This window comes from Rhinatrema bivittatum, chromosome 12, assembly GCF_901001135.1.
Source record: "Rhinatrema bivittatum chromosome 12, aRhiBiv1.1, whole genome shotgun sequence".
NCBI classification, from domain to species: domain Eukaryota; kingdom Metazoa; phylum Chordata; class Amphibia; order Gymnophiona; family Rhinatrematidae; genus Rhinatrema; species Rhinatrema bivittatum.
Window position 1 is genome coordinate 15,919,711 of NC_042626.1, and position 60,948 is coordinate 15,980,658.

A 60,948-nucleotide genomic window follows, 5' to 3' on the forward strand; every position below is an offset into this window, starting at 1 on the left:
GTAACTAACCATTGGAAATCCATCAGGACGGGAGTGATATGATTCTGTCTTTTTTTGTTTCCGGAAATAAGACGCGCAGTTACATTGAGCAGTGGTTATAAGGGTTTGAGTTACTGCAGGAAGACCTAGTAGAGGAGAATAGAAGCTTGAACTATTGTTTGAAAATCCAGATTTTTCCAAAAGATGTTAGACCACAAAAGATTCTCAGTTTGAAGAATCCAGACTTTGATTTATTTATGAACTTTTAATATACCGACATTCGTAGAACACATCACGCCAGTTTACAATTAACTCAAAGAAAGGAAAATTACATTTAATGGGGGGGGGGGGGGCGAGGGGAGCAGGCATGAAAAGGGGAGAAAAGAAGGGCTGGGAATGAGAGGGACTAAGAGTAGAATACTGAAATGAAGTAAAGAGGAGAAAGTGGTGAGTGACCAAAATAGCTATAGAAACTTACTATATTTACATCATTGGGAGAGTACATAAAGTAACTGAGCTAGCTACATACATAAATATATTGTAAGGCGAGTTCTGCGAGGCAGGGTGGGCCTTGTCTAGGTTTGGTTAGTATCCTGGGTAAGCCTGTTTGAAAAGCCATGTCTTGATGCCTTTTTTAAAGTTGTGTAAGGATGGTTCTAGACGGAGATCAGTGGTGTGTTTTTAACATGAGGGCGGAAAGATAGTAGAGGATCTATTAGTATGCCAAGGTTGCATATTGGAGTGTTTCATGAAAAAGAGGTATTTTCAATAGAAATTGAAGATAGCAAAATCTTGGAATGGATGTGTTGAATCGGAATACATTGTGTTTTGGAGATGTTTAAAGATAGCTTATTGAAAAACAGCCAATGATTGATGGAAGATTGGCATAGATTAATCAATTCAACAGTATCGTTCCAAGAGGGGCGGACTCAAACAAAAAATTGTATGTCGTCTGCATAAAGTTTATATCCATCACACAGACTAGCCAGAATCTTACAGAGGGGTGCTAAATAGATGTTAAAAAGGATCACAGAAAAAGCTGACCCTTGAAGCAAACCAGTAGAAACTTACGACCAAGGAGAGTATTTATGATCATATTAAACATGCTGAAAATGGTCTGATAGGTAGGAGAGAAACCATTGAAGAACTACGCCATTGATACCATAATCACATAGGCGATGGAGCAAGATGGAGTGGTTGATTGTGTCAAAAGCTGCAGTGATGTCCAGAGAAATTAAAATATATGTATTACCTGAATCAAGAACTCTTCTGAAAGTATCTGTTAAGGATGATGAAAGAAGTTCAGCACTAAGTGACTTTCTAAAGCCAAATTGATAAGGATCGAATACCTAATGGGATTCAACAAAGTTAGTTAGTTGAATGAGGACAACACTTTCACTCAGTTTGGCTAGAAAAGGCAGTGAAGAAATGAGCCAATAGTTGTTTAAATCTGATGGATCAAGACTAGATTTCTTTTTAAAGAGGTTTAACCAAAGTTTTCTTAAGAGATTTTGGAAAAACTCCTTTGGATAGTGAAAGATTAATTAGAGATTTGATAGAAGGTATTAATAATTAAGAACATCAAAGATGCTTTGAGACATTGCAGAGATTCAATGCACAGTAGGACGGATTCAAGTTAGAGATCACTTGTTTGAGTTCTAAAATTGAAGTAGAGTCAAATTTGATCCAGAATGGTTCAGAGTTAGTGATAGAGGAAGAGGTCCACTTGGGAACAGAAGAAAAGGCAGAAATGAGTGTTGATTTTGTTTTCTAAATGATCTAGAAAATTATTAGAATGTAGATTCGCAGAAGAGCCTATTGGAGTATGTATAGAAGGAGCTGATTGTTTTGCTATCTTAAAAAGCTCTTTGGGATTATCATGGATACGTGTAGTATAATAGGAACATTTAGTTTCTTGTATCAAAGAACAATACGAGGATAGTTAAGAGACATAGCAAATCGTTGGTGCAAAATTTTCTCCATTGCTATTCAATCCGGCGTAGTTGTTGTAGTCTATGGGATCTAATAACCGGTGAAAGCCAGGGAGAAACCTTTGTCTTAGGTTTGAGTTTAAGCACTAATGGAGCTACCTCATCAAGGGCATTGGTCAGAGTGCAGGTCCAGATGATGACTCCTTCCTCCGTATGAGTAGGGGAGAACGTAGTGTATTTAGAACTAAAGATCAGAGAGTTTTTCTACATCAATATAACCTCGCCTACGCTCCTCAAGTAAAAGCAGATTTCTCCAAAGTTGGCTAGAAAGCCCTTAGCATAGGAAAGGAGAGTCACCAAAGAGGAGAAGAATCCCTCTCAAGACAGCTGGTATAAACGGAGTGAGTGTGCTGTCCGTACATGGTTCACGACCATTACCAAAAGAACCGGTAACCTGCAAACAGAAATGGAATATTCTCTTCAGAACAGCACCTACGTAGGTGGTCCAAATACCTGCTTGCCACCTTCCATGCTTCATTGCTTCCTCTTGTGATCTTATTTCCAGGTCTTTTTACCTTTTGAGCATAATGCATTCTATTTCTTACATTTTCATATTTTTTTTGGAATACAAAAAAAACTATGCCCCTTTTCAATCCTGTCATGTTCATGTTTCCCCCATCCCTGGTTTTTATAAACCTCTTTTCCCACGACCATGCTGCAGCTGCTCCCGTTATCAGAGTACTTCAGATTAGTAGTCCCCCAAATCCATTCCTTGTGGGATGCAACCCACTCAGGTTTTCAGTATTTCCACAATTAATTTGCATATTTGGATATAGGGGTCAGGGGATGCAAGGCATGGAAGATGTGGACAAGAAGAGTCACTGCCCTGGGCCTCCAGCTGGGAGAGGGACGTTACCTTGCCCTTTTGAGTCAGGATGTGAGCATGCAAGCCTGAATGGGAAAAGTGTGTGTGGTGGGGGGTTGTGTCCAGCCACTGCCCTGTATGCAACTACGACTCATGCATATTTATCGTGGAAATTCTGAAAACAGACTGCTTTACTGCCCTTGAGGACTGGATTTGGGGTCTCCTGCTTTAGTTGCAGACATCAGTGTTATCCCTACATGAGAAATTCTGATGAGCAGCACAGCAATGCCTCCTCCTCCTCCTATCTCAGTCCATGATTTATTTATTTATTTATTTATTTTTAATTTTTATATACCGGAATTCCTGTATACAATACAAATCAGTCCGGTTTACAGTAAACGAAAAGATTGCCCCAGTCTGGGAGGTCAGACCGGGGTTGATTACATCGAACATTGAAAAATAACATTGAAAAATAACAATTAACAATTAAACATTGAATGTTTTCGTGACCTAAATTAAATTAAAATAATTAAAAAGTTAAATATTGCATATATATATGTTGAATATTGTTAACTATATAAAACAATAAATTTAAGGTTCAATCAGGATAAGGTGCTTAGTTGGATTCTGTAAATTGGAACGCTTGTCTGAAGAGCCAGGTTTTTAACTTTTTTTTGAACTCTGGCAGACTGGGTTCAAGGCGTAGGTCTGGGGGGAGAGCATTCCAATGGTGTGGTCCTGCGGTTGAGAGTGCTCTTTTTCTTAGTAAAGATGTTGCTGGTAGGGCAAACAGTGTGCCTCTGTAGGCGCTTCTGATGGGTCTGGAGGATAGGTGTGGACGAAGTTGCGTTTGGAGAGATATAGGGGCGATGTTGTTTATTGATTTGTGAATAATGGTAAGGGTTTTAAAAAGGATTCTCTGTTTGATGGGTAGCCAGTGGAGGTTGCTCAGGATAGGGGAGATATGTTCTTTTTTATTGGTGTTTGTTAGGATTCTGGCGGCGGCGTTCTGTACCATCTGAAGGGGTTTGATACTGTTAGCGGGGAGGCCAAGCAGGATTGCGTTGCAGTAGTCGAGTTTTGAAAAAATAATGGATTGTAGGACAAGGCGAAAATCATTAAAGTGAAGGAGAGGTTTTAACTTTTTGAGGACTTGTAATTTATAGAAACAGTCTTTGGTGGTGGTATTTATAAATTTTTTCAAGTTAAGATGATTGTCAAGCCATGCTCCTAGATCTCTGACGTCTGAAGAGAGATCAATATTTAATGAGGTGGATTGATAAAGGTAAGGTGAGTTGATGTGTGGGTCATGTGAGATAAGTAGCATCTCTGTTTTGCTGGAGTTTAAAATCAAGTTAAGGTTGGAGAGTAGTTGTTTAATTGGTTGTAAGCAGTCCTCCCAGAAGGATAAAGTTTTTTGAATAGATTCTGAGATGGGTAAGAGGATCTGGATGTCGTCTGCGTAGAGGTAGTGGGTAAGCTTGAGTTTTGATAGCAGATGGCAGAGGGGGAGGAGGTAAATGTTGAACAGGGTGGGAGATAGAGATGAACCTTGTGGAACGCCTTGGTCTGATAGGATGGGTTCAGATTCCTTGTTGTTTATTCTGACTTTGTAGAACCTGTTTGATAAGAATGATTTAAACCAACTGAGAGCCGTGCCTTTAATTCCTATGTTTGATAGTTGGTCTAAGAGTTGTGAGTGATTTACCGTGTCGAATGCTGCGGATAAATCTAGGAGAACCAGTAGGTATGATTGTTTTTTTTCCAGATTCAGAAGTAAGGTATCCGTGAGAGAAAGCAGAAGGGACTCTGTGCTTAATGATTTCCGAAAACCGTATTGTGCGGGAGAGAGAATGTTGTGTTCCTCGAGGTATTCGGAAAGTTGTTTGACAGCTTTTTCCATCAGTTTGGAAATCAATGGTAAGTTTGCAATGGGTCTGAAGTTAGCTGGGTCAGAAGGTGAAGCGTTTGGTTTTTTCAGTAGTGGTTTGAGAATTGCTAGTTTCAACTGATTGGGTACCATGCCTTGGGCTAAGGAGGTATTAATGATTTCTGCAATGGGTTTTGCTACAGTGTTAGTGATGGCGGTGAGCAAGTTGGTTGGTAGTGGGTCTGAGGGATGAGCAGCTGGTTTAATTTTTTTGAGTATGTTTTCGATCTCCATGGCAGATGTGGGTTCGAAAGCCTCTAGTCTGGCGTTCTGAGTGAATTGAAAAGCGCTCATAGGTATAGGTGGGGAGTTGTGGGTTGTAGGTGTTGAGTGAGGTTGGAGATTTTTGTTTTAAAATAAGTGGCCAATTCGTTTGCCTTGTTGAGTGCTTGTTGGTCTGGAATGGTTGGGGGCATTGGTTTGGTAAGAGATGAGACGTATGAAAATAGAGCTTTTGAATCGAAGATGAAATTGTGAATTCTTTTTGCATAGAAGTCTTTCTTTGTTTTGTGGATGGCATTTCTGTAGGTGTTGAGGGTGTTTTTGTAGTCCAGTTTTGCTGAGTGTGAAGGGTTGTTTCTCCAGCTTTGTTCTTTGTTTCGAAGTTTTTGTTTCAGGGATTTGAGATCTGGGGTGAACCACGGTTTTCTGTTGTCTCGTGCTGGTTGAATTGTTTTGGAGGAGATTGGGCAAAGTTGATCAGCTATTTTGTTTGTGAGTTTGATCCATGAGGTAATGGCTGTGTCGGCATCTGAGAGGTCTAGTTGGTTGAGATCATTGGAGCATTGTTCGTTAAGTTGATCAATCGAGCATGGTTTCCTAAAATGAATTGTGGTTTTGTTAAAGTTTGGAGGTGGAGTGTTTTTCATTTTGAGAGTCGTGTTGATGATCTGGTGATCTGACCAGGGGACTGGAGTACAGGAGGGATTGGAATAGGTAGATAAGCTGTCGTTGATAAAGATGAGGTCTAATGTGTGACCTGCCTTGTGTGTGGGACCGCTGATTATTTGTGAGAATCCTAGGTGACTGAGGGAGGTAAGAAATGTTTCACAGTTTGAAGATTGAGGGGTGGAGTCGACGTGTAAGTTGAAGTCTCCTAGGATGATAGATGGTTTTTCTGAGTTGAGGTGTTTGGTTATTAGCTCTATTAGAGGAGAGGGGTTGGTGTCTAGGGTTCCTGGTGTGGCGTAGATGAGAAATAGGGAGCATTCCAGTTTTGTAGTGGAATATGATTGTTGTAGGGTTAGGCCCAGTTGTTTTTTTGCGGCAAGTAGGATTCCTCCTCCTTTTTTTTTGGGTCTGGGTATTGAGAAGAGGTCAAATGTTTGAGTTGGTAGCTGGTTTGTTAGTGTTATGTCTGAAGGTTTTAACCAGGTTTCTGTTATTGCACATATGTCTGGGTTGTTGTCGATGAGGTAATCATTGAGAAGGTGAATTTTTTTGGAAAGTGATTGAGCGTTGAATAGGGTTAAAGTGAAAAGAGAGAGGCCAAGAAGTTGCGTGATGGGGGAAGTCATGATGGATATGAGTCTTTGTTGTCTTGGTATGGGGAAGGGCCTGAATCTATGTGGGCAGTTGTGAAGGTGGGGAGTGGGGGGTTTTGGTGCTCTCCACTTGTAGTTATGTATAATGGGAATTGTGATGGGGTGCATGTTAGCGGGTGGAGGTGGCTGAAGTCAGATGTCTGACGGAATCGTTGTAGTCGAACGAATGCTGGGAGAATGTAATCAGATGAATGCTGGGTGTATGCTGTGCGAATGCTGGGTTAGTGTAGTCCGAGAATAGTCTCCTTTTCTAAGATCTCTGACATTCCTCTGTGGAATCTGTTGCCACTCCGGCAATTCCACTGGTTCTTGGATTGAAGCTGGCGTGGTCTGTGCAGGTCTGGAGCTGGAATCTTGGACGTGGTAGTATGGAGTGGCTTGGTAGGTTTTATTGTGGGAGGATGGAGATTGAAGGCTAGTGCCGCTGTCTTTCGGTGTTTGAGCTCTGATACTTCAGCCAGTAGTTGATCCGCTGTTATTATGAAGGAGCTGCAATGGTGAGCAGCTGACGAGGAGATGAGATATAAACCAGAGCTGGAAGACCAAGGGTTTGACTTGTGGCTCCTTCGGGGCTGCGACGAAGGGGCGAGACAAAGGGGCAGGCCCCTTTGTCGTGCTCCTTCGTCGCGCGGTGCCGGTTTGAAGAGGATTTAAAGCCCCTCTGGGCTGTCTGCGATTGGAGGCTTTGTTCGGCGGGCGGGGCTTCCGATCTCGGCGCGTTTTTTAATGATAGAAGGGGCTGAACAGGACCTTAACCATTTGTAACTAAATACAAATCTAAAGTAAAAAATGTGGACTCGAATGGATTTATTTGTTCTACCTGCTAAGAGCCTGTCCTGAGAGCATGTTGTCTAGTACAATAGCTATTGACTAAATATTCTTTCTATACTAAGTAGAAAAAAAAAGTATTGGAAAAATACTATTGTTTTCAAAACTTAAAGATGGTTACCATGCGAGAAGAAATCTGGAAACTCAGCTTCATTGGGCCTGAGCAGAGAGGCAGGGTCTGTCAGCTGGAGGCCTCAGATGATGGGCACAGGGATACAGAGCCTGTCCCCTCTAGGACTGGAGGGCTCAGGGGATGAGCACAGGGAGACAAAGTCAGTCATCTCTAAGACTCAGATGTTTTTGGTCAAAACTAATAATTGATCAAGTACTATATAGAAGGTAATTTTATAACAATCCAAATTTTCAAAGTGGACTTCTGTGTCATAAGTCCATTCTGAAGATTAATGGGATACGCGTACCTATGCCTGCAGGAACTTGCACCTGATCCCGAGGAGATGGAGCATTATGAGTGTAGATTTACGTGCATAGTTTTGAAAACTGAAAGTGTGCATATAAATGCTTTCCTCACCCCAATTCTGCCCCAGAACTGCTCTTGCTAGTGCAAGTAAAAGTGTATGCAAAAAATGGGTTTTGCAGATGCATTAACATGCACCACCCCCTCACTGCTTTTCCAAGCACCACTTCAGGGCATAAAGCTGGCAAAGATTCTAATTCAGGGTTTTGCAAGTTTAGTGCTCTGGTGCCATCTGCTGGTCTGTTCAGCATCCTATATCAGAGCATTTAATTACTATATGTGCCCTGCCCTGGATGCACAATACACTGACAGGCCGCTGCTATACCATGCACTCAAGCTGGCTCACAGGTTAACCCGCGGTTGGATGCACGTCCATAACCTCTTACGCAATAAGGGGATCAGCGCATCCAAAGTGCGCATCCAAACCAGTGCATAGCTAATGGTGCTCATCACATGTGGCTATTACTCCCTTATGTAAAAAATAAATGTGCACCTGCCACGCACAATTTTACCCTACAAAATTAACACCAGTCCCGAAGCTGGCGTTAAGGCTTGAGGCAATCAGTAATGCAGAAAATACTTATTTTCTGTAGTTCATCTGACTTAATATCGTGGCGATATTAAGTCAGAGGAACCGAAAAAAGGAGTAACCTAAAAAAAAAAAATTGTCTTGCCAGAGATCAGGTTCCGAAAACAGACGCTCAATTAACGAGCGTCCGTTTTCCTAACCCGTGCACAGCCCCGTCTCCTGGGCGCCTGATGCCATGGATGCACTAGGGCTGCACAAATTATCCCTAGCGCATCCTTTTTAGCGTAGCGGCTCATTTGCCTATTGCATCGAGCACCCAGGAGAGGGGGATGTACGAGCGTTAAGAAAAAGTGCGTCCAGTTGGGCGCACATTTTTACCGCGTTGGTATTGCATCAGCCTGTGCAAGAGGGCCAATTCAAACAGCCGATCACGGAAACGTACCTGCCAGCCTTTGCAGTTTGACCAGATGTGAAAAACCATCCAGGCAGGCGCCATTCTGAAAAGAGAAAGCATCGAGGGTTGCACGACACTGCAGCGGGGGTGTTAACCCACGTTGCACCCTCGCCTGGTGCTCTGCTCAAGCAGAGGCAGCTTGTTTTGCTAAATTTAGAACTCAAGACAAATAAATTAGTTTGTTGTTGTCCGAGTCGGTGCTGAGCTGTGGGAAAGGGAGCCGTGATGCTTACTCATCTCCCTTCCCTGGGATCGGGGGAAAATGGAGGATGAGGAAACATCCCAGCCTGCTCCCTCTGGTGTACACAGGATGGATACGTCCAGCGCACGAGGTCTGCCGTTCTTAAGCTGGTTTACTGGCATAGCAGCATTCGGTCAGGAAGACCCCCTCTCAGGGGAGTGTTAGAAAGGCGTTGGTGCTTTGCACAGAATATTATCTTTCAGCAGGCCCAGATTTAGGCATAGGCAACTGCCCAGGGCACCAGATTTTTGAAGGCACCAAGGATGCAGGGCAAAGAGAAGCTTGAATCTGCTTGCTATAGGGGCCATGTGCTAGTCCAGCTTCAATGGAGGACTGCCGGGGCTCTCTGCCTAAGGGTGTCAAAATATGGCCCTGCCTTTCGGCTGAAAAAAAACACAAGTAGGTGCATCAACTCACGGGATCAGACATTCGTGACCATATCATGCCCATTCTCAAGTCATTACGGTGGCTACCTAGTTCACTACTGCATCCAATACAAAACCGCCCTCATTATTCATAATCTCCTTTGTAATGTTTCCTCCCCATGGACTGAGTCCACCTTAGGAATTCGTCGCACCTGCTACGCTCCTCAGGCCAATATCTACTGGACATCCCCTCTCCGAGGACAGCGTTGCCTCTCCGTAACCAGAGTGTGCTGCTTCTCCATCTTTGCTCCTACGTTTTGGAGCTCCTTGCCTAAGTCACAGTCGTTTCTCCCAAGACACTGAAGACGTTAAGAAATTGTTAGAAAACTATGTGTTTTCTAGGGCCTTTTCCCACGAAAGGCTCCTTAAACTGACAACCTTAGACACACTTCTGGCCACTTTTTTTTTTATTTTTCGGCAGGACGGGCTAGAAATACTTGGTAAATAAATAAATCCGGTGCTGGTGCTTGGCCAGGTGAGGGATGAGATGGCATCCAATGCATGTTTCATGCAGCAGAGGGCCTGATCGGTCACCTCGCTGCTTCAACGCGGATACCTTTTTATCCAAAATCCCAGATTAAAAAAAGAATTGTCCCTCCTCCTGTGCCTATTGGAAAAAAGGCCCTGGGATCTTCCGAGTTACACAAAGTCTGGGGGACGGGCAGGCCCGCGAAAAGCTTCCCGCTCCCTGCCAGATCAACACATCCCGGACCGCGTGAGCTGGGATGGAGCGTTTGCCCCGCCAGGGTCCCCCTCACCATGGCCTTGCTCCAGCAAGCCCTTGCCAGAATAACATTATTTACAGTAGCGCATCACGGGGCGGCAGCTTCTACCCCTAACCAAGCAGCTGCAACATCGCTTCTCCGCTTCAATGGCGGGGGAGGGGGGTAAAAGAGGAATGGGAGTCAGACTGACAGCCAAAACTGGACCCTGACTTTTACTGCTACGCAGACATCAGGGAAAAAGCCCAGGGCTGCGGCCAAGGCCCAAAGCAGAGCGCATTCAAGCAGCAGCAGCATTGCATGAATTATCAGGAAGGCTGCTCGCCCTGTAATTTTGTTATGGGTTTGACAGTATTTCTGTCCTTAACATAAGGCAGGGGGAGGCCTGCGCGGAGCGGCAGTTACTGCCATGAGAAGCTTGCGGGGCAGACTGGACGGACCATTTGCTCCTCTTCTGCCGTCATTACTCTGTTATCTATATTAAAAGTGAAAAGAAAAAGAGTGCAGGGGCTATAAAGGAGCTGTACAGATGCTGGACCTGCTGCTTTTCATCGCAGCCATGGCTACCGTACCCTCCCCCACCCCACCATCCCCTTCCACCTCCACCTGACGTTCACAGTTCCTTGATTTGGCGAGAAGCAGCGCTCTGTAAAGATTATAAAGATAAAACAGAGAGCCTGCGTTGCCGGGCACATAAATCAGGCTTCCTGTATGTACAAAACATAATGTTTCACACTTTATAAAACCCCGGGGCAGCAGATCAGAAAGCTGCACAGCTCATTCACTTGGGACCAGACCATCTGGGGAGCCACAGCAATTCGGGCACCAAGGATTACTGATCGCACCAGGAGGAGCTTTGGTAGGGATTTTTTTTTTATTATTATTATTATTATTAAACTTTTATTTGTAACCCTCGCCCAGGTTATCCTTTAGGTGAAGTGGCTCACACTCAGTAACCGGAGATAAGTCCTTGTATATCTCTCTGCCTACCCCGATACAGGGGGAAGAGGGTAAACCTGCAATGCGCAAGGCATTATTTGTTCTCTAATCTTCCCACAGTGCCGGCACACAGGACTCAGGATGATGTTCCAACTTAAACGTTTACTCTCAAAAGAAATAACGTCTAAGGCATTAGCAGACCTGAGCTCCAAATGAGGTCCCTCCTCTAGAACTCCGTTCCTGAAGTGTATGGTGAACTATCCTGGGATGAATTATCCACCAAATGCACCCGTGAGCCTCCACGCCAAGACCAAAGGCCCCACGATATTCCTGTGTAAAGCCATATTTGAGAGCTGTGTATTCTTCAAGTGAAGCATACTCGCCGGGAAAGAGCTGGCTCTAGTACCTAAGATAAGAGCTTCAAGCTGAAGATTGCTAATAGAGATGCTTTGGCCCTGCATGCCCACTGAGGTTGCTAACGGTTTGTTCCGGGTTTTTTTTTTTGTCGTTGTTGTTTGTTTGAGCATGGAGAGAGCTGGGGGATGGGGTGAAGTGTTAGGGGATCCAGCTCCCTGTGTAGAGCATATGTAAGTTCCTCAAAGGTTAGGCCATCCAGAGCTCTCCTCCAGTGGGGAGCGTGCATGCATCCAATCACTTCTGCAGCAAATACCATGGGTTCTGCAGTCCTCCAGCGATGAGGAACTCAAGGGGGTGAGAGCAATGGCCAGATCAGCCACCTCATGGTGCACTTCCAGCTCAGGACTGGATTCATGTAAAATGGCGAGTGTCGTGGGCTTTGTTAAGTAAATGAACAAGGCAGTTTGAACTCAACCCGAGGGATCTGAGTTTATTTGAAGTGCAATGAAGCTGGTGAGAGGGGAACGCCTGGGGCCCACCTCACCTCGGAGATCCTGTAAGCTGTGTGGAAGAGAGGATGGGGCAGGTTACATTCACAATCAGAAACCCATCAGTAAAACTTTAAACACAACGAGCCGTGCTCCTCAAGTTTCTTTCTATCTCATCCCCCCTTAGCAGGTACCTCTGTCTCCTCCGGCGCTTGGATTCCTCTGTGTCTCACCCCTCTCATCTCTTAGGTTCTTCTCCATCAATACTGTCCCGCATCTCCCCTTCTCAGCATCCTCTCCATCTCCTCCTTTCCCTCTGGTTCTTCTCGGGTTTTGGGGTTGTTAGAGCCCAACATGGTGAGCGTGTGCTCCCGGTCCCCTCAGCCTCTTATCCCCCCCCCCCCCCCCCCCCATAGTGTATCCTTTCTTTGTAATCAGGACACACAGGAGGGGGAGGGGGAGGAGCAGCCGCATGTCCCTGTACTGCCAGCCTCCCATGACTGCCAGGGAGGAGGGGAGGCAGAGGAAGCTAGGCGGGCATGTGGTAACGTTTGGCGTGGCTTTCACAAGGGGGATGTCCCATACGCTGGGGGGTACATCAGCGGCTATCATAGGTGAGCACAGCAGTATTTCAGAAAAGCGATCCCCACTGCCCTTACGAAAGACATTCCTGGGCACCCAGCCAGTTTTACAGCAGTGACCCCTGGCAGGCAAACATTACATTGCGAGTAATGCTGCTCAGCCAATGGCCAGATTGGGTAAGCAGTGTAAAACAAATATAGAGCCCAGTTTTATAACAGCCTGCTCAGAGCTGAAGTCCACATATACTTTGTCAGTCTGCATGGAAATCAGCGTCTTATCGCATAAGTCTGCTATGAAAACCAACCGGGCCATGCGTACCTTTCGCGGCCCAGTTGGCTAGAGAGGAGATGCAAATGGCCCTGCATACATTTATGAGCATACTTTCGAAAATCAAAAGTGTGTGAGTAAATGATTTCCCCAAACCAGCTCCACCCCCAGGACGGATCTTTGCAGTGCATGTATAATTACACCCAAAATCACTTCTGTGCATGCAGCCCCTCCCGTACAAGCATGCAAAACTGTGTTTTATGTATGCAAATTCCCCCTTAAAGTATGAATACAGCATAGAGAGCTGAACAGCAAATCTTCATCAGGCTTCTGTGCAGGCCTTGCACTGATACATGCAAAGCCTGAATACAGCACAGACAGGGGAGAAGGAGAATTAAAAAAACAAAAAAGAGGAACGTGGCCATGAGAAAAGGTGCCCATCTAAGGAGAAAGACAAAGGAGACCTAGAAATAAGACTTTGTCTGTTAGCTTTAGGGGGTGCTCTCTGAATAAATGTTATGTGGTATGGTGAAGTGCCCACGTTATCCTGTCACCAGCAAGCCCTGATTCAGCATTATGAATAATCGAAGATGGGAAGTGGAAACTTGGTTTTTGTTATCGTTCTTTTGTAAAACTGGGCCTGCGCTGCTCTCACTTTAAGAATCCCAGGACAACTTCATGGCCAGGCCAGCTTCAGACTTTTCAGCAAGGCTTCATCCGGTTACTCCAGTGGTGCCATCTGCAAGGTTCCCAGTACTGACTCACAGCGCCTGCCCACTGCAGAAATATCTTTCATCTGGCCGCAGATGCCCAGCTGTTGTTCAAAGAACTGGACCGCTCACGCACCAGATGCGGCAACCAAGACTGGTGAAAAATAAAACATAGGATGAGTTTTACCATAGCCCTGTCCAGTTTGTGAATGACTTACGGCTGGGCTGTTAGACCCACTTCCCACCTCCCTCCCCTTCTCAGAGGCACAGGGCCAGCTGTGATTGGCTCCTGCCCCTGCCCATCAGCCAGGATGGGCCTGGCCCTTAGCTTAGCCATGGAATGCAAGTGGGAAGAAGCAGAGAGACGAGAGGGAAAGAAAGCAGAGGCATGTAGGAGCAAATCCCTGGCAGGGCTGCAGAGAGCACACATTACACACACACACACCCTGCTGTCAGAGAGGAAAAGAGAGAGAGAGAGAGAGACAGACAGACTGCTTGCAGCAATCCTTCCCTGCTTTCAGTATTAAAGGTCAGAGAGCCCACGCACTGGGGAAGAGTTTCTGCTCCTGCAGAAGAAGCTGGAGGGAGGGCATCCCAGGCTGGGAGAACAGCTGGATCCAGTCAGGGGCAGGGAGGGAGCTGAGAGTGGAAAGAACAACAACCAGCCCATGCCTCAAACTGAGGAGCCTGGAGAGGGGCTGAGAGCTGCAGAGAGGAAGAGCAAGAGAGGCAGCTGAAGGAAGAAAGAGGGAGATAAAGAGAAGGTTGGAGAAAGGGAGAGAGAGCGGAGAAACAAAAAAAAAGAGAGAAAGGGAGCGACAGGGGGAAGAGAGAGAACGAGCATGACGGAGTGGTAGAGGGAAAACCAAGAATGAAACGAAAGGAATAAAAGGAGAGAAGAGCGATTGTGCCGTTCGGATACCAATGAAAGTTCGTGTCAGTGAACAGCTCTGAGGAGGGAGGGAGGCAGCGAGGAAGGACTATGACCAGTGAGAAGGTGCTGAAGGAGGGCTTGCTGGAGAAACGGAGTGGGGGGCTCCTCCAGCTCTGGAAGAAGAAGCGCTGCCTGCTGACCGAGAAAGGGCTGAAGCTCTTTGACGTGAAGGGCTCGGGCTCCCGCTGCAAGGAGCTGGGCTTCTCCCGCATGAAGGCCGTGGAGTGCGTGGAGTGCAAGGAGCGCTACATCTACTTCACCGTGGTCACCGAGGACAAGGGCGAGGTCGACTTCCGCTGCTCCCAGGAGGACCCGGGCTGGAACGCCGAGATCACGCTGGGCCTGGTGAAGTTTAAGAACCAGCAGGCGATCCAGGTGGTGCGGGCCAGGCAGAGCCTGAGAGCGGAGGCCCTGGCCACTTAAGGAGGCCTCGCTGCTGCCTGTCCTTCCTCTGTGGGCTGATACAAGGTGAGTCAGGGCCCAGGGGCTTCAGAGGATGGGGCTGCTTCAGTCCCCCACCACACCAAGCCATCAGTCACATTAGCACTAAGGGAGCCCCCTCTCCTGGTGTCTGAAAGGGCGGCACTCTGGAGGCATCCCGTGTTCTCCACGGCTCGACGCTCGGCTGTAAGGCGGTGTATTTTGTGAGAGAGGCTCCATGCGGTCAGCCGTAGAGCACCGGAGGATGCCCAGCCAGTCAGACCGGTCAGAATCTCAGGCCTTCCTCCCCCTAGCCCAGGATAATGTTGCCAATGGAAATCTTCTGGGAGGTCATTGTGGAAGGGGCCTTAAGAGTCTCGCTCATCCCTCCAATGCTGCAATGGCCCTGTTTCCTTAGCGCCTTCCCAAGTTGCCCAAGCTCCAGGCCTCCATCATCTTGCTTTGCTCGCCCTTGAGTTCCAAGGAAGCTCTCCATCCTCTCTGCCACCAGGGGGCCTGCAGCCTCTAGATGAGGGGGGAGGGGGAGAGATGGGATATTGGATCCAAATGCTGACGTGCACTTAGCTGCAGGCCCTCACTCCCAACCCACCCCACTCCCCGGTCTCTGATAGATCCCAGCTGGGCTTGAATTCTTCATGGCTGGACCTCATCTAGGGGAGGGGTTACCTTCAAAAACGGTAGAGTGCGCCAGTTATCCGGGGGGAGCCGGGCAGCACTGCCAGAGTGGCCTTGGGAGAAGATAGGGAGCCCGTTAACTAAAGCTTTGTTCCTGTTCTGTTGCTCTGGGGAAGAAGTTTAATAAAACATGGCCCCCGTTCACCGAAACATGGGCAAGGTAAGACCTGTGGCATGAAAGCTGCCTCAGGCCAGACACATTATACAACGAGAGGTTTTATATTATGAATTCCGAAATCCCAAAGAAATTAGCAGAAAAGTGACGTCTATAGAGTGCATGCAACTTGAGCATCTGCGCGTCTGCTCTTCCCACCCGTTCCCTAACTGCTCCGTGCAGCGGCGCAGGTTGGACTGCTGGTGTTTAGCATGGATCAGCGTGAGAGAGTGGAGATGTCTATGCACACAATAAGAGGCCCTGGAATGCTCAGCTGGGACTTGCAGCAGGGCTAACAAAAGCAGAGGGGTGACCCAGGGCTTCCTACCTGCAGAAAGCTGAGAGCACAGCCCTCCAGCAGCCACGAACAGGCTTTTTTCTGAAAGGTTTACCAAACAATTTTACAAACCTAGCAACCTTTTTTGAAAAGTGGGTTGAATCAGTTCACCAAAGCTCTTTTGATGAAAATGCTTACTGAGGGTGCCGTTTTTAGCAGGCGTGCAGAAATCCGATGCAGATCTGCAGTGTGGGGATTTTTTTTTTTTTTTTTTTGGAGGGGGGTGGGATTGTGAGTTGCTGGATCTGTCTCAGATTTTCCGCAAGATAAACAGAAGAAAGTTCAACCGAGCTTCCCGGCAGACTATGGTATATGGAAAGCTGCAGATCCCCTACATACGTGCCAGCTCTGCAGGTGCAGTGGGTGCTGGAGCACTCACTATATTGAGCAAATCCCTTCACTGTGACCAGGGAGAGTTAGTTTTTGATGAGTTTAGCACTCCCAGTCCGCCCCTGTGTCCTAGAGTTCATCCAGGTTAACTGGATCCTGGAGTCTTCTATAGAGGTACGATGTGCGGCCTCTGGATGAGCCTGTGTGATATTTCACACATACACACAGCAATCCTCACTTGCTACTGACTAAAGCTTTGACGGTTTTTTTTCTAAGTAGTTTCAGCTCCTGTCTTAATATTCCCGCTCGCCCGCTGGGAGGCAGCCATGTTTGAAGCTGCAGTACAAATGACCTCTCATGGAATGGGATCTGATTGGCTCATATCCCTTGTGACACAGAGCTGAGGAGAGGCCTGATGGTTAGAGCAGTAGGGCTAAGGCTCAGAGTTCAAATCTTGCTTCTTGTGACCTTGGGCAAGTGAATGGGAAAGAAAAGCCTTAATAAATCAGGTCCTCAGACTGTAAGCCCTCTGGAGGCAGAGGACTACCTACAGTACCTGAATACAACTCTTGAGCTCCCCTTGAAAAGGGGTGGTCTGCATTAATCATAATAACATCTTGGACCAAGTGAGGTAATCTGTGACTTTTGCAAACGGGTCTGCTCCCAAGGGCGACGTTGAAAGAATTTCAATAATATTGTCTTGACAATACAATTCTGATGAAAGTTATTCTCCGTTGTGTACATTTCAAATGTCACAGAGGACATGGAGAGTATAACCTTTTCTGCTATTGTACAGCTGCCTAACCTTTCTGATGCCAGAAACGGATCCTTCATTAATTAAACTTTATTTCAGCTGATGGAATCTGCATGGTTTTTTTCCTGGGATTTTTGCACGCAGAAACATGATATTTCTAGGTAATTCGCTTTGTTTTCTGTTGACTTTATCTGTGAGCCTCACAATGACCTTGGTGACTGCATGAGGCAGTGCTGAACCCTGGCACAGAAGCCTGTATAATTGTGAACCTGATGAGCAATTTCTTAAAAATGCTTATGAAACTGTTGTTGAGAAAAATTATAGCCAAAGCCCAGTATCAAGAGCACGTCTTGTCCTAGAGGCAAAGACTCTGAAATCCAGTCCTAGAGGGGACGCACCCTTTATCTCTGATCCTTCCAGTCCCAGAGATGACAACTACTGTATCCCTGCACCCGTTCCCTGAACCATCCAATCCTAGAGGTGACAGGATCTGCATCCCTGTGCCCCTGAGCTGTCCGGTCCTTGAGGTGACAGGCTCTGTACCCCTGTGCCCATCCCCTGAGCTGTCCAGTCTTAGAAGTGACAGGCTCTGTGCATCCCTGTGCCCCTGAGCTGTCCGGTCCTAGAGGTGACAGACTCTGTACCCCTGTGCCCATCCCCTGAACCATCCAATCCTAGAGGTGACAGGCTCTGTACACCCCTGTGCCCATCCCCTGAGCTGTCCAGTCTTAGAAGTGACAGGCTCTGTATCCCTATGCTCTTGAGCTGTCCAGTCTTAGAAGTGACAGGCTCTGTGCATCCCTGTGCCCCTGAGCTGTCCAGTCCTAGAGGTGACAGGCTCTGTATCCCTGTGCCCATCCCCTGAGCTGTCCGGTCCTAGAGGTGACAGGCTCTGTATCCCTGTGCCCATCCCCTGAGCTGTCCGGTCCTAGAGGTGACAGGCTCTGTGCATCCCTGTGCCCATTCTATTGGTGACAGACTCTGTACCCCTATGCCTCCTAGAAGTGACAGACCCTATATCCCCATGCCCATCCAGCACTGTCCCCTTAACCCCTGTAATACATAATCTGACTGTTTACTAGCAGAACACTCCAATGTTTTGATGCAGACTCTCGACCAGGTTTACTGCATGACAACACTTTGTTGCATTTTGACGCTGCCCATTCCCCCAGTCCAGCCTGGGTGAAGCACCTTCCGTTTCACTAATGAATGGCTTCTTTCATTCTAGACTTTCAGAAAGCTGCTGACCGTGGCTTTGAGCAGGACAAAGGACTCAGAAATTTTAATGGTTGCGATTGGACGAGAGCCCGGTGCCCCAGATCTAAACCAAGACCAGGCCGATAAAAACGTAAGGCCCTGGATGCCTTAAGATGTCGCTCACCGTCCTGGATGATGCCAGCTTGGCTGTCCTGCTTCAGTTTGCAGACTAACTGAGAACAGCCAACCCTCGGCACAGTCAATGCTTGTGCAAGATTTGGCTGAAGCTTTGGTCCCTTCTTTCAGCACCACCAAGACCCCTGTGGATCTTTCACCGGGCGACCTATGAAAGAACTTCTCTCAAGCGAGCTGACCCAACATTGCTTTGCTGTCAGGTTCAGGACCGATCAGATCTGTGGGATCCAGACTGCACCGTATAAACCCCGTCCGGAGGAAGGGGAGAAAACTCCCCAGGAACAAGGTCTTACATCTACAGCGATGAGGCTGGCAATCCCGGTAGGTGAAGAACCAGAAAAATGTTGGGATCTCCTTGCAGTTTTTCATATTTTAGTCTGAAAAGCCAAACGTGATGAAGGTTTGACATTGGGTCAGCAGTTTTCCACCTAAAAAGCAGAGGTTAATTGTACTAATTTGAAACCCTGGTTAATAATGGAGATGAAGTTGTTTGGTGCCTTGTGTTCACTAGCCAGTAACGCGACCTAACAGAAAATCCTGTCCAAGGAATAGAGATCCACCCAGAAGAAAAGCATCCTTATTACAAACCATGAGCCCACCTGTAACCACCAGCTTTGCATGTGCGTTTCTGCTTCCTCTCTAGTGGCAAAGTTACCAGCTCATTCGCAGTGTGGATTGAAGTCTGTTAATCACACCATGTGGGTTTCGAGTTCCAGAGGAATGTATCAGACATGGTACCTCAATTTCTCTCCAGGGCTGACAGTAGGGCATCCTGGAATGCTCTCCCGCGACATTCGGTCAGTGGCCTGGCATCTCTTTGTATTGCTGAGGAATTTCACTGCTATCTCCGTTCTGAAAATGTGCTCCCTGGCTTGCAGGACTCTGCATATTTTAAAATCACATTTAAAAAAAAAAAAAAAAAAAAGATTTTTATAGGACAAGCTTGTGGTTGCCGCTCTCCCTCCTGCTTCAAGTTGCTGTAATCCCTGAGGACTGAGTTGCACAGCTGTTAAAATGCACTGAGTTGCTGGGCTGCCTCCATCCTGTTGTGTGAAATGGATTGGAGGAAACCCAGACTCTCAAGCATGGGAAAAATGGTCAATTCAGTTTTTGCTTTCTCTAATGTTTTCTCCCCACGATATTTTGCTACCTCTGGCCCTGTTTCTCTTATTAGCCCACACCTCCTCACCCAAGCCTGTGCCTCGTAGACTAGCTTACTGCCATTCGGATAGCTGACCCTTACAGGGATGCAAACAGAGCCCAGAAATCCATGCAAACGCTGCTAGCGTGAAAGGAAGCCATTTGTCCAGGGACTCCAGAGTAGTCAAGTACAAACCAAACTGCGTTATCATGGGAACCATAGGTGTGAATTCCATTGCTCAGTGGGTGTTTGCACACCCCTATTATATCTGACTTCCATGCCATCTATTCTGTCTCTCCTCTCCTCTGGCGCATCAGTCTCTCAGCCGCTATGGGTCTAAGAGATTGAAGAGGTGATGGGGGAAGCAGATCTGATACCGAGGGTGTTCCAGCACCTACGATGGGAACCTAACAAAGGGACTTTGTATGTTCCCTGGATTCCTTATAAAGATTTGGTTCTCATGTAGCCACTGTTTGCTTCTTTAAGGGGATCTGATGCCAAATAATTCTATAGAAGTCTGAAAACCTCAGATACACCAGATAGGGCTTATTTTCCACGGTAGCTGTCCTGTGGACGACATGCTGCACCATGCAACCACTCGCCACATAGTATCCAGTTCTAGCTGGGAACTTCTGACTTTATTTTGGATTGTGATCCACAATTTAATTTTTACAGATTGTAATTTGTTTTTTGGGTTTTTTTTGTAAAAGCCTGTGCCCTGGAAAATACCAATCTGGGGCAGCACCGTTTTGTGATCTTGGTTAGTAAGATCGAAAAATTGCTGAGTCCATTTCGAACCATCAGTTTCTGGTGTCTGTGCTGAGCAGGTGAATGAATGTGTGAAGGTTTAATGGCAGGAAATTCGCTCATTGAGGGGCTGAGGCAATAAAGTGCGTTCAGCCTAGCGCACGGGCCTACGCCCGGTTGGACGCGCTAAACTAGCACCCAATGCAATAAAGAGATTAGAGCAGCAAAATGCGCACCCAAACAAACGTATGGCCGATAGCGCTCATCACATGCAAACTCCATGGCAGCCTGTTGAGCATTTCATGAATGACGGCACATGCCAGGCATCGAGTCTCTCGGGGCCTCCGATGCCTTTTCTAGCTACCCTGCTCCATACTCTGGCAGGCCTAGTCCCCGCATTGTATCCCTGACTGCAACTGTCCTGTTAGCCTTTACCTCCTAAAGGACAAGGATGACCAGCTCTGTTCCTCGAGAACCACAAAGTGGTCTGGTGCTCAGGGTAACTGAAGCATCCACATTAACTGCCTTCTTAATTTAGTCATTCCATCCAAATGCATTTCATGAAAATCCATTGTGTGTATCCAGACAATGCTCAGTGGATCTCATGGACTGAGGAAGCCATGCCTTGCTTAGAATATTACAGATGAAATTTAACATGGACGAGTGCAAAGTGATGCATATAGGGAGCAATAACCCTTGCTGTAGTTACACGATGTTAGGTTCTGTCGTAGGAGTTACCACCCAGGAAAGATAACTAGGCATCACAGTGGATAATACATTGAAATCGCTGGCCCAGTAGTCTGTGGCGATCAAAAAAAGCAAACAGAATGTTAGGCTTATTAAGAAGGGAATGGAAAATAAAACGATGGATGTTATAATGCCTGTGTATCGCTCCATGGTGAGACCACATCTTGAATACTGTGGGCAATTGTGGTCACCATATCTCAAAAAAGATATAGTTGCACTGGAGAAAGAGAGCAGAGAAGGGCAACCAAAATAAGGGGCATGGAATGGCTGCCCTATGAGGTAAGGCTAAGGAAGTTAAAGCTGTTCAGTTTGGTGAAGAGGCGACTGAGGGGGGGATATGATAGAGGTCTACAAAATCATGAAAGGACTTGAAAAAGTTAATGCAAATCGGTTAATTTACTCTCTCAGATAGAAGGACTAGGAAGCACTCCATGAAGTTAGCAAGTAGCTCATTTAAAACAAATTGAAGAAAATTATTTCACTCAGCGCATAGTTAGCTTTGGAATTCATTGCCAGAGAATGTGGTTGCAGCAGTTTGTGTAAGTGGGTTTAAAAAAGATTTGGATAAACTCCTAGAGGAAAAAATCCATAAACTGCTTGAGATTTATTTAATGTTTGGGTACTTGCCAGGTTCTTATGGCCTGGATTGGCCACTGTTGGAAGCAGGATGCTGGGCTTGATGGACCCTTGGTCTGACCCAGTATGGCATGTTCTTATGTATAACGATAGGACAGAGCTTCAGCGGGTCATCATGACACACACCTCCATTATATTAGGAGTCTTGGCCTGGGGATACTTCTGATGAATATGCATGTGGAGATCCTGAAAACATGAATGATTTGTAGCTCTGAATGGCCAGCATCGCTCAGCCCTACTCTACAGACCCATCTGAGAGAATGGCACTGGATGTGAGTGAGGGTTTGCATCCAAGTCAGCAGAGGTAAGAGGCCCTGCAGAAATGCCTGTGAGATAAATAGCCCTGCATTCCTGCAGGGGGTACCCGACTGAACTCAGCCCTCTCCCCCCCACCCCCACCACAAGGCTGGAAGAGTCCTGGGCACCTGCTTGTCTAGACGTTGGTGCCACCAACCTAGGCTGGAAAGGATCTGCTATTGCAGTCCAATTGGACCTGGGCCAAGGACCTGCCTCGGCAGCCAGATCAGGGCCAGGCTGCGTGAAGGAGCCGTTGTTGAGTGGCAGGAGAGGAGAGGCCGGGGAGGTAAGGGGAGGGCAAACAAATGTGAGAAAAAGAAAAATAATTTTGAAAAAAAAAAAACCCCAAACCAATAAATAGAGAAATATAAGGTCTGAAAATCTGGGCTGCCGCCGACATGTTCTGGAAATCTCTCAGCCGTGCTCCCCGGTAGCGAATCTGCATTGGGCACTAAGTATTACAGCTTTATCATAATGTTTACAGGTTCCAGCTCTGTATTTTTCAGTTACTGGGCCTAATTGTTTTTTTAATTCAATAATAATCTGAGTTGAAATATTAAAAATATATATAAATTGCAATCGGTTTCTGTCTGCTTCATTGGCTCTAAGTTTTGAATTCTCTCCATATCCGACCAGCACAGATCTCGGCGAATGCCTGGCAAATGCTGGTTGAGCTGAGATTTGGCGAAGGGGAGGACATTCCTCTGCGTGTGTGTTCAGAGAGTGTGCCTCCAGGGGGCAGGGTCTCTGAACCTTGCTCCTGGCGGCCCCTAACAGACCTAGGTTTTGGGGACATCCTCATACAATGCACGAGGCAGTCTAGGAAACGGGTCAGCGACTGATTAACCTGAAAACCAAGCTCGTTCGGGGGCAACAAGCCCCAGGTTTCGAGAACCACCTCCTTATTCTTGTACAAACTCAGCTACAGGAGGGATTGATTATTCCTCTCGCTCAGCGGTAGAATCCTTGCTTTGGAGTTCAAGGGTTATCCAGAGTTCCCGGGCTGGAAGAAAACCAGAAAGCGTGCAATTTGCTGTAGAGAGACCCGGAATCTTTACACGAATGGAGCATAAGCTGTTGAAAGGACGAATGAGACCTGGTAGAGTAAGAGGCTGCAGAGGAGCAGGGTTCAAATCCTGCCTCTTTCAATGACACTTGAGTTGTACGCTTTCTGGGGAGAGATTCTCATACCTGCATGCAATGTGTTGAGCTGAGCACTCGATGGATGCCTAAATAAAATCGGTCTTCCCTTCCAAAATATTCCAGCATGCAATGGGAACCAGTGAAGTAAAAAGGCTTTTCGTAAGCAGTTGAGAAAATTGAGCCTTTCGGGAGAGGATGACTAATGGGCATGGCAGGTTTAGCTTGGACCTTCCACCAGGTTATGCTTGGCACCCTATCAGAGCAAGCAGTGCTGCTGAGTGGGAGTGGAGAGGAGCAGGTCAGAACCTTTCTGGAAGAGGGAAGGAGAGGGCCCTGCTGAGATCAGCGGGCTGAGGACCAGGGCTCCACTCTTGCTTTTCCCACCGTTGCTTTTTGCGGCGCTGAGGAGGCCTCAGGTACATACTAGAGATTGTAAGCCCTCTGGGGCAGGGAACTATCAACTGCTCCTGAGTGCAACTTGCCCTGCATTTGGATTTGGAACAGCAGATAAATCAAATCTAAGCTCCAAGTCCAGAATGTCCTGCCTGCTTTCAACCTGACCTGCGATCACCCACTAAGAAGATGCATGAGATAATAATCGGCAGCGGGGGAAGCCAGGGTAGTTGGAGATCACATAGAGTCTGTGGTTTTGATGGGAGTGGCAAACTTTAGGTTTTGATTAATGTTTTGTATAGGGGTAGCTTTTTTTCTTTGATTTCTTATGAAGTTTAACTTTTTATTGTATTTTATTTCATTTTAATATTTGTTGGTTGACACCAGAGGCATACCTAGAGTATTTGGCACCTGGGGTGGATACTTCTTTGGCACCCCCCACCCTGCCATATATAATTTTAAAATTTCCTAAACATTGATAAAATATTTCAAAACTGCGGCCACATCAAATAACACCCAATAATTAAAACTAATAAGGATTTAAAAATCTCCTACTCTCCATCCCTGTCACCCTGAGAGTGTCGTGAACTGGGGGTACACACACACACACACACAGAGACACAAACAAAATATGCTCCCTCTGTCTCTCACACACATACACGCTTGGTGAGAGACAGACGCAGCTTGAGTGAGTGTGTATGTGTGTGTGTGTGTGTTTGTGAGTGAAAGATACAGACATACATATTTCCTCCGCTTCCTCTTTATCTCTCACACAGAATTCCTGTCTCACCCACGCACACACACACACATATACCCACACACCCTCTCATATATATACACATACACATATATACATATACACACACACACACACACATATACCCACACACCCTCTCATATATATACACATACACATATATACATATACACACACACACACACACACACATATACCCACACACCCTCTCATATATATATATATACATACACACACACATGCTTTCCTCTCTCTTACCACCCACCCACACAGGCTCCCTCTCACATATAGGCACCCACAGGCACACACACATTCACTCTTCTATACATTCACCATCTCATACACTCACAGGCATCCTCTCATTCATACACACACACATATAGTCACACGCACACACTCATGCACTGGCACTTACTCTCACAGGGCAGTCTCTCTCTTCTTCGGCCACCAGTGGAACCACATGTCTGTTCTTCTGCTGCTGGTGGCAACATTAGGCCTGTTCTTTGCCGCCACGCTGGCTCCAGGAAATGCCGGTGGCGCTGCTGGCCTCTACCACTGCAGCTCCGTGCTTTTGCTGGCGAGGTTCCCCCCACCCTGTCACTGTTCCGCGCCATCGCAGGACCTTTCTGCCGGCGGCAATGGCACCCCTCCCCCTTTTGCCACCAGGCGTGTACCCGCCCCCCCACCCTTAGCACACCTCTGGTTGACACATTTTGTGTTTGTAATTAAAGATTTATATATTGCACTATAGTTGATTAGGTACATTTTTTCCTCTTGCTTGTTTTGTTTTGAGGTTTTTCTGGCGCCAGCTTCATTTGCTCTCCGGGGTAAGCTGCCCTAGTTTTACTAATTACAAAGGGGCCGATGCAATCCTGTGCGCAGCGGCTACTGCACGGTTTAACATGAGATTGGACAATGCAATACGGGGATTAGCACGTCCAAATCATCGCACGGCTAATAGCGCTCATCACATGTAAATTCCAAGTAGATGAGACTATTAGCTAATCCCCGCGATGCAAAAAATTCCCCGCATGGCTAACGCGTCCATTGCAAGGCGGCAAATGTTACGCTAGCCTGGGGCTGGCGTAAAGTTATGCCACACTCAAAGGCGCATTGAAAAAAAAATGAAAAATCCTGCTTTCTGCGATTCCTCCTAATAGTATTGTAGCGAGGAACCACATAAAGCAGATTTAGTTAAAAAAAAGTTTTTGAAAAAAAAAAAAAAATTCTGGATGCCCAATAGACACACAAAAGATACTCGGTCCAGGCTGCGTATCTTGCGCATGTCTATGCCGGTAATGGGAGAAAACGAACGCTCGTAAATTGAGCGTCCGTTTTCCCAACCAGTTTGACAGCCACCTCTCCTGGGTGCCCAACGTCGCGAAGGCGCTAGGGATGCACAAATTTCTCCCTCGCGCTTCCTTTATAGCGCGACCCCCCTCACTTAAATATCGCATCGCGTGCCCAGGAGAGGTGGCTGGGCGCGCGCTAGGAAAACAGGCGCTCAACACTGAGCGCCCGTTTCCTGCGCACAAACTATTGCATCGCGCCCCAAAGCAAAGAGAGTATGAACGGACAGGTAGGAGGTAGGTGGGATTTTAAGAAATCTCCCGGGTCTTGCAGTCCCTAGAGGCTCGCGCTTAGTTGACAGGTGCGCACAAGAGGACGAGGAACACGTTTTAAAGAGGCTTTTTGTTGTTGTTTTTAACTGGTAGACTAAAGAGACCTGAGAGAGGAAATGGCAGAAGAGCTAACCTGTCAGCCACTAGATTGGATCGTTGTAACAAAGCACGCTCTGTACAAAATGCCAGAGGCTCCCAGAGGCGTGCACACAAGAGGAATCCTCTGCACACCTCAGAGGACGGCTCTGCCTGGGACGAATGGTATCTCTGCCCTGCACACAAGAGAATCCTCTGTACACCTCCAGGACGGCTCTGCCTGGGACGAATGCTATCTCTGCCCCGCACACAAGAGGAATCCTCTGTACACCTCCAGGACGGCTCTGCCTGGGACGAATGGATTCTCTGCCCCTACAAATGGAAGTTGGTATTCTCAGGGGACCACAGGCCAGGGAGAGGGTCCTTGAAGGATTTAAAAAACAAAATGTACCTCCTTCCCCACTGCATCTCCAATTTACTGGTCCCATTCACCTTTGCCTAACCGCCTAGTGCCAGCTTACCAAATAGGCCCGGAATGGCTGCTGTTACCCTACTGGAAACGGGATGGTCCTGCCGGAGCCTGCACCTAAACATCAAACGGGTCTGACACTGGCCCTCCAGGCTATGGAACAGTCGGAGGTGCGTGCCAACTTTCCATCAGACACTGCGTCGTCAGCACAAGTCCCTGTCTGCGGCAAGGTTTGCCAGCAGGCGGGGTGTGAGCCAGCCGGCTCCCTCCCGGAGAGTTCTGTGGCTTTCAGAACTTATAATGATACTAAAATGGGCGGAGCCATTGAAGTCAACGGCGATCACCGGCTCCCAAACCTGTCTTGGGGGACCCCAGCCAGTCGGATTTTCAGGATGCCCACTGCCTCCATTGCAAGCAAATTTGTCTCATGTTATTCATTGTGGATATCCTGAAACCCGACCGGCTGAGGGTCCCACAGGACTGGTTTGCGAACCTTTGAACTAAATTAGCAGTAGCTGGGTGAAGGAATTATAAAATAAGGCAAAAACCTACAGGAAGCCGCAAATAAAAGCCTAAGGCATGGCGACTTCAATTGGGGCAAGTTTCAACAGGGCAAGAAGGATGTTTCTAACTTAGTACCCAAATTTATCACGTTAGTATTCACTGTAGCCAATGGTATGTGAATTTAGGTTTTTCAAACAGTGCACTGGACCTGAGAAAATGTTGGCATTTGCTCAAAATGTTATGCTGAGACCACATCTGGAGTATCGTGTGCAGTTCTGATTGCCGCATCTCAAAAAAGATAAAGTTGTATTGAAAAAAGGTACACAGAGGCGTGACCAAAATGGTAAACGGTATGAAATGGCTAAAGAGTTTTAAAGCTGTTCAGCTTGGAGAAGAGAGCAGATATGATAGGGGTGTATAAAATTGTGATTAGAATAGAATGGGTAAATGTAAATCAGTTATTTACTCTTTCAAAAAATATAAAGACTAGGGGACACTCCATGAAGTTAGTAAATAGCACATTTAAAACAAATCGGAGAATTTCCTTTTCACTCACTGCACGATTAAGTTCTGGAATTCATTGCCAGAGGATGTGGTTAGGCAGTTAGCTTAGCTGGGTTTAAAAAAAGATTTGGACAAGTTCTCAGAGGAGAACGCCATAAACTGTTACTAACCAAGTAGAATTAAAGAATAGGCACTACTGATCACTGTGCCATAGCAGTGCATTGGACTGAATTGGCCACTGTTGGAAACAGGGGACTGGGCTTGAGGGACCCTTGGTCTGACCCAGTATGGCATGTTCTTATGTTCTTAAGCACATAAAAAAGGAAAACCACTGCTATAAAGTGAACCACAGTCAGCTGGGGGCAATGTTTTCTCGTTTCACCAGAGGGTGGGGTCTTGCAGGTCTTTAGACCTCGTCCTCCAGAAGATCAGTTTCCAGCAGTTGTCCCGTTCATGGGGGTCCTCCTGCTAGTGACCAACACGGAAAGGAGTGAGCAGAGGACGGGGTGCACAAGGAAGAGAGAGAGGAAGGGAGGGAGGGGGGCGGGAGGTCGGCGTTGGGAAAGAAGTGGAGGGCAAACAGAGCAGCGGGGGAGGAACCTGGGAGGCAAGACAGGCAGGAGGAGCTAAAAGGGGGAGGGTCTCAAACGAGGCCTGCAGATGAAGAAATACAACTGGGAGAGGAGACGAGAAGGAAAGTGAGAAACGGAGAGGAGAGCGGGGGCGAGCAGAGGGAGGGGCGGCGAGGCACAACCTGGTACGGAAGAGAATTCACGAGGGACGGAGAAACACCAAGGAGATAGAGAGAAGAGAGAGCCAGGGGTGGGGGCAAGGTGGAGGCGGAGATGGTTCTCTCTGTGTGGCTGTGGTAGCGCCGTCTCCTCCTGGCTGTGGTAGCGCAGTCTCCTCCTTGCCTTGTAAGCACAAAGGATTCAGACTCGCTCTGTTTGACAGCTCTTGGCCCCTCCCCAGAGATGGAGCACAGCTGTGCTGGATTCTGTACAGAATGTGCACTACAGAAAGCTGTTTTTTTTTTCAGGGCCGGCCTCACCCTGTTACACCAGACAGAGATGTACAGTGTGTCAGCACTGTCTGCTATTGTCCTTCCCTCCGCTCCTGGCGCTGCCGCCGCCTCATGCCCCCAAAAGAACTATTCATGCATCTTCCATCCCGGCACGAACGCCGAGTGCCTGAAACACCCGGCCAGCCACCTCTGGGGTGGAAGGCCCAGCAGCATGCCACCCTCTGACAGGGAACACTGCTGGGGGGCCGGATACTTTCCCAGCATTAGGTGCCACACTAGTTCCCCACTTTGCACTTTGATCTCATGCTGACCTTCCCTTTCTTTTGTCGCTATTAGCCTGCGCTTTACCTCCATTTCTACCTCCTCGATAAGAGTCAATTCTCTAAAAGATATCCCATTGGGCTTTTGCTTTTGCTGGTCAGCTGGGGTCACAGCTCCGTGACCTCCCCTATCTCACCTGATCATCAGGGATGTCATTACAGTTCCGGTGGTCCAGCAATCCCATCCCTTTGTCCGAGGTGCATGCATAGAGTTGGGTGTTTACTAAGTGCATCCCCTCTAGAGCTACAGAGGGAGAATGGGTCCCGGTCCTGGGCAGCAACTGGCACTTTCTCCCTGGAGGAATGGACCATAGCGGGCACTTCTCTAATGCTCTTCCTGGATGGCTCTAGGTCCCTGAGAATGAGCTGAGACAGTCCTGGTCTTCAAGTGCTCCCCTGTCTTGATGCTTTTAGGGGAGGTGGAACACCAGGTCCATGGGCCAAAACCAAAACTGGCTCTGCAGGTCCTTCATGGGCTGGATTTAAGTATTTGGGTTGTTTGTTTTGGGTTTTTTTTTTTTTTTAACTCTCCTTTCCTGACTCCTCTCTTCAGCTGTCCGTGCTGTATTCATGCTTTATATGTATCAGTGTGATGCCTCACTGAGCTCTGATGAAGGCCTGCTCTTCTTCTGGCCGTGCAGTATTCAAGCTTCACCTGTATCAATGTGACACCCACAGGGTGTTTTAATCAAAAACGTTTAATAATCTCTTGTTAGGAATAATAAAAAAAAAAAAAAAAAAGGTGAATTTACCAATGTTTAACTTCCTACCAAATGACTTACGAAACCTTTTGTTAGTTTATCTGATTATTTTGGCTCAGGATTACATTATAAATCAGAAATTAGAGGAAGTTTGCTAGAACTTGAATTATTTCTAATTTTTTTTGTTAGTAATGTTGCTCTCAAGGGTGCATGCGTTTGGCAAACCTTGAGCAAGCAATGCAATCAGTTACATTTAGGAGGCTGTGATTTTGGAAACTGGGTCTCCCTAATAAATCAGTCCTCCCTTTTTCCGATAGTATTTTTTTTTTTTTTTTTAAATAGGGTATCTGGCATTCGCTCCCACAGTTCTGCAGGGATGAAAACTTGGCTTCAGCCATGGCTGCAGGAATTCTGTGCACTCAGATAACATCAGGAGCTCATTTTTTACGACAGCAGAATCCCAGGGTTCCTTGGACCCTCTGCCATGGGGAATCCCAGGGTGAAGCCAGAGATGGAGTAGGGGGGGTAACAGGAAGGGGTTGGGGGCAGGCGAGATCTGCCACCATCTCAGATTTCCTTTAAAAAAAAGGAAAGCTAAACTCATTTCTTTAAACAGATTCTGTTTCGTCCATATCACAACCCTCAGGTGGGAAGCGTCTGGAAAGTCTCCCTGCTTTTGGCCGGAATGGGGATGGGCGGCAGCTGCTGCTGCTGGGCGGCGCAGGAGAACGAGAACGTGCCACTTAGGGAAAGGTAAAAGCTTAACAGGTAAAGCAGTGCACGGTGCCAGCTCTGTGGCTGCCGTAGGCGTTTGATCGTCCAGCGATACTGAGCAAACTCCTTCGCTGTTTCCAGAAAGGGATCATTTGAATTGAGTTTAGCACCCCCCCCCCCGCAATCATCTTGAGATGTTGGCTTCCATGCACAGAGCCAATCAGAGCACGGAAAAACCACGGCGTCGGAAAACCGGACCACGTTGAAGGGTCGGACGTGCGATCTGCTCTGCTCTCCCTTCTTATAGAAGAGGAATACAAACCAAAGTCCTAGCAAAAGCAACTTCCCCTTTTTGTCAGATATTGGTGAAGTAAATGAACCCCTGGTTAATAACGGACCGACTTGCCCCCCGACCAAGGCTTTGTTGGTTACGTTTCAGATTATCACACAGCTTCGGATGAATGTTGTAATACCCTTGAGGGTGATAGATTATTTATAATGCCGTAGTGTTTGTGCTGGAACACATCTTCAGCCGTTAAAAAAATAATCTAGCGTGCCTTATGGTGAGGGCCTTCAAAAGTGCTAATGTCCGCCCCCAGAAATGAAATAAAGATCAGAATGAGAAAAGGGTCATAATGATTATGTTTCAGCCGCCAACAGAATTTTATAAGGAGGCATTAACAAGTGCTGCTACTTATTAATCTGCAGGAGCAGCAGTTTTACCCACACGGATGCCCCCAAGGTGTAAAATCCAATCCTTCCTCCTGGCTTTTTGCGTCATGTGCAATATTTATGAGACCCAACTTGTTTCTCTCACCTTAAGATATTTCTAGGCTACCTTACCAGGTCTTGGTTGGGAAGGGGGTTGTTTGAATGGGGCTCACCATTTCTCCCCTAAATAGCTCGTGAAAGAACTTGTACAAGGGGGGGGGGGGGGTTGTCATCGTCGTCGTCGCCCCCGGAAGATAGCCAGATTTGTCCATCTGTTTTCTAAGCATTGGAGGTGATGGTGGTGGAGATGGGTGGGCAGGTTTCAGATGCCATAGCAATGTGGTCTGGCCTCGGCACAGGCAAGAGGATGGAAAGGCCAGGCCTGGATGATATCTCCTCACGACACAAACTAACGCTGGCAAATCTCACTCTCCTTTACAGTTCCAGTGCCAGAAGGAAACTGAACCATGGGGGGCTGGCTTCGCTGTGCTGGCACCTACCGAGGAGCTGTGCTGGAACTGTGTCCTGCTGGATCGATTCGTTGGCCAACTCTGACCTCTAGAGGTGACCTAGTGTAACTGCTACTAAAATCAGATGGAGGCTCATCTTCAACTCACTCTTTGGGGCACATCCACCCAATCTGGTCTTCAGGATATGCACAAAGAATATGCATGGCACAGACTGACATATAGTGAAGGCACCACATGTAAATTATCTCATGAATATTCATTGTGGATGTCCTGAAAATCAGACTGGCTGAGTGTGGCCCAAGGTCAGGGTTGAGAACCTCTGCTTTAACTCCATGGAGCTGGGAAATACTAAACACCTTCCATTACCCCATCAGGCATGGATGCACCTGTTCAAATTACCCACTGTCCTTCTGGCAGACACCCCGCTCCTTTCCGTTGTTTAACGCCCACCTTATTCTTGGATACTAAATGAGCTTGGAGAGGTTGTGCTGGATCCATGGATGGATCTATTCAATAGATCTTTGGAAAGAGGATAAGGGCATCTTTAGAAATGTGGTAGGAGGCTGGAAAGCCAGGCCGGTTAGTCTTACCTTGGTCGTTGGAAAATAAATGGAGACACTGCTGAAGGAAATCCGATGGGTTACAGGATCTGAGTCAACATGGATTTTCCAGAGGGACTTTGTGTCAAACGAATTTGACTGTTTTTTGTTTTTTTTTTAATTAGGTGACTAGAGAATTAGACATGCACTGGATATCATATACTCACCTAGGGCATGAATAAAATGAGCAGCCTGGGAATGGTTCCCAAGTTAGTGGACTGGATTACAAAGATGAGAGAAGATAGTGGTAGACTGAAGTCACTCAGAGATGAGAAAGATGATTAGTGGAACGCCTCAGTGATCGGGTCTGGGTCGATTAGGAAAAAGTTGGACTTTTTGAGGATGACACTAAGATCTGCAACAGAGTGGACACCCCTGAGGGAATAGATAAAACGAGAAGTGATCTAAGAAAGTTTGAGGAGTGGTCAAATGCTTGGCAGTTAAGATTCAGTGCCAAAAAGTGCAGCGTCCTGCATCTGAGGAGCAGAAACGCAAAGAGCTGTCATCCCTATTCCTTCCTCCCTAACCCCTTTGAAGGATCACCCTGAGGAGGGGAGTTGTAATAACGGTGGGTGATCAGCTTGTCCGTATGGTACAGTGCTACCTGCTGACCTTACTCTGACTAAATGAATAAGACCATAAGACGCACAGCAAGGCAGAACTAATCTGCCATTTTCCCTGATCCTCTTTCAACTGAATGAAGATTCTCCTGTTCTGGATGTCCTTGGTTAGGCTCAGACCAGGCTGCTCCTCTCCTCTCAGTTCATTAAGTTTAATCCTAAACTTGGCTCTGAGTTGTAATTATTTGGCACCGAGAATGAAACTTTTCTGTTTTAGGTGACAGCTCTCTCCTTCACTGTGTGAATGGGTTCCTCTCTAGAGCGACATTTCCTCACATTCAGAAAAGCCAGAGAATTTTAATGGAAGTTCCTCAAAATGTTTTCCCCATCTTACGTCTGGATTCCACCTCAGAATAAAAACATAGAAAATCTCCCACAAGCAGAATCCAGGAGAAAAATGTGCCCAGATTGTAAGATGAAAATACAGGGGTGCCCCCAGTAAACAGAGTGCTGTACCAAGATAAATGAATCACATGGTTACAGTATCCCTGCCCCAGGAGCTTACAATCCAACTATGAGCAGAGAGAGGCTCCAGACCACTAGGTGGCGCTGGAGAAATGCACGTTTCCCTTTAGCCTGTGAGTGCTGCCTCTGGAGTAGTCGCAGCCCAATGACATTGGGTTGGGGATAGATACTTGGGCTGCTCAAGTGATGAAACAGTCCTTGAGTTTTATATAAAGCCAGTACTGCCACTTGGAGAATGAGAAGACCATCCATACCATTGCCATTGTCTGCACAACATTAAACTCCTGGCCTTGGAAGGCCCTGAAATAACAGCAGTAGCTAAGGAGGCGGGGGAGCGGGCACTGTGGGAGGGAGATATTTGGGAATGCTTCTATATAAAGACCAGAAATGTACAGCTGTTGTTTGTGATTCTGTCTTAGTGGCAGAAGGACCTGGTTATTATCTGGAAAGGTCAATGTAAGAAGGTTTCATAAACTCTTTCTGCATGGAAGCCTGCACAGGTGCTGGATCTCCTCTCACTGCCTGCTGCGTTGCATGGGGAACCTCGGCTCATTTCCTATCCCATCATGCATCAGAGCAGGAAGAAGAAATAGCAGATGGACTGCTGCAAGTAATGTGGGAAGCTGAAGAGCAGCCCTGACATGGATATGCTGCAAACAAAGCTCCCATTCCCTCTGGGGAGCGGAGAAGAGTCATCCAGGTTCCATTCCTGTAGGGATGTCTGCTGGTTAAGCAAAGGAGAGACCCGGCCAAGCTCTGAGCAGATCCAAGTCCTGCCATTTTGGGCACATATGGCAGTTCCAGTGTTTAGCAGAGTTTGGGAGTCGGGAGGAGACAATAACGATTGCTCTACAGTGTAGTTGCTTTGAGTCTCCTGCCGCAACGACAAGTCAACCATTTTGTTAACTATAGAAATGGCAGGGAATGCAACTGCAAAGTTATGGATTGGTCAGATGCAGCAACGGTCGCTCCAATTAGGATCAGAAAGTCAATGGAAGAAGACAAGGAGACCAAGGATGGAGGATGAAAGAGAAAGGCATATCCTGTTAAGGTCCAAGGAATTTAGGTTGATGACAGAATCAGATCTTTTTGGCATCAAGAAGTGCCTAATTTGGGAGACTGACTAATCTTTTCCCAGAATGCTTTGCTGATCAAAGCCAAAAATTAAAGCTAGTAACCTTGGTCCTTGGCACCGAAATTGCTTGGCAAGGGTGATCATCATTGCCTAAGACAACACCGCGCACCAAAGGCACTCAACGGGCACTCTCAGCAGGGAATACTACAGATCAGATGGGGGCAAGAAGAGTCCATGCAGGGGAAAACAGGAAGTGGGAATCTGATAAAACACTAAGCAGCAACCGAGGTTCAAGTACCCCAATACCTGCCCATCCCTCCATGTACCTCCTAAACCTTTGAATAATTCTTGTACTTTTGCTCAGCAGTTTCCTCTTGCTTCTTTGGCCTTTCAGCTCAACTGGAACAGGTTTCTGATTGGCTACAGTGCCATGTACCTTCATTCAGGACTATTTTATAGACCCCCCTCAACTCAGCCTAGCCAATGCAGTGACAATCTTCAGCTGGGGGGGGGGGGGGGGGGGGGGGGAGGAGCTAAAAACTGTAGCTCTTTCCAGGATCTGGCTACCAAGGACCCCAAATCTGGCCACTAGATGTTGCTATGAGCCATGACTGGGTTTTCCTCTCTCTAGGGGCTGTGAGACCTCCTCTGTAGCCTTCCCCAGCCCAAACTGTTATGGAGAATTGGGAACCTGGCCCAGGCACGATTTCAACTCAGGTTCTCCGCATGGCAGTGCACAGAACCTCTGCTGAGCCACTGGGTCAGACCTTTCAATAATTCTTATGTTGCTCCAGTGAAAGGCGTTACAATCTAGAGGCCTCTCCTTCGTACCAACTAATCTACATGATCCCTTTGAAAGTAGAATTACACTCTGCTCTCTAATCTAACCCCTCCTATCCTGTTACTCAGGAACACTAGGGGAGGGAGGCGAGCCTGGAGCAGATTGAGCACAGCAAACAAGAAGCACTCTGCTCTCTAATCCAACCCCTCCTATCCTGTTACTCAGGAGCACTAGGGGAGGGAGGCAAGCCTGGAGCAGCCACTGCAGAGAAAAGAACAGAAACTCTGCTCCCTAGTCCAGCCCCTCCCCTCCTGAAGGGAACAGGAGGGGAGGGGAGTAAGGCTGGAGAAGGATTCAGCTTTTGTCTGTGTATTTCTGTCTGTAATTTGTGGTGTGTATGTGTGACCAATATGCATACTGGGTTAATGTTTTGTTTCTATGCACTCCAGTTTGTTCTGTACCGACAATAATAAATGTGGATGTTTAGCTCACGGATGGGATAAAATGTGGCATGGATGGTATATGGGAGGTGTGGAGGGCTTGGACAGCATAAGAACATAAGAAATTGCCATACTGGGTCAGACCAAGGGTCCATCAAGCCCAGCATCCCGTATCCAACAAAGGCCAACCCAAGCCACAAAAACCTGGCAATTACCCAAACACCAAGAAGATCCCATGCTACTGATGCAATTAATAGCAGTGGCTATTCCCCAAGCAAACTTGATTAATAGCCGTTAATGGACTTCTCCTCTTATGTTCTTATATGGAACAGCTCCCCTATGAGGAAAGACTAAAGAGGCCAGGACTTCCCAGCCTGGAGAAGAGACGGCCGAGGGGGGACACGACGGAGATGTCTAAAATCACGAGAGGTCCAGAACGGGTAGACGTGAATCGGCCACCCACTCCCTCGGACAATAAAAAGACTCATATCCACTCGTTCAAGACATCTCACGATCCCAAAGACCTCCATCACATCCCCCCTCAGCCGCCTCCCCCTAAAGCTGAACAGCCCCAACCTCTTCAGCCTTCCCTCATAGGGGAACTGCTCCATCCCCTTTATCATTTTGGTTGCCCTTCTCTTCTCTGTACCTTCTCCATCGCAACTATATCTTTTTTGAGATGCGGTGACCACCATGGAGCGATATAGAGGCATTATGACATTTTCCGTTCTAGTAACCATTCCCTTCCTAATAATTCCTAACATTCTGTTTGCTGCAGCACACTGAGCTTTTTTCTTTTTTTAACTTTGCCCAGGACCATCTTTTTTCATTTTCCTTTGATTGTTTCTTATATTTTTTTTATTTCGTTTTATATAAATCAAACAATAATGGAAAAAAAAATTTTTTAAAATGTTCTGGGCAAGTCCCTTGAAACCTTGACCGGCCAGCTGGTCAGCGAGGGGGCTCTGGGATGCTCTTTAGAAGATCTGACCTGGAACAGCTGCTCCTCCATGAGTCAGAAGCGGAGGGGCTGGCAACCTGCGATCTTCAACCTTGTCCCTTGACTCCTACGTTCTTGACAAATTTGTTCATAGCCTACGCTCCCAGGCTTAGCTTGCAGTCGGCTGATAAGAAACGTCTTCATCTTCCTTCAGTTAAGGATGTTCACCTGCAAGATGCAAGGTGACAGGCGCTTTCTTTTGGAGGTGTTGTACTGTGTAAACAGTTTGCCAGTGGAACTGAGGAAGCTCGCTGATCTTAAATTGTTCCGTTAAGATTGTAAAAGCAGGGCTCCTTAGAGAGGCTTTTATAAAGTTTTTGTTGTTATTGTTGTATGAATCTGTTGCAATCCGCCTAGCATGATATGTTCATTATAGGCGGAATATAAGTGTTTTAATAAATAAAGAAAGAAATACCCCGTACAGTGGAAAGATGGCCATCAGGACAGAGGGTCCAGCAGCACCAGCAGTCCTGCTCCAGGGCTAGCAGTCTGCCTCCAGCCAAAAGGTCCTGGGCCTACCCCACTGCCGTGGGGACTCTGCCCGGGACACCTACTGGACCGCCGATCCATGCATGCAGTAGGAAGCAGACCGGGCACGGGGGCGCCAGTTGGCAAGCGTTGCTGTTACCTGCTCCGCCAGTAATTTAACAAGGCAGGAAATCACACAGGACCCAGGGACTTCTGAGAAAGGCTGTAATGGGCCGATTCGTAGATCTCGCTAGTAGGAAATTTCCGTTCTGTGATGTCTGGTATTCTCTGGGGTTTGCCACAATAATCTAAGCAATCGCAAGCCTATAGTTTTGCTTTGATTATTGCCCCTCCTCAAATAAAGAGCCTGCGCAAATTTGCCCCTGCTTTGCATGCAGGTTTTTTTTTTTTTTTTAAAGCAAAATGATGTGTGCAGTTGTCTCCCCCTGACCTAACCTCACCCCGGATCTGCCTACAGAAAGATGCAGGCAAAAGTCCTCGTGGTGTTGACATACGTGGGTACTTTTACCTGTGTGGAGGGTGGACGATAATCACCAAACAGCCCCCCCGTCTGCTGGTAAAACAGCACTGCCTCGCCGTGTGCAGGAGAAGAAAAGCTGCCGGTCAGGGGCCAGGCCTGGCTGAGGGGGTCAGCGCTTCACGCCCTTCTTAGCTCAGGGGCTTTGGTGTCTCTCTCTGCCCGATGTTACTGACTTGGATTCTTATTCCAGCGAGGGCTTTACAGGGCATTAGCATACGTCCCAATTTCCTTTTTATAGCGAGTAAGATAATCAGAATGGAATAAATAGATTTTTCCCTTTTTTTATATGTGCTGATAGCATTTTCCTTCCAATAAATAGGAGGAGGGGGGTAGAGGCCTTGAGGGAGGGTGTGGGATGGAGATGGTGCATGGCTGTTCACTGCACAGGAGCCCTTAATCCACTTCTTACCCTCCCTGCGATGATTGCTCAGGTGCTGCCAAGTCCCCTCAGCTACTGAAAGGCCCTGGAGCGGGTGCTCTCTGGGTGGGAGGCCAAAGCTTCATGCCCCCCTGCTGGCATCGCGCCTCTAGTGTCAAGGTCCGAGTGCCCCTCCTCTACAAAGCATCTACACCCCCCATCTGCTGTGGTGGGCAGTGCCCGGCTGCCACTGAGCCCATAGCTCGTCTGACGTTACCGTGTCCCCCACACTTGTGTGCACAGGCCTCTGCCCCACATTGTCCAATACCCTGGCTTGCTGCTGTGCTGTGTGGCTCTCAGGCGGGAGCCCCACGCTCTCCAGAGAGGCTGCCTAGCCCGCACCGCCTGAAGACCTGCGTCAACCCACCCCCTACCCCTGAACGCTTGACCATAATAGCAGCAAGGTTTAAAATACTAGGCATTGTCATCTCCAGACCATGGCATGTGGCAGGGAGAGGTTCATCTGATCTGCTGCAAAAATACTCACTGGACAGGTGCAGTTAAAAATATCCCTCAGTAACCAACCCACACCCCCCCTTCAGTTTCTTTGCCTTGTCCAAAGACAAAGGACTTGTGATCCCCTAATGAGCAGACAACAGGACGTTGGATATGCAAGCCCCAGAGGGATCCGCTATGTTCCCTGTGGGACAGAAGGCCTGAGCCTTGCAAGCAGGGATTAGGGGAGTCCATTGCAATGACCGGCGGACAGTGGCTCTGTTGGGTTATTCTGAGCTGCTTCTCCTGCTGCAGACTCGTTGTTTAGCTAAGGGCAGGTCTCCTTACTTTTCTGTGACCCAGGAGTTACCAAGGTGGGCTCCAGGTCATCAGGGACAGATGAAGCCAATCCTGGTCTTACCCCCCAAACGCACCTACGGGCTCGCAGTCAGAACCAGGAGGGGCTCAGCTCAATCTCATTTGGGAATGCTGGAGTCTTCCGCTCGGTTTGAAAGATATTAAAATCCCGTGCCACGTTTAATATTAAGTGCGTTTCTTTTGTGCATCACTTCGGGCTGCCTTGATGGGGTTGGTAAAGCAAAGGCGATCAGTCACAGTGGTGTGTACGGAGCCGGGAGAGCTCAAACAGGCCAGAGGTTTTCAGCACAGACGCAGAGATATCTGCTGATTATTCAGCGCAGCAGACACCCTGCAAATCCTTCTGGTTTGTGGCCCTGGAGGAGTGGGGAAGCACACGCCTATCCCACTGCATCTGGCGTCTTATGCTCATTGCTTGTAGATTATCAAAAAGGTCCTCTGTGTTCCTGCGACCTGCAGGACGTGAACAATCTCAGACGTAACGTACTCTCCCTATCACAGATAAGGCACACACTTAGGTTGCAAGGACTGCCTGCTATACTTGGGTACATAGGGTGGGGGGGGGGGGGTGCATATAAAAGCATGAAGGCTGATTTTGGGTCAGTCCACAAGGGGTGTTTCTCTCTCTCTGTGCTATTTTTACTGACCAGTTGCGGTCAGGCTTGGATTAAAAACTCCCTTCTCCGCGCCTTCTCCCCCCAGTCTGCTGCCCTCCAGCTTCCAGCGACCGTCTCTCAGCTGCCTGCGGCACACAAGGTAAGAACAGGGAAGGGGGGCTGGGCCGAGCCACCCCAGGCTTTGGCTAGGAAGGCCCAGGATTCTGGCTCCGCTGAGGTAATTCCCGGGAATGTTTCCCAGCCACGTGCTGGCAGAAGATAAGCCCCTGTACCTCAGCCTAGCAGCAGCCACAGCTCGCTTACACCTTGTACGAACGCTGCTTGCCATGGCCACTCCTCCAGTGGGGATTCAGGGGATGGGGGATACAGGGCACAGAATGCTCCCCAAAGTCAGGCAGAATGAAAATCAAATAAATACCCGAAGGTCATGTCTTCTGGTAAGCATGGGCACTGTGGGGGAGAGGTGGGGGTATAGAGGAGAGGACGAATGCGTCCTACTGTCATAAGCCACACAGAGGCTCGCTCCACCCCACAGCCCTTCAAGTGACAAAAGGGACAAACCTGACCCTGGCTGCTCAGAAAGGGGCTCCTTTTCTGTTAAAGCTCAGCCCAGCTCCTAGTCCTGCCCTGCCTCCCTTCCCATGGTTTGCTATGAAACCCTCAAAGGGGGGGGCCCTGTGCAGAACGCCGTGCCCTGCGGCTTCCTCGGTCACCATCCACAACACAAGCGGGAGAAGGTCCCACGGTTTCCTTAATACACAGGCTCCAGGTTAGACAGCCTGCCCTGCAGGGGCTACCACGTCATTAAATTCCTCCAAATATCCAACTGCCCGCGGCTTAGCTCTGTCGCATCCTAGACCTAAGCCTCCTTTCTATTCTGTCCTAATCTATTTAATTTCTTGCACAATTTTCACCCTTGTGGCATAATCGGTGGCACCTTATTCTATACACATCTCATCTGTCTGTGCTGTATTCATGCTTTGTGTGTGTCAATGTGCCGCCTGCGTGGGGCTCTGCTGAAGATCCGCTTTTCAGCTGTCTGTGCTGTATTCATTCCTCGTGCGTCCATCACTGTGACGCCTGCGTGGGGCTCTGCTGAAGATCCGCTTTTCAGCTGTCTGTGCTGTATTCATTCCTCGTGCGTCTATCACTGTGACGCCTGTGTGGGGCTCTGCTGAAGATCCGCTTTTCGGCTGTCTGTGCTGTATTCATTCCTCGTGCGTCTATCACTGAGACGCCTGCGTGGGGCTCTGCTGAAGATCCGCTTTTCGGCTGTCTGTGCTGTATTCATTCCTCGTGCGTCTATCACTGAGACGCCTGCGTGGGGCTCTGCTGAAGATCCGCTTTTCAGCTGTCTGTGCTGTATTCATTCCTCGTGCGTCTATCACTGTGACACCTGCGTGGGGCTCTGCTGAAGATCCACTTTTCAGCTGTCTGTGCTGTATTCATTCCTTGTGTGTCTATCACTGTGATGCCTGCGTGGGGCTCTGAAAGATCAGTATTGTACTCAGATTCATAAGAGGTGAAAGTGACTCCGGGGAAGAATTTTTCAGAAAGATTATGCACCCAATTTCTCCAAAGTGATAAAAATCAAAACTTAACAAGGAGGCCCGGAATGATGCTGCGAGTGTTAATCGAAAAGATGTATTTTTGCTCCGGTGCAGCTGCTGCTTTAACCCAATCATGAGTGGTGTGGATGGTTTGTTAGACGGGCTCTAGCCATGGGGACCTGGTTCAGCTTAAATCTGATCCCCATCCAAACCCTGGATGAGCCGAGACGAGCTGGGACAGGTCACAAATTTGTCTTGGGTAAATCCAGACCTCTCCAGTGTGGCTCACATCTCCATGTCCTGATTTGGAGGCGAATATTCACAGATTCTCTCTTTCAAAAGTATTTGAAGGGTGGGTCAAATCTTCACATAAACCTACAGGAGGCGGGAGACTCCCCAGCCACCCCCCTTCCTGGGGAAGAGCATGGCAGAGAGCAGATGTGGGCAGTAGGAAGGGCCCAGGTTTCTGCATGCTGAGCTCCAATCACAGCTAAGGGTATCACAGACCATCGGCATGTCGAAACAAAAATCCCCCCAGAAAGGCAAGCTGTTCAGTGCCATGGTCTGGACAGCTCCCGTGACAGACAGACAGACAGACACAGAAAGATGCATCAAAATTAACAATATTTTTGAAACACACAATACAGGCAGGAAACCGTGAATAGCATTCATTATTTGGGAAGGTCCATCAGCTGGATGCCAGCCTCCCCTCCCCATCACCTTTCCTGCCCTCCCTCCTTAGTACATTATGGAAAAAAGTTGTACCCTAACCAGGAAAATCCAGGTCCCCATGCCAGCTGAGTCACTGCCGACTCAGCAAGTTAAATCCAGAGAGGGTGTGGATGAGCTGATCTCGTGTCCTAGCAGGGGCCCCCCCCAACCGAGCCCTCCACCAGAACAGCCAGGGCAGGTCAGAAATCAGAGGCGACCCAGTGAACCAATCGGAAAGCTGCCTGTGCAAAGGTTGCTCTCCCCTTAGCCGCTATTTCTGTCCAGCTGCAGGGAGCAGAGAGTGGCGGGGCTTCTGGTTAACCTCAGCTTGGAGAATTTTAACATCAAAACATTTAGTTTTCAGAACTAGTGATTTTGAAAATGTCAATCTCACTGAATCCCTAGGCTTCATGTTCTTCCCCCCCTTCTTATTTTCTCATGATAATAATCACATTATCCCAGATTAAAGCAACTGAGCAACCAGGCAGTTTCTATCCCAGCTGTGAACTTGTACCTCCAGCTGCTCTTAGGAGATCAGAACCCAATAGACCATGGATGCACCGGCGGTAAAACCAGGACTGGCCAGCCCCATCCTGGATGAGAGGGAGCCTCTTCAGTCTCGGCCAACCCTAGAGCAGAAGCAGAAACCTGAGGAGGCCATCTTTCAAGCATTAAAGAGACGCCGAGGGCCATGTATGCCAGGAACAGGGCCCAGGGAGGGTTGCCAGCTGGCTCCCCGTTTCCATCAGTGGATGATCCAATTCTGGCATTTACCTCCCGTGTGTATGTGCAACTTGTGGTCCTGCTTTTTATGAGGAAAAATGTGTAGAAACGGTAAAACCAGGACCTGATATTGGAGACCCAGCTATGTTAACCCTAGGGCACTGCTTCTCCAGCAGGATATTCTGGTTTTACATTTAGTCAATAACCTTTTCAAATCTGCGTTCTAGGCAGCTTACAAATTCAGATACAGTGCCCCAGGAGGAGTATAACCTACGTTTGCACCTTAGGCAATGGGGATAACTTGACTTACCCAAGGAGCATCAGTGGAGAAAGTAGAATTTGAATCCTGAGCCATTGCTCCATCTGTCTGTCCGATGCTGCATGCATATCTTTAAAACCTGACTAAGGGTGGGGTCACCCGGACAGATTTGGGACCACTGTCCTAGGGAGGTGTTTTATAGCTGCACTGAAAGGGCACTAAAGGGGATGGAGTTTTTTCAAGACAGATAGAAGAATCTGGTCTTTTGAAGCCTATAAGTGGGGGTTGTCCTTCCACATGCAAGGGACCTTCAGGCCAACAGCAGAGGAAAAGGTGCTGCAGGTCTCACTTCTGCCACTAGAGGCAGCCAACCTTCCTCACTGGTGCCTACATTCAGTGATATTTTTCATACAACAGTCATTCATATGGCTTATGGCTACTGCCTATAACCTGCCACTCGCTGCTGTGCTTCAGCCTGGGTGAAGACTGGAGACATCGTCTTGCCGGAGCCCTGATCTCGTGACAGCATCCGTGAGAATGTGTGAAGTGAAACGTCATGGTGTCTGCATGATGCCAAGATGTTTAGCACTAGAAGACCTCTCAGAAAGTGCTTGGATCTGAGCCTGTGGGGAGGGGACAGGGGGTTCACCACCTTGAGCGCAGGTGCGTCATGTTATTATACTCGGGGACATGGAAGGGGTGGTATAGAGGAGAGTCTAGAAAGACACTCAGACAGACCATGGGTGGTAGAGAGAGATATGGGCAACTCCAGATTCCACTGTTCTGTGTCACAGCCACACCTAGCACCATAACTCCACGGCTGTGTTCAGCCCCGCCATCTGCCACTCTTTCGGTTCTGCTTTTCCAGAACAGATAGGCTATGTGCATTCATTAGCTTTGTTTGCATTTTTTTTTTTGCAGGGGAAGACGCCACTGTCACCATGCCAGAACCGTAAGTAAAATAAATACGCAGGACACCAGAACTAGCCCGGGCCCAGGCGTGCTCGAAATTCACCATAAGAATCGGCCATGAATCCATAATTCCGTAGGATGGCCAACAGACCCTCCATCAAGCCTCCTACGAGGCATCAGCTCTCAGGCAGGTCAAAGAGTAGGTTTTAAAATGCCCCAGGCTTGAAAGACTTCATGTGGGTATTGGCCTACCCTCCACATTTACTTTTCAGGGTAGGGAGTCAATTTCCACATTTCTGAAGTGTGAAGTCTCTTTCATAATAGTGGAAATCAAAACGAAAATAACGACACCTTCCCCCCATATCTGCCCACGCAGGGGAGAGGAAGAGGTAGGCCGGCATGGGGCAGCGATCGTAGTAGGGTAATAGGAAGGGGACCTACATGGAAACGTGGTAAATGATAGCAGATAACGAGGAGGTGGGGTGGAGGGGCAGAGGACATGAAGTGGCAGAGAAGAGGAGGGAAAGGAGGGGACGAGAATGCATGGAGGGAGCACTATTTACTTTCGAGCGGGCCCTGTCCAGCCTCACGTTCTCCGTACTCTTTATGTGCTTCTGGTTGACTTTTTCACCTTAAGATGGTTTTCTTTTTTCCCCTCTTTCCTTGTTATTTTACATCTGCGCACGACCGCCTGAAGAGAGGTAAGCTGGCGCTGCTTTTTTATAGCTTTCTTTCTCCAGAGAACAGCACTGAAACTAGGCTCTCAGCCACAGGGGGGCGCTGCTGGCCCTACATGAAGCAGTAAAGGCAGGGAGGCCGGGCACATGCCCAGCAGGCGGCAGCCCGATGAGTGGGTGGAGGGTGGGAATGAAGCCCTGACATGCACTTAAATGTGGCTCTGTTTGATAAGTGAGTGAAAACATTTTCTGTTCTCTCTACCTTTAGAGGAAGTCCAAGATCACGGCCTCGCGCAAGCTGCTCTTGAAGGTAAATTCTGAGAAGCTGCATGCATGGCGTGCACATGCTCCCTCCCCACAAAAGCACACGGACCCTTGAAGGGGGGACGGAACCTGATTTTCATTTATTTATTTGTTTGTTTTGCTTGCTCGGTCAGTCTAAACCTTGTTTGCCGAGACAGCCGGCAAACTCAAGTTTCGGTTGTCAGACTGCTTACAGCTGCCTCTTCCGCTAATAAGGAGGCACTAGGGACGCACTATTGTCCCTAACATCTCCTTATTAGCGCCAGGCCTCATTTAAATACAGAATCGCGCGCCCAGGAGAGGTGCCTGGGCGCGCGTCGGGAGAGCGGGCGCTCAACTTGGAGCGCCGATTCTCCCTGATTGCGCGCAGAACTCCTTGCCGCATGGGGAATAAAGTTGTATGTACAAAACGTGTACGCAGAGCCAGGTTCACTTTATTAGGCCGGGGCCTGAGAGAGTATCAAGTATACACCGTAGGACTGGAAAATAAATATGGAAAACGTCTTGAAATGGTTTGACCACAAGGTGGCAGTGTTACTCCTAAATTATCCCAAAGGGCTGTTGTAATGATGACCTCACCTATATTAAAAGATTTAGGCAGGGAACGTAATTAGGTTTGCCAAAATCTTTTCATCAAAGCTGTATCCCAATTCATGCACTCTATAAAGATGCACAAAGCCACTTCTAGGGTGGAGAGACATCGGATTCTCTCTGAAGTGAGGAGGGGGAACTATTCTGCTATGAATCATTTACAAAGGAGTTAAATGCAAGGCGTGGAGAGGTAAAATGACTTGCACAAGGTCACAGAAAGAGGTGGTGGCAGAACTGGGATTAGAGCTCCATCCCCCACCTCTAATTATTGACCAGTAAATACTGAGGATAAAGGAAGTGGGTACCTGCTGTGACAGTGAACAGAGTTTATGTACAAAGCAGAATGCCTAGAATGTGAGTCCTAATCCCAGCTCTGCCGCTGACTGTGTGGCCTTGGAGAGGCCACTTGTTCTTCCTGTACCTGTCTTTACCCTCAAGTAGTACATTGCTCCTTCTTTCATTTGGATCTTTATAAAACCTGAGTTTTCACCACACCAACAAGACAACTTTGATCAATGGACAAATGTATCCTGGAAGTACCATCCATAAAAACAGCAAGTTTAGCGTTAACACGCAAACGAGCGTTCTCTGGTGCGGGACCCATCCTCTGGAACTCTATTCCCGAAGAACTTCGATTGACAGCCAATAAGAAAGAGTTGAAAAAAATCCCTAAAAAAAAAAACCTTCTCTTTACCCTGGCTTACAAAATCAGTTGAATTTTAAAGTAACACTACTGCTCCCTCAAAAGTCCCTCATTAGTCAATGTTAAAAACATAACATATACTACTTTTCCATATGTATTGTTATTTTAAATTATGTATGTTAATTGTGAACCGTCCAGACGGTCAGAATTCTGACCAATTCACGGTATACAAAAATTTTTTAAATAAATAAATAAATAAACCCAATCCCCGAGAGATTTCCACTTGGTATTTCAGTCACACACGTGCGAGCACCACTGGGTGAGAATGGCCCGACTTCCACGTATATGGCATTTGGATTGCATTAGCATCTCTGGGTGGGAGAAGCAAACAGGAAGTACAGCTGGGTGAGCAAATAAAGACAAAGGGAGATGAAATCACTGGTCCAAGATCTCAGACAAAGAATCGGTGGCAGAGCCAGGGATTCTCTAAGGTGCCCGGGATTAGTGAACGGCAGAGGGGTCCTGGAATACTGATGTGTGCGCCTTCGCTAAGAGGACACGATAGTGCTGAGGGCAGGGTGTACAGTGCCCCCCCCCCCTCCCCAAAGCACAGGTCCTGCGTAGTCACTCCAATTATTCCTCCCCCCCCCTCCCCCATTCCCAGTGAAGATGGCCCTAATTGAGGCACCAGGCAATAAAATTAACTTTAAGGTTGCCAACTGGCTTCGGATTTTCAGAACAGGTTGATCCAGCTCTGGTTTTATTTACCCCACAGCCAGCGTAGACTTCCCTAAGAAAAGCAAGCCCTGAAAATCCGGAGCCAGTTGAAACCCTAAGAAGGTGACAGAGGGAAAGAGTCAGCGGCAGAGCTGGGATTAGCGGCAAAATACAAGGGAAACTCAGGGGCTTGTGGGAGTCTGGATGTAAGGGGCAGGCGATGATGAGACACAGAAGCGGGGCAGGAGGGCACGGAAGAACGTGCTTTTCATGCCCAGCTGAACTAGCCCCCCCCTGTATGCTGTCAAACCCCTCTGCTGACCAGTCCTTCCACAGTATCTGATTTGGCCAATGACGGCCCTGGACCTCATGCACTGATTTCCCCCCCACTCTTTGCATTTCAGAGTTTGCTTCTCGCTAAGGCCAAAGAAGCTTGGGAACAGGAGCTGGTGGACAAGGAGGGGGAGAAGGAGAGATACCTGGCGGAGCGCGTTTCCACTCCCAGGACAAGCGGCCTGGCCATGAGCGCCCTTCAGGTGTGTCCAACAGATCAGAGGGTCAAACGGTGACTTTCTGTCCAGGCGAAAAGGTGCTGGTCTGACGCTGCTGGCACCCACAGCCCTGCCCCTTGTGATAGGGGCAGCAGGGTCAGGAAAAACCTCCTCACGCTGTCAGAGAGTTCCTGCTTCTGCGGGGTTAAAGTTTCCATTCTTATGGCCATTTCCCCTCCTTCGTCTCTGCACCAAGGTGGGTTTTAATGGCGCTGCACCTGTCCATGGAGTCGTGTACTGAACCCACGGGTTCATCCCATCCAGCCCACTGAATGAGGTTCAATCATATCGCAACCAAATTTCAAATAGAGATTTTAATGGTAAAAATACAGTATTCCTCCCGGCATTGAGAAACCAGTGTTGGAATTTCAGCTCCTGTTTCAAAGTGATGTGAAAGTTCTCCATATAAACATTATTGAAAGATTGATTCATCCAGTTCTTGTGACTCTAAGTGCAGAAGTCAACCAGATATCCCTACACGATCCTTTGAGTCCTCCAGTCCTAGAGGTGACAGGCTCTGTATCCCTGTGCCCATCCCCTGAGCCCTCCAGTCCCCTCCAGTCCTAGAGGTGACAGGCTCTGCATCCCTGCGCCCGTCCCCTGAGCCCTCCAGTCCTAGGGGTGACAGGTGCTGTATCCCTGTGCCTCTCCCCATATCACCTGATGTGATTGATCTAATAGATGTGAGAGAGGCATTACTTGGCAGATACTGACCTGGTGCAATGGTATTAACATCCCGCAAATGATTTCTCACATGTTTTTAATCCTAGTTTTGTTTGTTGTCTATTAATGGCAGGAGCTGTGCCGAGAACTTCTCGATAAGGTGCACGTTGTGGATGAGGAAAGATATGACATAGAGGCAAAGGTCATCCACAACACAAGAGAGGTGAGGAGGGAGCAAGGGTCAGCCACCACACCATGACGCTCCATTAGACAAGAATCATTCAGAACATGAACGAAGTGACGGAAATCCAAGGGAGCAGCGCATGTGCACACAAGGAGAGACACCTCCGGGTGATCTCTAGGTGGTGAAACAGTGTGATAAAGAGATGGCCAGAGCCAGTGAGAAGCTGGGGTGCAGAGGGAGAGGCATAACCAGCAGAAAAAAAAAAAAAAAAAAAGACATACTAATGCCTTTGTATAGATAGGGATCCTTGTTTTCAGTTTTTATTTTATTTTCCCTGGGAATTTCAATGTTAGAACAAAAAAAAAAAATCTGTGGAAAAATTACTTTTCCCCTGCATTTTCTCCTTTGTTATAAGAAAGTCATTTTTTCCACTAATTTTTTTGTTGTTGTTGTTATAACCGACATTCCCATGGAAAATAAACTAAAAACTGAAATGAAAGTCCCTATGTACAGATTACTGGTGAGACCTCACCTAGAAAACTGTGTCCAGTTCTGGAGTCCGTTCCTCCACTAAAGATCTAGACAAGCTGGAGGCTGCCCAGAGAAAAGGGTGAAGCGTCGGCCCCGACAGCCATAAGAGATGAGGCTTACGCACACCGTAAAGAAGAGGCAGGACCGAAGAATTCACACACCTTAACGGTATAGATCATGCCCAAGATATTAGTGTTAAAAGCTGGCAAACACTCCTGGCATTATCAGCCTAAGGAAACCAGGGGAGGGGGGAGAGCGCTGCTGTGCTGATCACCATCAGAACCCGTGCAGAAACCACGCGACTATCAGCAGCGGCCAAAGAGTTAGCTCAGCGAAAAACTAGTGGGTGCAGCCAGAAGGAGAGGCAAAACCTCTAAGAAAATGTATTAGGATGGGGAAGAAAGGAGGCTTAGGAAGAGGAGCAAGAGAAGCAGCAACGAGTCCCGAAGCCGGCGAGCTCATACTTTGCGCAGTCAGTGGTGCCTGCCTCTTCTCTCCCTTTTCGCAGATTCAAAACCTGAAGATGAAAGTACTGGACCTGAGGGGGAAGTTCAAACGACCCCCCCTGCGCCGGGTGAGGGTCTCCGCCGATGCCATGCTAAGAGCCCTGCTCGGATCCAAACACAAGGTGTCCATGGACCTACGGGCCAACCTGAAGTCTGTCAAGAAGGAAGACACCGAGAAGGTGAGGAGTCCGAGCCAGCCCCATGGGTCCAGAGAGGGGAGGAGGCTGGGATCTGAAGCCCTCCACACAACGCTGGTTGGCGGGGGGGCAAGCTTACCTTGCCAGCCGTGCAGAAATCAGCGCAGGGATGAAGGAGCTCAACCTCTATGTCCCTGGCCGCTGGTAGTGATGTGAACACTTGGGCACCGTCCATGTGGCTCCCAGGATGATTCTGTTTGTACTCACCTGCAGCAAGTTGGAGCTGGTGAGCTAGAGGTGACAGCTCCTGTGCCGATCCCCTGAGACATCCAGTTCTAGTGGTGACCAGCCGGAGCTCTCTACCCCTGCGCTCCAGTCCTACGGGGGGACAGGCTCTGTATCCCTGTGAAGTTTCAATATTATCCAGTTACTAAACTGTTGCATTTTCCCTTCAAGCTGCGCTTCCCCATGGCTTCCTTTGCATCTCCTAACCAGAATAAAACTGGTAGCCATCAAAAACGCAGTCCCTGTTCCTTTCCAGCAAAACCCCTCCCTGGTCCCAGATTCCAGGAAGAGCTGTGTTAGCCACCACATCTGTAGCCCCGCTAGTGTGACAGAATGTGGCTCTGCTCTTCTGGTCTAATGGGGTAGTGAGTGAGCGAAAGGCGACAGTCACCAGTCAGCCAACTTGTGTTGGCAGCTTACTCGGTGACCTACGAACCTCTGGAGCAGGGGTATTGAGCTTCGGCTGAGACAACAAACGTACATTTTGTTGTCATAAAAGAAAGTCACATTAGGGGATGTCTGGAACTGGGCAGCACCAGTCGCGAACCTTGATCTGCCTAGAGCCTGAAGCTCTTCCCTGTCTCCCTGCCTGCCAATGCCATCCCTGCTCTCTGCCGGTAGGAACGTCCCATGGAGGTGAGCGACTGGCGTAAGAACGTGGAGGCCATGTCAGGAATGGAGGGGAGGAAGAAGATGTTTGATGCTGCCAAGGCACCGAGCGGCCAGTGAAAAGGTAAAAAACAAAAAATCCTCAAACCCTCTTTACAAAGCAACAGCGAATGCAACAGCGAAGAAAGACTGACGAGGCAGCTAGAATAAGGTGGATGACAGAGGGGACCAGGAAAGCCTGGGATTCATTCACAGCTCTCACCTCAAAAGCGCTGAGGCACTGTGCCCACCCCGTAGGGTTACCACCTGGCTCCAGATAAGGAGCAGGCAAATCCAGTCCTGGTTTTAGGCCAATGCTCGCAGGGATTTGTAGGGAAATGGACGGGACAATCAGATCTACAAATCCATGCGCTGCCATGAGGTAAAACTAGGAGCCAGGCAGTGAGCTCAGGGCCCTGTCTCATTCAGTGCCAGCCCCATCCTTAAAGCACTGGTGGTACCCAGTGGCAATATTAGTGGGAACTCTACCCGGCCTTGCTTTTCCGAGCGGTCTCTTCTATAATCACTGAAAACCTTCTTACAGAGCTTTTCACTCATCAAGTCGGTTTTCTTTGTTAATCATCCAGCGCTTGCCAACAGACCTTACGTCCTCTGGAGCTTTTTAAGTCACTCCTGGGTCTTTAAATCAAGGCATGATGGGAATTGTAGTGCTGCATTAACCTTTTATCTAGAGCAGCCCCCAAGGTCATCCCACTCTGGAGGTTTCCCTGTCCGGGATGGATGGGCGCCTTCACACCAGACTGGTAAAGAGTGTCAGGACGGGAAGTGCTGCTTTACACCGAGGCCTACTTTCTCTCTCTCTTTTCAGGCTGAATGTACCTGGGTCACATCAAGACCGTTCCCTGGACGTCCCCAGCTGCATCATCGTTCCATCCCACCCCCTCCCTCATCGCCTTCCTTCCTGACCCTCCCCATCTCCTTCTACTTTTCTTTGACTACAATTCTCCAAACAGAGAAAACCATGGGTCAGCTTAACAGAGAAGGCTTGAATCAAGGCCTAGCATCGCTTGCCTGAGCTCTTAGCTCTGGGCCAGCTAAGCGTAGCCTCAGCCCACGAGCGAGCTCAGCGTGGCTCTCTCACACCACGGATTCTGCTGCCATGTGAATGGGTCTCTCTGGTACCTCAGAAGTCCATCCCAATGAAAGGATAACAGGAGGTCTGGCTTCCTTCCCTGTGTCTCTCTCGCTGTGGGCCGCCTGTCTGAGTAGGTCTGGCCCTGTGTTGGTTTTTATTTTTTGTTTTTTTTTAAAGCACCTCCAGGTTGTACCAGGTCCCAGCTCACCCGGTCTTCCCATCCCCCGAAAGTGCACTGCAAGTTTCTCGGTCAGGAAAATAGGGGAGGGTGGGGGGAGGGAGTATAGTCCCCTCTCCCTCTGTATATGGAATGTATTTAAATGCTGTCTGTATGCTCAATGTTAGAACTGCGTTCAATAAAAGTAATATTTCAGACAAATTTACAGTTAGTTCTTGTCTTATTTTTATCGTGAATGTGATACTGATAAAGAGAGGCAGAGTAGTACTTACAAGTATTAGGCCTAGTGGGAGTAAACTCCCCTGTTCTCCAATATACTACAGCCCCCCCCCCCCCCCTCGCAGCACCCCCTGCTATTCCACACACAGCTCCGCCGAGGCACCTCCATCCTGCCCTGCAGCACCCCCTGCTATTCCACACACAGCTCCGCCGAGGCACCTCCATCCTGCCCTACAGCACCCCCTGCTATTCCACACACAGCTCCGCCGAGGCACCTCCATCCTGCCCTACAGCACCACCCCACCCCAGCAGTTCCACATTCAGCTCTGCCATTTATTTATTTATTTATTTAGATTCTTTTTTTTATTCCGAAGTATAGCAGAATGCCTTCACTCCAGTTTACAATTAAACAACTTCATACATGGAAACGTTTTCATAATACATAAACATTAGAATCATAATTAACATCTCTGCAAAAGCAGAGTAGAATAGAATGGAACAGAATTAAAGAAAAACAATTTATAAATTGGTCTTGCTGAAATTTAACAGGAGATGTTGGTTAATGGGGAAATATGTATAGGATTAGCATTGTAGAGGTGTGCGAGAGCAATTTATTCGAATAATAAGGGCTGGTTAGGTAAAAAGGAAGAAATGGTTCAAGGTAAGTTGGGGAGAAAATAAAGTGGGGCGGAAATAGAGGAGAGTTGAATTAAGCGGTAGTGCGGGATGGAGAGGATTGACCCTGCAGCACCCACATACAGCTCCGCCAATCCACTTCAATCTTGTAGCACAGCAGCCTCGCTTCTCCCCACTATTATGCAGCATTCACAGCCTGGGGAGCAGTGGTACAAGGGTGTTCAGCTTTGTGGCAGGGCCATCAGGCCAGCTCCTGATAGTTTTAATGTAATATGGGATCGTGATCCACCTTCCCCCCCCCCCGTCTTTTTCCTCCATCTACTGGGTTTTTTCCTGGTGGGGGAGGGGTTAGTCAGTGAGTGGAAATCTCCCTGTAAGGCACATGATGAATTATAGGTAGAAATAAGAGCATATAAGACAGAGGGTGAGGCAATCTGGCACAATAAAACCACAGCAGAGACTGGATCAGCAGCCATAAACCCCAGGAAGTTCTGCACACGATGCCTTATCTACCATCTGAGCTTTACGACAGAGGCTTCCAGTCCCAGCACGGCCTGAAACTGAATGTGGGGGGCGTTTATCCTTTGCTGGGTTTTCAATGATGGATTTCACTCTCTATCCCAGTACTGCAGTGCGCTATAATTTAATAATCAGTGCTTAAAGCCAGCGCAGTCCCTCGGGATACAGCAGGAGCCTCGTCCCGGAAGCCAAGTCCCTTTGCTTACCCTGCAGCAGGAGCCCCTGGGGGCCCGGTCCCTGCTCTTATTACACAGCAGAGGCTCCTGGGATATTGCAAACCATCCCCTGCCCAACACCTCCTGGCCCTAGGCGCTATACAAATTATTCTCACTGGACTTTGCTAATGATTATTTATAGATCTATAATATCCATCTTCCCAGTTCCTCAAACGCAGGGGCCAGTGCCAGGAAGAGAGAACTGGGCTCCTCCAGGCTGCGTTACTAGACAAAGCCCCTTTGGTCCTCAGGGCTCCCACTCTCTCCACCACTTGAATTTGTGCCTTCAGAAGGGCGGGAAAACAGGTGTCCAAATATTTGTGTTTTACCTCCTCACTTCCAGGCCCTGCATCTTAATCCCTTCAACACTCCCTCACAGTCAGTAATGCTGGGTGTATATTAAAACTAACAAAGTGACAATGATTTCGCACCTCTTCTCTCCCGGCAGTGCAGCCGGCCAGTTTTTGCTATTCTCCTCTTCTCTCACATCTAAAGGTGGCCTCCTGCGAGAGCAATGAGGCCTGAGAGGAGCAATGGCTGTCGCTTACGTTTCTTACCTTCTTTTGGAGAGTTGGGTGATCACAGCCCCTGCCTCTCCGAGGTCTGGCCATGGCCTCCTGCAGCCCCCATCAAGGTACAAGCCAGGCCTGACCCTGCTTTAATCCAAGGGGTGTCGGCCCTGCTGGGAGGAGGAAGCATGGCCAGAGGGGAGATTTTGTTGGGGGCGGGGCATCACTGGCACCAGTTACCCAGAATGCAGCACCGCACGGGAGACAGGCGCAGAGCTGGTCCTCGAGAAACGCCGGCAGGGGGAGCAAGACGCAGTCAGCCCGGCTCCTGCAGCACCACCCAGATTTATGGCAGAGACCCCTTGGTTCTCTATCAGGTCGGGAGTAAACCAACTCTTTTTGGGGAAGGGGGGGGAATCATGGTAAAAGTGTGGGTGGTTGGCTCCCTCAGGTACAAATACTCTTTATAACAACCCCCTATTAGTGATACAGCTGAAAAGGTCGTCCCCTTGCTTACCTATACAGATGCAATATTAATTTACAATAGGCTGCAAGGAGGGAACCTTTAAAAAAAAAAAAAAAGGACCCGGAGTTATGACCTTTTATTCCACCTCTCTGCCTTCCCACAAAAACATTAGGCCAATAATGAGGTAAATTAAGAATTAAAGCTTCGTTGGAGAAGGAAAAATGCAGCTTCTGAGAAGCCCAGCCGGTCCTGTTGCTTTAACCGGGCGTATGAAGAAGTAAAGTTTGCTTTTATAGTGCTGCTTAGGATCTAGGCATTGTTTACGGAGCTAAGCTCAGTTCTTTTGCATTGTAATTGTTTTATTTTCTACTGGGCTAAAGTACACAGAACAAAGATAAAAGTTAAAGATTACACACTCTACCCCCCGGGCAGCCTGCAGCATGGGAGGTAGGCAGGAGGCTATTAAGGTGGCGAGCACCGGAAGGCCCTGCGCTGCCCAGCCTACGAGGAGACAGCCCCAGAGGTCTCCCTTAAAAACAAAACCAAACCCTACTTATTTTTAAGGTGCATCTGAAGAAGGCTTCTGCAGTGCTTCAATCCGTCCGTCTGCCCAGAAGCAGGCTGATGTTCATTAAAGAGGGCCCATGAACCGACCGGCACCCAAGCTGACCTGCTTTTCTCTACAGGATCCAGACAGCCTCTCTACTTATTCTACTACTTCTTTGCAAAAAAAAAAAAAAAAAAAAGTTAACTACACACCCTGACATTTTATTTGTGTATGTGTGTATATATATTCTGCTTTTCAGGCACTTTCAAAGCAGATCACATTTGGATACTGTGGGGTTTTTCCCTAGGGTTTACAGTCTTATTTGCACCTGAGACAATGGAGGGTAAAGTGACTTGCACAAGGGAAGGGCAGTGGGATTTAAACCCTGGTTCCCATCCCATTGCCTTAACTGCCGGGCCAGTAGTTCCCAAACCTGTCCTGGAGGACCCCCCCAGCCAGTTGGGTTTTCAGAATAACCCCAATGAATATGCATGAGATGCATTTGCATGCAGTGCCCCTAGGTAAAGACTATAGCAAACATTTTAAAAGGCCAACTTTCCTCCGCCTGTCCTCCTCCCTGGCAGGAGGATCATCAGCAGTGATGGGAGGCCACGTTCTCAGCCTCCGTGGCTGCTTCTCCTGCCCAAGAAGGATTTACACACCATGCACTGAGAGCAGTCAAGGGGACAGAGAGCACCTGCTCACCATGTTTCCCACCTGAAGGAGAGCTGGGGGAGATGGAAAGAAACCTAGGAGTGGGAGACAGAGAGGAATCGGAGTGGGAAGAGGGAGATAGAAGGAATCCAAGAGTGATGGAGAAGCGGACCTTGGTAAAATATATTAAAATTTATTAAAAATGTATTGGTCGCCTATCACAATAAAGGCCTAGGCAACATACAGAAAAAAGTTCATAAAATTCAAATAAAACCAACAGACAATAACCATAATAGCCATACGGGGTCATAACAAAGGTCCAACAGTGGCCAATTCAGGTCACAAGAACCTGGCAGGATCCCAAACAGCAGATAGATCTCATGCTGCTAACACCAAGGGATAAGCAGAGGCTTTTCCCAAGTCTCTCTGCTTAACAACAGTTATGGACTTCAGCTCCAGGAATTTATCTAAACCTTTTTAAACCCAATTACGTTAGCTGCCTTTACCACATAAGAGCATAAGACTTGCTATACTGGGTCAGACCAAAGGTCCATCAAGCCCAGTATTCTGTTTCCAGCAGCGGCCAGTTCAGGTCACAAGTACCTGGCAGGATCCCAAGGGGTAGAGAGATTCCAAGCTGCTTATCCCAGGGATAAGCAGTGGATTTCTGCAACTCCACCTTAATAATGGTTAATGGTAAATAATTTTTCCTCCAGGAATTTGTCCAAACCTTTTTTTAAACACAGCTACATTAATAGCTTTTACCACATCCTCTGGCAATGAATTCCAGAGCTTAATTATGAGTTGAGTAAATAAATATTTTCTGTTATTAGTTTTAAATGTATTACATATTTCATTGTGTGTCCCCTATTCTTTGTACTTTTAGAAAAAGAGTAAATAAATGATTGTTTACTCGTTCCCTTCTACTTATTATTTTATAGACCTCTATCATATCCCCCCTCAGCCGTCTCTTCTCCAAGCTGAAGAGTCCTAACCTCTTTAGCCTTTCTTCATAGGAAAGCTGCTCCATCCCCTTTATCATTTTGGTTACCCTTTTCTGTATCTTTTCCAGTTCACCTATATCTTTTGAGATGCAGTGACCAAAAATGCACACAATTCTAGGTCTCATGATGGAGCGATACAGAGATATTGTGACATTCTCCATTTTATTTTCTATTCTTTTCCCAATAATTCCTAACATTCTGTTTGCTTTTTTGACTGCTGCAGCACACTGAGCCCAGGGTTTCAAAGTATTGGCCACAGCAATGCCCAGATCCTTTTACTAGGTTGAGACTCCTAATATGGAACCTAACATCAAGTAACTACAGCATGGATTATTTATCCCTTTCACTTGTCCACATTAAAATTTCATCTGCCATTTGGAAGCCCAATCTTCTAGTCTTGCAAGGTCTTCCTGAAATTTCTCACACTCAGAATAATTTTGTATGAACTGTAAAATTGATCATCTCACTTGTCGTTCCCTTTTCCTGATCATTTAGAAATATATTCAAAATCACTGGTCCCAGTACAGATCCTGTTTACCTTTCTCCTCTGACAAAACTGACCGTTTATCTTTTAACCAGTTTACAATCCATGAAAGGACATCGCTTCCATGACTTTCTATTTTTCTCAGAAGTCTTTCATGGAACAAAAGACCATAAGAAATTGCCATGCTGGGTCAGACCAAGGGTCCATCAAGCCCAGCATCCTGTTTCCAACAGAGGCCAAACCAGGCCATAAGAACCTGGCAATTACCCATACACTAAGAAGATCCCATGCTACTGATGCAATTAATAGCAGTGGCTATTCCCTAAGTAAACTTGATTAATGGACTTCTCCTCCAAGAACTTATCCAAACATTTTTGGAACCCAGCTACACTAACTGCACTGGCAACAAATTCCAGAACTTTATTGTGCATTGAGTGAAAAAGAATTTTCTCTGATTAGTCTTAAATGTGCTACTTGCTAACTTCATGGAATGTCAAACACCTTCTGAAAATTCAAATACACTACATCTACTGGCTCACCTTCATCCACGTGTTTATTAACCCCTTCAAAAAATGTACCAGATAAGTGAGACAAGACTTCCCTTGAGTAGATCCATGTTGGCTGTGTCCTATTAAAACATGCCTTTCTACATGATCTGTGCTTTTATTCTTTAGAATAGTTTCTATGATTTTTCCCAACACTGAAGTCAGGTTTACCATTCTGTAGTTTCCCAGATCACCCCTGGAGTCTTTTTTAAAGATTGGCGTCACATTGGCCACCCTCCAATCAGCCAGTACAATAGATGATTTTAATGATAGATTACAAATTACTAGTAATAGATCTGCAATTTCATTTTTTAGTTCTTTCAGAACTCTGGGGTGTAAACCATTTCATCCAGGGGATTTTGTTACTCTTTAGTTTATCAATCTGCCCTATTAAATCATCCAGGTTCACTGTGATTTGTTTCAGTTCTTCCGAATCACCATCATTAAAAACCATTTCCGGCACAGGCATTTCTCCAGCATCCTCTCCAGTATAAATGAAGGCAAAGAATTAATGTAGCCTTTCCACTCTGGCCTTGTCTTCCCTAAGTGCCTATTTAACTCCTGGATAGATACAGAGAAGAACTTGGGGGGGGGGGAGGGGAGGGAGAGAAATTGGAGAGAGGACCCTGTAAAAAGAAGATAGGAGCAGAAAAAAGCAAACAGAAGATGAGGGAAGGAATAGGAGGAGGCTAAATAAATAAATAAATCATTTCCAACTCCTCCCCCCTTTTTCTCAAATCTGAGATCTGCCCATGTGTGTCATGTATAAATCAGCCAGGTTGAAAAACCAAAAAAAAATTGTGTACCCTGTACTTGATTAAGCAGGACATAGGACAATTTCTTTATATTAAAAAAAAAAAAAATATATATATATATATATATATATATATAGGACAGTCGTATAAAGCAGGGCATCAGGCCATCCTAATGTCTCTTCTTGCATTAGGGAACATGTGCTCCTATTGACTAAAAGCTTAGCAGCAGATCCTGGGATTTTGCATGAGGGAATGAGGCCTGATACCGCTTGACCTTAGGGGCTTGTCAGGGCAAGCATAAACTTTGCAAAATGAAAATACAGCCCATGTCTGGCAACAAGGAAAGACGTTTTAAAAACAGCTCTGTAAGTGCCTGGAATAAGAGGACTTGCTTTTTTTTTTTTAATGGATGATTCCATTAAAGTCTATCGTGGGGAAAGAAATATTTCACTACTGAAGGGGAAGGGACAGGTAAGAGGGTGCTACATGATGTGGGGAGGAATGCTATTGGCTGCCGAGCAGGGTGTCTCCCGTGCAGGAAGAGTGAAATTGGAAAGTTGACAGCTGAATGCGTCGGGACCCACTTACTGTTGAGTAACAGGCAGGAGGCGTGGAGAGCTGAGTCTCATTATGTATGATTCATTCTTTAATTGATCTGTTGATTGATTTACACCAAAAGGAAAGCGCCCAGTGCGCTCTCTCTCTCTCTGGAAAGGAGTGTGTTCCTGGAAACGGATGCTTCTTTCTTTCCTTCAGCTGGCTTGTTTATCTGGTGCGATTTCCAAAAACTATGGGGGGGGAAGGTCTTGAAAGGCTGATTGAAAAGCTATCCAGGGCCACCTTTCAATAAGGCTGACTCACCAGTGACCTGGAGCGTCCGTCCTATCACTGTAGAGCAAGCATGGAGCTGGTGACCTGGTTTAGGCAGGGCATCCAGACTTTAAGTAGGTCAGCAAACAGATTACAGGAAGAGAGCTTTTCACTGATTTAATGCTGCCTCTAAGAGGTCAGCTGAAGACGAGCGAAAATTATTATAAACGGTGCTCAAAACTAGGGTAATAAAATCCCATGACCAACCTGGAAAATGCAGTCACTGGTGAGCCCTCTGCCCAAATTCTTCTAAAATGGCTTGGCCCAGGGCTTCCCAAAGTGTCCTGGTGACCCCCCTCCCCCAGCAGGTTCTCAGGTATTTGAGGTTATCCACAATGAATATGCATGAGAAATTTGCATACTTTTTTTTTTTTTTTTTTTTAATAAGTAACAATTTTTCCCCAATCTCCTTTTGTGATATCTTGTCCTGTATACTCTATCAATTTATTTCCTTAAGGGCATCTGGTTCTAAAGATGGAAGTAGTTGATATATAATTTGGAGATTAGCCCTTTAATCTGCTAGAGATTAAGAACCATATTCCCAAAAGGAGTGGACTTTCTACTACTGGTACTACTCGCCAGAAAGGTTAAAAAGATGGGCCTTCTTGACTGGGATGATTTTTGGCAAGAATGTGGAGAACGAGGGACCGTTTTTCATATATGGTGGACATGGTGGACATGCAAGCTTTCCAGGACTTAAATTAAATTAATGCACCTCGCCATCAACATATCCAACACAGCAGCTGTACCTCTTCTCCTTGTATATAATTTAGTCTCTGCTAAACTATCTTTATTTCCTCTGATCCCAGTTCAATAGTCCTTGTTAACTGTAACTGCTTTCTTCAACACGTTATTTCTGTTCTTGATGTATTTATTGCACCCCTGTTTATTTGTAAACCAGCATGATGTGATCATTTCATGAATGCCGGTATATAAAAACCTTAAAATAAATATGTCCTAAAATGAAGACATATTGGGCATAAATATTATCTTGGCTACGTCACTTCACGATGGTGAATCTCCCTTTAGATCCTGGGCTTATTCTTTTAGGAAAACCTTATGGGGATTTTTGCTCTGCTCATAAAAAGTAGCCGCTTGACCCATGTCACTGGGAGCTGAACTCACCTCCCGCTATAAGCGCATGGATTCATTGACTTTGGCAAACCTGTTATACGGAGCTTATTACCTTTCAACTGCGGGATTATTTTTATCAGCATGTTCCTAAAGTCTGGCCTCCTTTTGTGTACTGGATATGGTGATTTCTTTTGATTTACACATTTTTTTCCAGAGCTTTTGATTATATGCTTGGGAATAGGAGAAGATAATTAGTTAAACTGCTAAAATTAGCATATGCTGTTCTCTTCTTCTAGTTAATCTGCTGGATGTTCTATGTTAGTTCCTTCATAAAGTTTTTTTGAAGAATAAATTTGCATTTGCTGAAGATGAAATTATGTGCAAATCTCAGGCATACTCATGGTGGATTATCCTAATAACTTGAATGGTTGTGAGATCATCAGATCGGGATGGATTTGGTTGCCCACTGCCCCTATACACTGATTCAGTGCTTAATAACCCACAAACCTGAAAGGTATGCAGTGGCAATCCTCAAAGCACAGAGGCCCTGCCCTCTCCCCATCCAGAAGGCCACAGAGGTGGGACCTGTGAGAGCTAGTTTAGTCGTTCGCTGCTAGAGCCAAAGTCCAGGGGGAGGAAGCTGTGGCAGCAGGAGAGATGCCTTCCAAGATCCAGGGCAGGACTGCAAAATAGCAGGGAGCAGGATGTTGTTTACCACCACCTCAAAGTTTGCTTCCCTAGGCTCAGATCCAGTAGGCTAGTGCATAAAGCCAATCCTGTCCCAAGGGGTTTAATTCCTATAAAGCTGGTCATTTGATGTGGGATAAAATGTTTTCTGCTTATGTATACAATCTGGTGGCTTTAGTAGCAGGAGTAGCCAGCCAGCCCTGGCCCTTGACCTATGAACAAGACCACCAGACAAAAGGAAAGAACCAGAAGCAGGTAGAGCGACCATAGCAAGCACTAGCCTAAGCGAGCTGGTGGCTGTACATCTAGTGCATTCACAGCTGGCTTTGCATGCACAAAAAGCACAGGGAAATATACATCAGTTTGCAACAGACGATCCTAGTAGGATAGTGCCACAAAATATCAATGATACTTGGCAATTTCTTTTTTTCTATTACCTTTTATTTTTTGGACTTATTCCTAAAGGACATTTAAATATTTAAGTTACTGCTTTTGTAGAGTAGGTGATAGAAAGTGTTCTCCTTTTATTAAAGCTACACAATTAATTAAATCTTGCCCTCTCAGCTGTTTGTGCTGTATTCATATTCTGCATTTAACAGTATGAGGTCTGCATGGGGCTTGATGAAGATCTGCTCTCCAGCTGTCCGTGCTGTACTCATGCTCTGCATGTCTCCAAGGTTTCTGAGGAGGAGCAGCAGAGCAGCACCCTAGAGTTACTTACTCCATACTCATCCACACCCCTAAGGCACATTCCTTCTTGGGTTCATGCTAATGGTGTTTTCACTCTGGGAGGAGAGTGAGTTCCACATTAATCCCTGGAGATTCACAATAGTAGGGAGCGGC

At 47.3% G+C, this 60,948-nt stretch overlaps 2 protein-coding genes across 3 annotated transcripts; both read left to right on the top strand.

Moving 5' to 3' along the window:
- Positions 1–13,613: 13,613 nt before the first annotated feature.
- On the top strand, positions 13,614–27,252 carry PHLDA3 (pleckstrin homology like domain family A member 3). Of its 2 annotated transcripts, none has more exons than XM_029572416.1 (2): positions 13,614–14,668; positions 25,860–27,252. In XM_029572416.1, exon 1 carries the CDS (start codon positions 14,249–14,251, stop codon positions 14,621–14,623), a length of 375 nt encoding a protein of 124 aa, XP_029428276.1. In that variant the 5' UTR covers positions 13,614–14,248; the 3' UTR covers positions 14,624–14,668; positions 25,860–27,252. The 2 variants fall into 2 exon arrangements, with proteins under 2 accessions (XP_029428276.1, XP_029428275.1); XM_029572415.1 differs by lacking the exon at positions 25,860–27,252 and adding an exon at positions 18,120–19,242 and having other exon boundaries at positions 13,616–14,668.
- An 11,789-nt stretch (positions 27,253–39,041) lies between these two features.
- Positions 39,042–51,126, top strand: TNNI1 (troponin I1, slow skeletal type). The gene is made up of 9 exons (XM_029572412.1): positions 39,042–39,195; positions 43,221–43,251; positions 43,909–43,912; positions 44,157–44,198; positions 46,547–46,678; positions 47,490–47,579; positions 48,580–48,756; positions 49,621–49,732; positions 50,477–51,126. The coding sequence occupies exons 2-8, from the start codon at positions 43,241–43,243 to the stop codon at positions 49,726–49,728; spliced, it is 564 nt and encodes a 187-aa protein (XP_029428272.1). The 5' UTR covers positions 39,042–39,195; positions 43,221–43,240; the 3' UTR covers positions 49,729–49,732; positions 50,477–51,126.
- The last annotated feature ends 9,822 nt before the right edge of the window (positions 51,127–60,948 follow it).

Excerpts from the sequence above, each read along its gene's own strand:
- TNNI1 (XM_029572412.1), top strand. Across the intron at positions 46,679-47,489 it reads TGGCCATGAGCGCCCTTCAG|GAGCTGTGCCGAGAACTTCT; the intron begins GTGTGTCCAACA and ends TATTAATGGCAG. Across the intron at positions 48,757-49,620 it reads AGAAGGAAGACACCGAGAAG|GAACGTCCCATGGAGGTGAG; the intron begins GTGAGGAGTCCG and ends CTCTGCCGGTAG.
- PHLDA3 (XM_029572416.1), top strand. The coding sequence starts at position 14,249 with ATGACCAGTGAGAAGGTGCTGAAGGAGGGCTTGCTGGAGAAACGGAGT.